General features: G+C 44.0%; 1 long non-coding RNA gene across 1 annotated transcript; it reads left to right on the top strand.

Annotated features, from left to right (window-relative positions):
- Positions 1-43,528: 43,528 nt before the first annotated feature.
- LOC123099874 (uncharacterized) lies at positions 43,529-46,293 on the top strand. Its single transcript, XR_006448276.1, has 3 exons — positions 43,529-43,899; positions 43,985-44,169; positions 46,073-46,293. It is a non-coding gene; the product is annotated as an uncharacterized lncRNA (long non-coding RNA).
- Positions 46,294-72,089: the final 25,796 nt, after the last annotated feature.

The raw sequence follows: 72,089 nt of genomic DNA on the forward strand, positions 1-72,089 counted from the left end.
TAATACCCCTCTGATTATGAACATGAATATGCTTTGTGAGTAGTTACGTTTGTTCCTGAGGACATGGGAGAAGTCTTGCTATTAGTAGTCATGTGAATTTGGTATTCGTTCGATATTTTGATGAGATGTATGTTGTCTAACCTCTAGTGGTGTTATGTGAACGTCGACTACATAACACTTCACCATTATTTGGGCCTAGAGGAAGGCATTGGGAAGTAATAAGTAGATGATGGTGCTAGAGTGACAGAAGCTTGAACCCTAGTTTATGCGTTGCTTCGTAAGGGGCTGATTTGGATCCATATGTTTCATGCTATGGTTAGTTTTACCTTAATACTTTTGTTGTAGTTGCGGATGCTTGCAATAGAGGTTAATCATAAGTGGGATGGTTGTTCAAGTAAGAACAGCACCCAAGCACCGGTCCACCCACATATCAAATTATCAAAGTACCGAACGTGAATCATATGAACGTGATGAAAACTAGCTTGACGATAATTCCCATGTGTCCTCGGGAGCGCTTTTCTCTATATAAGAGTTTGTCCAGGCTTATCCTTTGCTACAAAAAGGATTGGGCCACCTTGCTGCACTTTATTTACTTTTGTTACTTGTTGCTCGTTACAAATTATCCTATCACAAAACTATCTGTTACCACTTATTTCAGTACTTGCAGAGAATACCTTGCTGAAAACCGCTTATCATTTCCTTCTGCTCCTCGTTGGGTTCGACACTCTTACTTATCGAAAGGACTGTGATAGATCCCCTATACTTGTGGGTCATCAAGACTCTTTTCTGGTGCCATTGCCGGGGAGTGAAGCGCCTTTGGTAGGTGGAATTTGGTAAGGAAAAAATTATATAGTGTGCTGAAATTTACTGTCACTTGTTACTATGGAAAGTAATCCTCTGAGGGGCTTGTTTGGGGTATCTTCACCCTGACCAGTAGAGCAAAGAGTTGCTCCTCAACCTACTGAACCTACTGAAAATGAAACTGTTCCCTTTGAAGTTCCTTCGGGTATGTTAGAAAAACTGCTAGCTAATCCTTTTGCAGGAGATGGAACAAAGCATCCTGATGAGCACCTAATCTATGTGGATGAAGTTTGTGGATTATTTAAGCTTGCAGGTATACCCGATGATGTTGTTAAGAAGAAGGTCTTCCCTTTATCTTTGGAGGGAGATGCATCGACATGGTATAGGCTATGTGATGATACGGGGTCATGGAACTACAAATGATTGAAATTGGAATTTCATCATAAGTTTTATCCTATGCATCTTATTCATCGTGATCGCAATTATATATATAATTTTTGGCCTCGCGAAGGAGAAAGTATCGCTCAAGCTTGGGGGAGGCTTAAATCAATGTTATATTCATGCCCCAATCATGAGCTCCCAAGAGAAATAATTATTCAAAGTTTTTATGCTCGGCTTTCTGATAACAATCGCACCATGCTCGATACTTCTTGTGCTGGCTCTTTTATGATGAAGACTATTGAATTCAAATGGAATTTATTGGATAGAATTAAACGCAACTCTGAAGATTGGGATCTCGACGAAGGTAAGGAGTCAGGTATGCCACCTATTTTTGATTGTGTTAAGTCTTTTATGGATACCGATGTTTTCCGTAAATTTAGCACTAAATATGGACTTGACTCTGAGATAGTAGCTTCTTTCTATGAATCTTTTGCTACTTATGTTGATCTCCCCAAGGAGAAGTGGTTTAAATATCATCCTCCCATAGAAGTAAAAGTAGCTGAACCTACTAAAGTTGAAGAAAAGACTATCACTTATAATGATCCTATTGTTCCTACTTCTTATGTTGAGAAACCACCTTTCCCTGTTAGGATAAAGGATCATGCTAAAGCTTCAACTGTGGTTCGTAAAAGCAATATTAGAACTTATACACCTCCTGAGAAAATCAAAGTTGAACCCAATATTGCTATTGTTAAAGATCTCTTGGCTGATAATATTGATGGGCATGTTATTTATTTCTGCGGTGAAACTGCTAGAATTGCCAAGCCTTGTGCTAAAGATAAACATAGACCTGTGGTAGGCATGCCTGTTATTTCTGTTAAAATAGGAGATCATTGTTATCATGGCTTATGTGATATGGGTGCTAGTGCTAGTGCCATACCTATTGACTTATACAAAGAAATTAAGCATGATATTGCACTTGCTGAGTTAGAAGATATTGATGTCACAATTAAACTTGCCAATAGAGATACTATTTCACCAATGGGAATTGTTAGAGATGTTGAAGTCTTGTGTGGGAAAACAAAATATCCTGCTGATTTTCTTGTTCTTGGTTCCCCACAAGATAGCTTTTGTCCCATTATATTTGGTAGACCCTTCTTGAACACAATTAATGCTAGGATAGACTGCGAAAAGAGTGTTGTTACTATTGGCTTGGGTGATATGTCTCATGAGTTTAATTTCTCTAAATTTAGTAGACAACACCGTGAAGAAGAATTGCCTAGTAAGGATGAAATTATTGGTCTTGCTTCTATTGCCGTACCTCCTAGTGATCCTTTAGAACAATATTTGCTAGAACATGAAAATGATATGTTTATGAATGAAAGAAGGGAAATAGATGAAGTATTCTTTAAATAGGAACCTATTCTGAAACACAATTTACCTGTTGAAATCCTAGGGGATCCTCCTCCACCCAAGGGTGATCCCGTGTTTGAGCTTAAACCGTTGCCTGATACTCTTAAATATGATTATCTTGATGAAAAGAAGATATATCCTATTATTATTAGTGCTAACCTTTCAGAGCATGAAGAAGAGAGATTATTGAAAACTCAGAAGAAGCACCGTGCTGCTATTGGATATACTCTTGATGATCTTAAGGGCATTAGTCCCACTCTATGTCAACATAAAATAAATTTGGCAGAAGGTGCCAAACCAGTTCATGATCATCAATGCCGGCTGAATCCTAAGATGAAAGAAGTGGTAAGAAAGGAAATACTAAAGCTCCTTGAGGCAGGTATAATTTATCCCGTTGCTGATAGTCAGTGGGTAAGTCATGTCCATTGTGTCCCTAAGAAGGGAGGTATTACTGTCATTCCTAATGATAAAGATGAATTGATTCCGCAAAGAATTATTACAGGTTATAGGATGGTAATTGATTTCCGCAAATTAAATAAGGCTACTAAAACGGATCATTACCCCTTACCTTTTATCGATCAAATGCTAGAAAGATTACCCAAACATACACATTTTTGCTTTCTAGATGGTTATTCTGGTTTCTCTCAAATACCTGTGTCAGCCAATGATCAATCAAAGACTACTTTTACTTGCCCTTTTGGTACTTTTGCTTATAGACGTATGCCTTTTGGTTTATGTAATGCACCTGCTACCTTTCAAAGATGCATGATGGCTATATTCTCTGACTTTTGTGAAAAGATTTGTGAGGTTTTCATGGACGATTTCTCCGTCTACAGATCCTCTTTTGATGATTGCTTGAGCAACCTTAATCGAGTTTTGCAGAGATGTGAAGAAACTAATCTTGTCTTGAATTGGGAAAAGTGCCACTTCATGGTTAATGAAGGTATTGTCTTGGGGCATAAAGTTTTTGAAAGAGCTATTGAGGTCAATAAAGCCAAGGTTGATGCCATTGAAAAGATGCCATGTCCCAAGGACATCAAAGGTATAAGAAGTTTCCTTGGTCACGCCGGATTTTATAGGAGGTTCATTAAGGACTTCTCAAAAATTTCTCGGCCTATGACTAATTTATTACAAAAGGATATACCATTTTTCTTTGATGATGATTGCGTAGAAGCATTGAAATACTTAAGAAAGCATTGATCTCTGCACCTATTGTTCAGCCACCTGATTGGAATTTACCCTTTGAAATTATGTGTGATGCTACTAATTATGCTGTAGGTGTTGTTCTAGGGCAAAGAGTGGATAAGAAATTAAATGTTATTCAATATGCTAGTAAGACTCTAGACAATGCTCAGAGAAATTATGCTACTACTGAAAAAGAATTCTTAGCAGTTGTATTTGCTTGTGATAAGTTTAGACCTTATATTGTTGATTCCAAAGTAACTATTCACACGGATCATGCTGCTATTAAATATCTTATGGAAAAGAAAGATGCTAAACCTAGACTTATTAGATGGGTTCTCTTGCTACAAGAATTTGATTTGCATATTGTTGATAGAAAGGGAGCTGCGAACCCCGTGGCAGAAAACTTGTCTAGGTTAGGAAATGTTCTTGATGACCCACTACCTATTGATGATAGCTTTCTTGATGAACAATTGAATGTCATAAATACTTCTCGTACTACTCCATGGTATGCTAATTATATTGTTGCTAAATTTATACCACCTAGTTTCACATACCAACAAAAGAAAAAGTTCTTCTATGATTTAAGACATTACTTTTGGGACGACCCACATCTTTATAAAGAAGGAGTAGATGGTGTTATTAGACATTGTGTACCTGAGCATGAACAGGAACAGATCCTACGCAAGTGTCACTCCGAAGCTTATGGAGGACACCACGCTGGAGATAGAACTGCACATAAGGTATTGCAATCCGGTTTCTATTGGCCTACTCTCTTCAAGGATGCCCGCAAGTTTGTCTTATCTTGTGATGAATGTCAAAGAATTGGTAATATTAGTAGACGTCAAGAAATGCCTATGAATTATTCACTTGTTATTGAACCATTTGATGTTTGGGGCTTTGATTATATGGGACCTTTTCCTGCCTTTAATGGATATACACGTATTTTAGTTGATGTTGATTATGTTACTAAGTGGGTAGAAGCTATTCCAACTAGTAGTGCTGATCATAACACTTCTATGAAAATGCTTAAAGAAGTTATTTTTCCGAGGTTTGGAGTCCCTAGATATTTACTGACTGATGGTGGTTCACATTTTATTCATGGTGCCTTCCGTAAAATGCTTGCTAATTATGATGTTAATCATAGAATTGCATCTCCTTATCACCCACAGTCTAGTGGTCAAGTAGAATGGAGTAATAGAGAGCTCAAATTAATTTTGCAAAAGACTGTCAATAGGTCTAGAAAGAATTGGTCCAAGAAACTTGATGATGCATTATGGTCCTATAGAACTGCATATAAAAATCCTATGGGTATGTCTCCGTATAAAATGGTTTATGGAAAAGCATGTCACTTACCTCTCGACCTAGAACATAAGGCATATTGGGCTATTAAAGAGCTCGACTATGATTTCAAACTTGCCGGTGAGAAGAGGTTATTTGATATTAGCTCACTTGATGAATGGAGAACTCAAGCTTATGAAAATGCCAAGTTCTTTAAAGAAAAAGTTAAAAGATGGCATGACAAAAGGATACAAAAGCGTGAGTTTAATGTAGGTGATTATGTATTGTTATACAACTCTCGTTTAAGATTTTTTGCAGGAAAACTTCTCTCTAAATGGGAAGGCCCTTACGTTATCGAGGAGGTCTATCGTTCTGGTGCCATAAAAATCAACACCTTCGAAGGTACGAATCCGAAGGTGGTGAACGGTCAAAGAATTAAACATTATATCTCAGGTAATCCCATAAATGTTGAAACCAATGTTATTGAAACCGTAACACCGGAGGAATACATAAGGGACACTTTCCGGAACATTTTAGACTCCGAAAAGGAATAGGTATGTGTTACGGTAAGTAAACCGACTCCAAAACAGTTTTTAAGGCAATATTTCTCTGTTTTGGAATATTTATAAAAATAGAAAAATAAGAAGCAGTCTGGGAAGGACACAAGGGTGGAGGGCGCGCCCTACCCCCCTGGGCGCGCCCCCTACCTCGTGGGCACCTCGTGTGCTCTCCGGACTCCGTTTCTTGCGCGATACGTATTTTGGTCGGTAAAAATTCATTATATGTTCTCCCAAAGGTTTTGACTCCCGTATCATGCAAATATTCTCTGTTCTTGTTTCGAGCTGTTGCTGCTGCAGATTAGAGCAAGATGTCTTCTCAAGAGTCAGTCGGGGAGAGCCGGGTGTCCCATTCGGCATCGGAACCAGGGACAAAGAGCGATGCTGACCACTTTGGGCCAGCAACGGAGGAAGAGATGGAGGCTGATTTGATGAGGATAGATGCCATGGAGGATCAAGAAGTCACTTCTCGCTTCCGAGCTGGGTTCACGATGGGAGAACTGCAGAGCTCAGCCATTCCAAACTCGGTTATCCCTTCCAATGTTAGATTTCTTTCTTATGAAAATATGAAGAGTGTCACTTGTTCTCCCACAGCTATGCAACACCCTTGGGTGCAAGGAGCTTTAGCCGTTACAGGAAAGCTTCGTAAGGAAGTAATGGACCTCAAGCAGCAAGTCAATAAGCTTGAGGAGGAGAATCGTATCCTGAGGGGCATCATCGCCAAGAATATCGCACCATCACCTCCGAAGAAGGAGATATAATCACATGGGTATGGGCACTCCCCTTGCCAACTGCCAAGCTTGGGGGAGGTGCCCCGATATCGTATCACCATCACACTCCTATCTTTACCGTTTTTCTTAGTTCGATCCTATTAGTAGTATCTTTATCTAGTAGAATAAATGTTTATGGCATGATCTAGTTTTGAGTTTTGCTTTATGATCCCTCTATGTAATCGAGTCCGTGAGCTATATATAATAAAGATTAGTGTTGAGTCAAGGGCTTGATTATTTTGCCATGATCTTGAGTGAATAAAAGAAAAGAGAAAAAAGATAAAAAGGAAACAAAGAGATCATATTGATCTTATTGAGAGTAATGACTTCACATAGAAAGAGTATGATGATTAAAAATTGTTGGGAGTTGGCAAACATAGCTTTGGTCATCGTTGCAATTAATAGGAAGTAATAAAGAAAGAGAGGTTTCACATATAGATATACTATCTTGGACATCTTTTATGATTGGGAGCACTCATAAAATATGACATGCTAAAGAGTTGATGTTGGACAAGGAAGACAACGTAATGGGTTACGTTTTCTTATATCTGAGATAAAGTATATTGTCATGGATCATCCAACATGTTGAGCTTGTCTTTCCCCCTCATGCTAGCCAAATTCTTAGCACCAAGTAGAGATACTACTTGTGCTTCCAAAAACCCTTAAACTAGTTTTGCCATGAGAGTCCACCATATCTACCTATGGATTGAGTGAGATCCTTCAAGTAAGTTGTCATCGGTGCAAGCAATAAAAATTGCTCTCTAAATATGTATGATTGATTGGTGTGGAGGAAATAAGCTTTATACGATCTTGTGATGTGGAAGAAATAAAAGCGACGGACTGCATAATAAAGGTTCATATCACAAGTGGCAATATAAAGTGACGTTGTTTCGCATTAAGATTTTGTGCATCCAACCCTGAAAGCGCATGGCAACCTCTGCTTCCCTCTGCGAAGGGCCTATCTTTTATTATTATCTTCTACCTTATGCAAGAGTCATGGTGATCTTCACCTTTCCTTTTTACATTTTATCCTTTGGCAAGCACAGGGTGTTGGAAAGATCCTGATAGATATATCTAATTGGATGTAGGGGAGCATGAGTTATTATTGTTGACATTACCCTTGAGGTAAAAGGTTGGGAGGCGAAACTATAAGCCCCTATCTTTCTCTGTGTCCGATTAAAACTCCGTAACCACAAGTATTGCGTGAGTGTTAGCAATTATGAAAGACTAAATGATAGTTGAGTATGTGGACTTGCTAGAAAGCCCTGACATAGACTCTTTCTGATGTTATGATAAATTGCAATTGCTTCAATGACTGAGATTATAGTTTGTTAGTTCTCAATAAAGTTTCTAATTCATACTTTTGCATTGTGAATAGGTTATTACTTGAGCATAAGAAATCATATGACAATATTCATATATGTTGCTGTTATGAGAATAATCATGATGCCCTCATGTCCGTATTTTATTTTATCGACACCTCTACCTCTAAACATGTGGACATATTTATCGTTATCGGCTTCCGCTTGAGGACAAGCGAGGTCTAAGCTTGGGGGAGTCCATACGTCCATTTCGCATCATGCTTTTATATCGATATTTATTGCATTATGGGCTGTTACTACACGTTATGTCACAATACTTATGCCTATTCTCTCTTATTTTACAAGGTTTACATAAGGAGGGAGAATGCCGGCAGCTGGAATTCTGGGCTGAAAAAGGAACAAATATTAGAGACCTATTCTGCACAACTCCAAAAGTCCTGAAACTCCACGAAAGTCATTTTTGGAAATAATAAAAAATATTGAGCGGAAGAAGTACGCTAGAGGGGGACCCACCTGGCCACGAGGGTGGGGGGCGCGCCGTACCCCTCAGGGCGCGCATCCCTGCGTCGTGGGCCCCCTGTTGGCTCTCCGGTGGCCATCTTCTGCTATATGAAGTCTTTCGTCAAGGAGAAAATCATAAGCAACCTTTCGGGACGAGACTCCGCCGCCACGAGGCGGAACCTTGGCGGAACCAATCTAGGGCTCCGGCAGAGCTGTTTTGCCGGGGACACTTCCCTCCGGGAGGGTGAAATCATCGCCATCGTCATCACCAACGCTCCTCTCATCGGGAGAGGGCAATCTCCATCAACATCTTCACTAGCACCATCTCCTCTCAAAACCCTAGTTCATCTCTTGTATCCAATTCTTGTCTCCAAGTCCGGGATTGGTACTAGTAGGTTGCTAGTAGTGTTGATTACTCCTTGTAGTTGATGCTAGATGGTTTACTTGGTGGAAGCTCATATGTTCAGATCCTTTATGCATATTAATACCCCTCTGATTATGAACATGAATATGCTTTGTGGGTAGTTACGTTTGTTCTTGAGGACATGGGAGAAGTCTTGCTATTAGTAATCATGTGAATTTGGTATTCGTTCGATATTTTGATGAGATGTATGTTGTCTAACCTCTAGTGGTGTTATGTGAACGTCGACTACATAATACTTCACCATTATTTGGGCCTAGAAGAAGGCATTGGGAAGTAATAAGTGGATGATGGGTTGCTAGAGTGACAGAAGCTTAAACCCTAGTTTATGCGTTGCTTCGTAAGGGGCTGATTTGGATCCATATGTTTCATGCTATGGTTAGGTTTACCTTAATACTTTTGTTGTAGTTGCGGATGCTTGCAATAGAGGTTAATCATAAGTGGGATGCTTGTTCAAGTAAGAACAGCACCCAAGCATCGGTCCACCCACATATCAAATTATCAAAGTACCGAACGCGAAACATATGAACGTGATGAACTAGCTTGACGATAATTCCCATGTGTCCTCGGGAGCGCTTTTCTCTATATAAGAGTTTGTCCAGGCTTGTCCTTTGCTACAAAAAGGATTGGGCCACCTTGCTGCACTTTATTTACTTTTGTTACTTGTTGCTCATTACAAATTATCCTATCACAAAACTATCTGTTACCACTTATTTCAGTACTTGCAGAGAATACCTTGCTGAAAACCGCTTATCATTTCCTTCTGCTCCTCGTTGGGTTCGACACTCTTACTTATCGAAAGGACTACGATAGATCCCCTATACTTGTGGGTCATCAGTTACCGCTTTGCTCGGCCCCTCTTATAGCGTTTCTAGTTGCAGGTTGTTCCATGTTGATACATGGATATCATGGGATATCAGAATATCTCTTATTTAATTAATGCATCTATATACTTGGTAAAGGGTGGAAGGCTTGGCCTTTTGCTTGGTGTTTTGTTCCACTCTTGCCGCCCTAGTTTCCGTCATACCAGTGTTATGTTCCACGATGAGCGCTCCTAACATGTGTGGGGTTCTATGGGGACCCCCTTGATCATTCGGTTTAGAGTAAAACTCTTACAGCAAGGCCCAACTTTCATTTCAAATTTGCCTAATAACAACTAAAACTTGCATACGGACTTTTCTGGACGTCGTGGATAATTAATCAACAACCCGGGCCAGTGCTCCTCATGAGTGTTGGTCTAAACTAGAGCACTGTGCGGGCCACACCTTGGCAACATGGGGTCTTTGGTACCTGTACACATAGCTTATCCGGTGTGCCCTGAGAACGAGATACGCGCGGCTCCTATCGGGATCGCCAGCATACCGGGAGGTCTTGCTGGTTAGTTTTACCATTGACGATTGTCTTGTCCATCGAGATTCCTTATAAGCATCGTGTTATCATGATGTGAGGGTTTTCCATTGGATGCATGTGGTAATTTATGATGGACTACCTGGAGCACCCCTGTAGGTTTAAATCTTTCGGAAAGTCGTGCCCGCGGTTATGTGGCGACTTGGAAATTTATAATATCCGGTTGTAGAGAACTTGACACTAAACCCAATTAAAATACACCAACCATGTGCGTAATTGTGATCGTCTCTTTTCAAGGGAATTTGGGAAGAGAACATGGTGGGGTTATGTTTGACTCGTAAGTAGGAGTTCAGGATGACTTCTTGATCATATTAGTTTGTGCTCGATGATGCGTAGTTTACTCTTCTTATTCTTGTACTCGTAAGTTAGCCACATACAAATGCTTAGTGATTGTTGCAACCTCACCACTTAATCATTCCGTACCAATTACGCTATGCTAGTTTTGATACCCTTGGTAACGATATTGCTGAGTCCCTGTGGCTCATAGATTACTACAACAACAGGTGCAGGTACAGGTGAAGCGATGCATTGACGTGAGAGAGATGCTTGTTATATTTGGAGTTCTTCTTCTTACCCTTCATCGATCATAGGATGGGTTCCCGGTTAGCAGCCTGGGACTAGCAGAGTGAATGTTGTTCTTCTTTTTTGTTTGATTTCATCCGTAGTCGGATCCCACTCTTCTGTATTTTGATTGCTATGTATTGATGTATTGATGCTGAAGCTTGTGGCGAGTGTAAACCTTTATCTGGTATTCTCATCTGTTCAGTACCTGGTATGTTGTAATGGTATCCACCTTGCAAAGTGTCTCTGATATGCGCTTCTATCCTTGGCGGTACTTCCAAGTTCATCAAGGATAGGACCGCATAATGGGCATTGCATGCATGCTGAGATGCCTCAATGCCATAATATTTTTCAAACAAAGTTTGTTGTCAAACGACATTCTGTTCATGCGATCGTTGATGGTGGAAGTTGCAATATTTGGCGAGTATAGAGATGTTAGCGAAGCTTTGCCTCACCACTACGAGACACCACCATCCATACTACATCCAATGGTTGAACGACTGTGGTAAGTTGAAGGTAATGTATCGTGTGAGAGTCCATTTTACACTTGGTTCATACCATGATTATGTTGACTGTTGTGTCTGTTGGGTAACGTAGTAGAAAAAAAATTGTCCTATGATCACCTAGGAACAATATGAAGATGCATACACTACAAAAAAAGACACATCCATGACATTATGGCCCAAACGAAAAAAATTCATGTCATGCTTATGACACTTCTATGACGATAATTGTGACAAAAACACGTATCATCATAGATGTGGTGGGCTCCTACTTCTATGGCAAAAAATCATGATAGAAAATGGGCTTTTCATCCTGGGCGGGCCGGAGACGCACCTGCAAGACATTCTTTGGGCCGTCCATGACGGAAAAAATCGTGGTAGAACCGAGGGCGAGGAAAATGATGGGGAGTTCCCAGTTACGGTCGGTGGTCGGGGCCGAGCGATGCACTGTGGTTTGCGTGTTTCTCTCGTGTAGACGTCTGTGTGCGAGGCGTTGGCTAACTGAACCCGAGCGATCGCACTAGCGACGTTACTGAGCCCAAGCGATCGATCCCTTGGCTGTTAACTGAACCCGGGCGATTCATTCGCTGCTGACTAAACCCGAGTGATTCCTATGCTATTGCTGCTTACTGAAGCCGATCGAGCCCCCTTGCAAGACTCAGCTAGCCAATGTTGGATCGCCTCCCGATGAATAGTGACCGTTGCTACCGTGCACGCGATACGTAGAATGAGTCGAGACGTGGTGAGTCGAGCCGGTTGGTTGGCTGTGGATGAACAGTTCCCGGTGGGGGTTGGATGAACAGGACCCCGTGGTAGTAGGCCATTGCCACTGGATGAACAAGACCACGAGGAGGCCGCCACACCCAGCCGATTGGGGGTGGTTGAACAGGACCCCGTGGACGCTCCATGAACAGTAACGGTGGAGACTGGAGGACGACGGTGGGTGAACAGTACCTTGTGGAGGCTGGAGCGAGAGGCAGTTGATGGTGGATGAACAGTAGACCGTGGAGTCCCGTTTTGCGGTATGCTAGACCCCTCCTGATGAACAAGACCCCATTTCGATGGTAGGCTCTCCAACAGAAGTCAGTTTCCTCTGTTTTGTGGTACGCCAGACCCCTCCCGATGAACAGGATCCCATTTTGACCGTAGGAGGTCAAACAGAAGGCCATTTCCTCCATTGTGCGGTACGCTAAGCCTCGTTTCGGCTGTCCCGTCCAAGCCGATTGGCTCCCGATGAACACGACACATTCCATTGCCTCCCAGTGAACACGACGCGGTTTCTCTGTTCCGACCCAGCCGTTTGGCTGTCGATGAATAGGACGTCCTTGCTTCCGTCCGCTGCCTCTCCATGTACACAAGCCCTAGCCGATGCGCGAGTAGCCGTTCGAGACCCCGCCCGTATGTACGTATGTGGCAGTATTTTTTGGCATTTGGTTGTACATACGTGTACACGTTTAGACTGGACTGCCTGAACTGCTACATCGGGAGCTCTACTACTACACGTCCCGTTGCTTGCTCGGCCACGGTTCATCATTGCAGAGAGACCGATCGACCAGTATGTACGTACACGTTCGCGACCAAACAGACAACGCTACGTACGCTTTGATCGGGTGGGTCCCAGCTATGAGGGAGGATAAGGAAACACTTCCTTGCGTGTGAAGATATAGCTGGTGGGTCCCAGCTATCAGGGGGAGAATCATTTTTTCGCGCCTAATATGGAGGCACTTCCTTGCGTCCGAAGATATAGCTGGTGGGTCCCAGTTGTCAGGGGAAACATTTTTCCGCAAAATACAGAGGCCCTTCCGGTGGATACCTGTTGTCTGGTGGAGGAACCATTATTTTGCGCCTAATAAGGAGGCACTTCCTTGCTGCGGCCGTGGACCCAGTTGTTAGCCTCTCCACATACAGTCCTCTCCGATGGACGTCGCTCCTTGACCATGTTGAGCACGCCACGCCGACAGCACATAGGCGATGGACGATGGTGAGACCTAGGGAGGGAATGGCCCGGAGCCGAGGAAGACTCGGCAGTTGTTTCCCTCGCGGAGGGGAGTATGCGGGTTTAATGGTTTGGTTGTAGTGTAAGGCTGCCGTCGCCGGAGAATAACAGGAGGTGTGAGTGAGTAGAGGGATGGCAGCACAGCTGGCCATGCGAGGTAGGAGCAGGCGTTCCAGCCGGCGCTGGTTTCGGCGACTAGAGCAAGAAGATCGGAGATTGAAGAAGCAACTCTGTCGTTGGATGTTAATCCAACGGTCACTGCTGCTAGGATTGTTTGTTGACTAGGTTAACAAAGCCCTGCGTACGTGTCAAATCATTAGTCACACAAGTCAGCCTCTGAATCAGGTGGGTCCGAGCTAGTTGGGGGAGGAATCATTTTTCTTGCGCGTTATCAGGAGGCACTTCCTTCCATGGGAAGATGTAGATCGTGCGTCCCAGCTATCATGGGGGGGGGGACCTTTTTCCGCGTAATAAGAATGAACATCCTTGCATGCGAAGATTGTACCTGGTGGGTTCAACCTGTCAGGGGGAGCGAGCATTTATTCCCGCATAATGAGGAGGTGCTAGCTTGCGCGCGAAGATGTAGCTGGTGGTTCCCAGCTGTCAGACTCTCGACATACTCCATGTTGGCTCTTGTTGTTGACCAGGCATCGTTGAGCGAACCACAGCGGTGGATGACGGCGAGGCCTAACATGGGAACGATCTGGAGGCATGGAACAAGGGGCACTGGAGTCCCTGGCGGAGGGCAGTACAAGGGACTGGTTCGACTGCGGGGTGAGGCTACCGTCGCCGGAGAATAACATAAGGTGTCGGTGAGTACAGGTATGACCTGGCCACCGTTGGGAGTAGGGTGGGGCCGTGAGGCCTATGCGGCAGCACAGTCGGCCACGGGAGGCAGATGCAGGCGCTCCAACCGGCGATGGTTTTGGCGGCTGGAGCAACAGCAACTAGATCAGAGATTGAAGAAGCAGGATAGCCGCTAGATGTAAATCCAACGACTACAGATGTTTGAATAATTTGTTGACTTTGTGTTTTAGACCATTAAATTGTTTTGTTCACTAAATGGACAACACCTTGCGCAGGCTTCGTCTAGTGGGCCAACAAAGTCAGCTTCGAAAACTGTGGCAGAATGCAGTCCATTTATTTAGGTTTTACAACCCATTTCATTTTGTTTGCCAATACATCTATTTCCTGGGCTTCGACTCAAAAATAATCTATTTCCTGGGCTGGGTAAAAATAATAATAATAGCCGATTTACTACTTATGATAATTTACAACGCATTTGATTATTTATTCGAATACACCTATTTACTGGGCTGGGTGGAAAAAAATATTGCGTACATGCAGCCCATTTATCATTTCTGATAATTTATAAGCCATTTGATTTTACCCATTTTCTGGGATGGGTGAAAAATGATGGTCTGGACTGAGCATTTCGTATAAAAAGTATTATTGAGATAGGAATATTATTAAAAAAAGTTAAGTTGGGCTTGGTAATCTTATTATATAAAAAATGAACTGAGTTGTGTATTTTATTAAAGGAAACATAGGCTAGGCTACACTTATTTTAGGATCTTGTGTACAACTATCGGCTCAGTTGCATTGCTGATGTTCAAAGAAAAAGGCAGGTGTAGTACAACACAACTTTACACAACTACTCAATCCACATTCACCGACGCCTGAAAAGGCCCAAACAAGGCTTGTGTACAATTTTTTGAAGTCACTTAGCTCAATTAATAACTTAAGAAAAAGTTAGAGTATAGTGGAACCTAATTAAAAGTTGTCACGAGCGAAGAAATAATTCAATGGGTCCCACTAGTGTGTATGTGTGTGATAGAGAGGGAGAGAGAGAGACACTCATCGGTCGATGCTTGTAAATACATCTTTCAGCCATATGCATTGCTGATGCTCAGTAAAAACTTATATAGCTGACACAATCATATAGAACATCATAGTACATTGAACTTGCATACAAAAATTTCATGCAAGAGGCACAATCAGGGTGGAATCAGTGGATCGCTACGGGTAGGGCTATGTTGAAACCAACAAACTCATACATAACCGTTCATCGTCTTTATCAATGATGGGAAATATCTTGAATGTTGTGCAAAGAAAACAGATAGACAACACAGTAAGTTCTGCTAGCACATTAAGTTGACGTACAACCCTTTCTAAAAAAAGTTCAGGTAAAAAAAAAGAACATGTCACAATCCAATGTACTGGCACATCAGGGCTTCACACCGATAGCTTGGATTTAACTAGTATCTGAGAAGATTCAGTTGTTACCTCAAATTAGAGCACATCGAGGCAACCACCCTTGCCTCTTCTCCCAAAGAAGTAGTGGCCTCCGCCACGCGATGGAGTAGGCCTTGTGTCATCCATCATTCCAAGCAACACACGGAAAGTCTGACGTTGACTGCTGTAATGGACGTAGTCGACGGACCCTGGCACTAGCGGCGGCGGCGGGACTTCGATTGATGGATTGACCACTTCTTCAACATGCACGAACACTCGATGCAGGTACATCCCTAACGTGGTCTGCGGCGGCCTTGGTGGTGATGAATAGTACAACCCCGGTTCCTACACCGGTATCTCAACACCAATCACCTTCAGTATGGTGGACGGCTTCTTCATCCATGCCATAACCGTCTGAGCCCAGCTGTCTGGAGGAACAAACATACTTACGAGCTCACCTCTTAGGTCGTTGATAAGTTCATTCGTGGACTTGCTGTTCCAAGCACGTCGAGGCATGCCGTGGAAGGTAAGCTTTGTTAAAAACTCAAGCTCAGAGGGCACCGAGCCCCATCCTGGGTGCCACCGATCAAAGCTCACCAGTGCACCATAACTGAACAAATGTCAGGAAGATTCAAACACATGACTGCAGTCGAAAGTTGTCCGAAACCTGACGAAGAAATCAGCCGGTGGCAGACAGACTTCGATGAGCAAGTCACTTATTTCGATGTTGTGCGCAATGCCAAGAGCTTTGACAAGGTCGTCCGACGAGACGGGAGGCCGGTCGCCATTGATGGTTACCATCAGTACTTTGCCGGCAAACTGGTCGTCAAGCGCCGCCATGCCACTATTGAGCGACAGCACGCGGCGCCCGAAGGCAGGACGGACCTCAAGATCTCCGGCTTGGAGATCCGCATTAACCGGCGACATGATAGTGTGCTTGACTACATGGAGTACAGGAGGGGGAGTAGGAATCGAGATTCCAGAGGTGGGGGAGGGGCAGGAGATTGGGGATGAAAAGGTAGCATGAATTTCGAACACACGCCAATACACTCTCGGCGCGCAAGTGCACGAAAACACCGGTGGCGCCCACTTGTCAGCCTAAGAGTCCTTTTTTTCTTTTTTGAGCACCCAGCCTGAGAGCCATAATTGACATGTTTTGCATTGCGTTACTACTCGACCCATATTCAACGACCTCACTGGCCCAAACAAGTGTACATCATCGAAAAGGCACTAAGCTCAAATTATAACTTGAAAAAAAGAGATATACTCTAAACACTGGAGAATGGTGATGCCCTCATTTAGCCCACCAACAGTTCGAGACAATAAACAATTCGAAATAATGATATATACAACATTCAAACACTGACTAGTGACTACTAGTGACATAAACAACAAGACATGATAGTTCATACACTACTGTAGGATGCTGCTAATGCGACACTACGATCAGAGACCCTTTGACGAAACTGTGTGTGATGCATTAATCGCAAACGGGGATGTAAAAAACCATCAAAAAGATGTAAAACATTTGCGATGGTGGAGACATCAAACACGGTTCAAATTTTAGTTGCGCGTCGGATGCGGGGCATACGGTTGATCCATACGAACTGTTTGTGATGAGACAGAACAACAGAAATGGGCAGCCATATAAATGTTTGTGCGATATACGGCATAAAGTTCACTCTGATGAACTATTTGCTATTTGGGAATGCAACAGAAATGGTCAGCCAGATCAAGGTGTGTGTGATATACGACATACGGTTCACTCGGACGAACTGTTTTCTATTAGGGAACACAACAGAAACGGTTCATCTTACCAGGATGTGTGTGATATGCGGCATACTGTTCACATAGATGAACTTTTTGCGATGAGCCAAAAGAGCACAAACGATCTGTGTAAACAAGATGTGTGTGATACACGGCAAACAACCCACTCGGAAGAACTGTTTGCGATGAGAATATATAACACAGATCGTTACTAGAGTTAATTCGTCTGTGATTCTCTGTGTAGAAAAAACTTTGAAAATTGCAAACTAGTTGCTTGCGGTGGCTAGGAGTATCGCACACGATGCGTCTGCGAGTCCTCGTGTGTGATGATTAGTAAGTTACACATATGTTTCCTTATGTTAACACGTGTGTGATAAATAACACGTGGCACCACATACGATATTCGGGTTGTGTGCTCCACTTAGTCTTCCTGTGCTCCGCATGGGTGAATTGTAAAATCCCCGCCTCTTCCGTCATCGGTTTCCCGCCACCAACTAATTGCTTGCTGCATATAACCCAGGCGGCAACGCACCATCGCGACAATGTGCACAGATCTAGTCCGCACCCATCTACCATTAGTTATTCCAAGCATTCCAGGCAACGACCAAAGCTTCGACGTCGACCCCTACCTATGTTACATCTTCGGCGAGGAGAATGAGCTGGAGCAGGTCGGGGAGTAAGAGCTTCATCGGCCGGTGCAGGCACCATGGCCCATCGACAGTGATATTAGCATGACAGTCCTTGGGCGTACAATCGTCATATTGTAGAGGAAGTGTGATGAGTAGTTTTCCATCCACCATGCAAAAGATCCAGAGGTGCTCGGCGACATGATCGACGACCCACCCGAAGAGCCGCCGTCACCAGTGCTCATCGAGAGCCTGATGCCCCGACAGGAATGGGCAAAGGACCTCTGTGATTGAGTTAAGACACAGCCAGCCTGCGACTTCATCATTGCCGGCGGCGGCCGTGTCAACCTCGATCCCGACAATGTGGTGGCCAGGCTCGAGCGCATCCTTGGCGGAGTTGACATCCCCGACGAAGTAGAACATCGCTAGCGTGGTATCTTGAGGATGCACGTGATGGATGAAATTTTCTACCAGGCCAGAGACATGGAAATGGAGCGGTTCCGCGGAGATGTCATGCGCGTGATTGCATGCTGTCAAGCTCTTCTGGAAGAGGCCCAGCAGCCCCAAGAGCCTCCCAACGCCAGCAGCTCCATAGGCGGAGGCGGGTCGGGACACTTGGAATGAACGGCCACAAGGGTGCTATGATGATCATGGAGTCTGAGAAGACCGTCGTCGGAAGGCCGCCAGCTCAGCCATTTAGCCTATATTTTATTATAGTTGTATGCATATGTAGGTCGTGAGTGTTTTGTGCATTGCCGCATGTGGCATTTGAAATTATCCTGAATATGTAAGACAACTATTAACCGTTGCCATTGTAAATTTGCCTCAACGGCGAGCAGAGCGCGCGTAGGGACGCCAGAGCGAAGTGCGCCGCGGCCACATCAATGGCAAGAAAAACGCGCGGACGGACGCGAGCAGAGCGCGCTGCAGCTCCCTCAACAGCGAGCAACCATGTGGTCAACCTTCTGGCACCCCGTGGGAGGCGCAATGGCGCATCCATCGGACACGACGTTGATGTCTTGACCGCGTGTGATAGTGGGCAGACACGTACACGTACATCCGAGAACGCGGGCCCATGTACACCATCCGGGGACCGTTTTGGGCTTCCGATGCGTGGCATACGGTTGATCCATAAGAACTGTTTGCAATGAGCCAGAACAACAGAAACGGGCTTCGAGCCCAGACCCGTCAATACGTTTTGACCTTGTTTCTCGTCACATTGCAGATTACAACGCGATAAGTAATTGCAAATCTGTTCACACCGATCAAACAAAAATGTGTTCACACATAGCACCAGGCTATAAACCTACCCACTCGAAAATTACTTCACAGTTCCTCTCCTCATCACCCACAAAACTGGTCTTTCCTGCCAAGTCGTTTCGCCATGACCGGTAGGAGCAGTTTCGGGTGGACATATAACCAGGGAGAAAAGACCAAGGCCGCGGAAGCACTTGAGAGGTCTCGCCGCTACGTGGCAGACACAAAAGAGATGTCCGCGCCGCGGAGCTCTCGAACGAGCTCTTGCTGGCACACGAGTGCTCTCACAAGTGCACTCGCCGCATCGGCAATCGCGACGAGCTGGTGATGCTGAAGTCCTTGGCCAGCGACGACGACATTCTTGCTGGCCTCATTAATCAGCAGGAGCTGGTCGACGGCTTGATGAAGCTGCTCGAGATCAGCGATGCCTCGGTTGACAAGGTGACCAGCCTCGTCGAGCAACTCATGGGTGACAATAAGAAGCTCCTCAAGGCGCTCGCCGGGAAGGAGGAGGAGGCCACCGGCTGGAAGATGCTGCATGAGCAGAGTAGTGCCTCGGGGATGACGCTGAAAGTAGTCATCGAGGAAATAATGGGTGACTTGAGGAAGCTCCGGATTGAGCGCGAGCAGGAGGTGGAGGAATCCGTGGTTACTGTCAAGCAAAGTCATGAGGAATTGAAGGAGCTGGAGGATGTCGTCGCCCGGTGATCCATCGAGGAGCAGCGACAGTAGCGACCCAGATCATTGTCTGTGATTTCCTTCTTCTCTTGCCCCAGTGTCTTCTGGGCTTTGCCGCATGTGGCATTTTAAATTATCTGGAATATGTAAGACAATTATTATCCGTGCCATGCTACTTCTTGAGCTTGCATTGGTTTTTCCCTTGAAGAGGAAAGGGTGATGCAGCAAAGTAGAGATAAGTATTTCCCTTAGTTAAGAACCAAGGTATCAATCCAGTAGGAGAAGAACGTGCAAATCACCAATACCTGCACGAACAATCAAACACTTGCACCCAACACGATAAAGGGGTTGTCAATCCCTTCATGGTCACTTGCAAAGGTGAGATCTGATAGAGATAGCTAAATAAAACTAAACAAAAGATAAAATACTTTTGGGTTTTTTGGTTTATAGATCTGAAAGTAAAAGATTGCAAAATAGTAGATCGGAAACTAATATGATGGAAAGTAAACCTGGGGGCCATAGGTTTCACTAGAGGCTTCTCTCATGAAGGCAAATAATACGGTGGGTGAACAAATTACTATCGAGCAATTGATACAAAAGCGCAAAGTTATGACGATATCCAAGTCAATGATTATGTAATATAGGCATCACGTCCGTGTCAAGTAGACTGACTCTTGCCTGCATCTACTACTATTACTCCACACATCGACCGCTATTCAGCATGCATCTAGAGTATTAAGTTCATAAATAACGGAGTAACGCCTTAAGTAAGATGACATGATGTAGAGGAATAAACTCATGCAATATGCTGTAAACCCCATCATTTTAACCTCGATGGCAACAATTCAATACGTGTCTCACTACCCCTACTTTGTCAGTGGGTGAAATCACGCAAGATTGAACCCAAAGCTAAGCACCTCTCCCATTGCAAGAAAAACCAATCTAGTTGGCCAAACCAAACTGATAGTTCAAAGAGAAATTCAAAGATATCAAATCATGCATATAAGAATTCAGAGAAGATTCAAAAAATATTCATAGATAAGCTGATCATAAATCCACAACTCATCGGATCTTGACAAACACACCGCAAAAGAAGATTACATCAGGTAGATCTCCAAGAACATCGAGGAGAACATGGCATTTAGAATCAAAGAGAGAGAAGAAGCCATCTAGCTACTAGCTATGGAGCCATACGTCTGTGGTAAACTACTCACGCTTCATCGGAAGGGCAATAGAGTTGATGTAGATGCCCTCCGTGATCGAATCCCCCTCCGGCAGGATGCCGGAAAAGGCCCAAGATGGGATCTCACGGGAACAGAAGGTTGTGGTGGTGGAAAAGTGTTTTCGTCGATGCTTCTGGTGGTTCGGGAATATATGTGAATATATAGGAGGAAGAACTAGGTCAGGGGGGTCATGAGGGGCCCACAAGGTAGGGTGCGCCCTCCACCCTTGATGCCGCCTTGTGGCTCTTCTGACTTGAACTCCAAGTATCCTGGGTGTCTTCTGGTCCAAGAAAAATCATCACGAAACTTTTATTCGGTTTGGTATTCCTTTTCTGCGAAGCTCAAAAACAAGGAAAAAACAGAAACTGGCACTGGGTTCTAAGTTAATAAGTTTGTCCCAAAAATAATATAAAATAGCATATTGATGCATATAAAACATCCAAAACAGATAATATAATAGCATGGAACAATCAAAAATTATAAATATGTTGGAGACGTATCAAGCATCCCCAAGCTTAATTCCTGCTCGTCCTCGAGTAGGTAAATGATAAAAACAAAAAAATTGATGTGGAATGCTACCTAACATATTTGTCCATGTAATTTTGTTTATTGTGGCATGAATGTTCAGATCCGTGAGATTCAGAACAAAAGTTTAATATTGACATAAAAACAATAATACTTCAAACATACTAACAAGGCAATTATGTCTTCTCAAAATAACATGGCCAAAGAAAGTTATCCCTACCAAATCATATAGTCTGGCTATGCTCCATCTTCATCACCCAAATATTCAAATCATGCATAACCCCGATGACAAGCCAAGCAATTGTTTCATACTTTTGTTGTTCTCAAACCTTTTCAATTTTCATGCAATACATGAGCATGAGCCATGGACATAGCACTATAGGTGGAATACAATACGGTGGTTGTGGAGAAGACAAAAAAGGAGATAGTCTCAAATCAACTAGGCGTATCAACGGGCTATGGAGATTCCCATCAATACATATCAATGTGAGTGAGTAGGGATTGCCATGCAACGGATGCACTAGAGCTATGAGTTTATGAAAGCTCAAAAGAAAACTAAGTGGGTGTCCATCCAACTTGCTTTCTCACGAAGACCTAGGGCAATTTGAGGAAGCCCATCGTTGGAATATACAAGCCAAGTTCTATAATGAAAAATTCCCACTAGTATATGAAAGTGAAAACATAGGAGACTCTCTATCATGAAGATCATGGTGCTACTTGGAAGCACACATGTGGAAAAAGGATAGTAACATCGCCCCTTCTCTCTTTTCTCACATTTTTTGTGTGGCTTCTTTGGCCTCCCTTTTTTTTGTTGGCTTCTTTGGCCTCTTTTATTTTTTTCTCCTTACATGGGGCAATGCTCTAATAATGAAGATCATCACACTTTTATTTACTTACAACTCGAGAATTACAGCTCGATACGTACAACAAAATATGACTCTATATGAATGCCTCCGGCGGTGTACCGGGATGTGCAATGACTCAAGAGTGACATGTATTAAAAATTATGAAAGGTGGCTATGCCACAAATACGATGCCAACTACATGATCATGCAAAGCAATATGACAATGATGGTATGTGTCATAATAAACGGAACGGTGGAAGTTGCATGGCAACATATGTCAGAATGGCTATCGAAATGCCATAATAGGTAGGTATGGTGGCTGTTTTGAGGAAGGTAATAGGTGGGTGTATTTCACCGGCGAAAGTTGCACGGTACTAGAGAGGCTAGCAATGGTGGAAGGGTGAGAGTGCGTATAATCCATGGACTCAACATTAGTCATAAAGAACTCACATACTTATTGCAAAAATCTATTAGTAATCAAATCAAAGTACTACGTGCACGCTCCTAGGGGGATATATTGGTAGGAAAAGACCATCGCTCATCCCCGACCGCCACTCATAAGGAAGACAATCAATAAATAAATCATGCTCCCACTTCGTTACATAAGGTTCACCACACGTGCATGCTACGGGAATCACAAACTTTAACACAAGTATTTCTCCAATTCATAATTACTCACTAGCATGACTCTAATATCACCATATTTATATCTCAAAACAATCATAAGGAATCAAACTTCTCATAGTATTCAATCCACTTTATACGAAAGTTTTTATTTTATCCCTCTTGGATGCCTATCATATTAGGACTAGATTCATAACCAAAGCAAATTACCACGCTATTTAGAGAGACTCTCAAAATAATATAAGTGAATCATGAGAGTTCAATAATTTCTACAAAATAAAGCCACCACCGTGCTCTAAAAAGATATAAGTGAAGTACTAGAGCAAAATTGCCTAGCTCAAAAGATATAAGTGAAGCATATAGAGTATTCTCATAAATCACGCTTCATGCGTGTCCCTCTAAAATGGTGTGTACAGCAAGGATGATTGTGGCAAACTAAAAAGTAAAGACTCATATCATACAAGACGCTCCCAGCAAAACACATATCGTGTGGTGAATAAAAATATAGCCCCAAGTAAATTTACCGATAGACGAAGACGAAAGAGGGGATGCCATCCGGGGAATCCCCAAGCTTAGGCTCTTGGTTGTCCTTGAATATTACCTTGGGGTGCCATGGGCATCCCCAAGCTTAGGCTCTTGCCACTTGTTATTCCATAGTCCATCAAATCTTTACCCAAAACTTGAAAACTTCACAATAGAAAACTCAACAGAAAATCTCATGAGATCCGTTAGTATAAAAAAATCACCACTTTTGGTACTATTGTGAACTCATTTTTAATATTGGTGTAATATCTACTGTATTCCAACTTTTCCATGGTTCATAACCCGCCGATACAACCCATAGATTCATCAAAATAAGCAAATAACACATAGAAAACAGAATCTGTCAAAAACAGAACAGTCTGTAGCAATCTATAACTCTCGGAAGCTTCTGTAACTCCAAAAAATCTGAAAAATTAGGACAACCTGGGAAATTGTTGTACCAATCTTGTGCAAAAAGGTTCAGATCAAAAGCCCACTTCTGTACAAAATTATAATTATTTTCATGGGCGCAAAAGTTTCTGTTTTTCGGTAAGAATAAAACAACTATCACCGTAAGCCACCCCAAAGTTCTTACTTGGCACAAACTCTAATTAAAACACAAAAACACATCTAACCAGAGGCTAGATGAACTATTTATTGCAAAACAGAACCAAAAAAGCAAGAATAAAAATAAAATTGGGTTGCCTCCCAAGAAGTGCTATTGTTTAACACCCTTAGCTAAGCATAAAAACACATAGATATAAGTATTACCATCTTTGGTATGCAATTCTTTTCTCATCAAATCCTCCAAAACTCGTCTTAATAAACCTATCCTTTCCTTTATTTCCCTTCTAGTAGATGAACTTAAATCATGAAAAGGACTTTGATTAGTGATTTTGACATTCATAAACCCGTAATCAAGATCATCACCATATATATCATCATACAGAACACATATCTCGTTTCTAACAAGTTCCTTCATCACCTTATTCAACCAATTCCTATTAAATCCTACATAAATTCCCCTTGTAATCCAATAAAATTCTTCATAGGTTTCAAGGTACAAAGCTTGAGAGATTCCTGAATAGGGAACTCTCCTCCTAAGATTCTCGCTATAAGATTGATAATCCCTAGATTCCAAACTACGCATAGTTTCTTTATCATGGAGGATATCTTCAATTGGAGGGTGTTCAACATCTATTATAGAAAGCAAAAATATTCCTAGCCTCTTTTGTTATAAAATCAAATTCTCGCATAAGGATGATAGTGGAAATCTTTTTAGCTACAGGATGATTAATATTGGGAAGTTCTAAAACACCTTTTGCAAAGCAGGATGGATGTGCACAAATTTTCTTTCTAGTTTCTCAACGAGCATAACAATGGCATCCGCATAACAATTTGTGTCGAGAATAATAGATCTTTTAATAACAGGCATAGATCCCATAAAATCAAAGAATTCCTGAATAACACTTTTCCCTATAATATTACCATCCCCCACACGAAAAGTTTTTGCTTTGTAATTAGGAGGAGTTTCAGTTTCGTGATCCAAAGAACAAGATTCAGGTTTTTTCTCAAGATTTCCAACGATAACTTCAATAGATTCAGACATGGTGGCAGCAAATCGATCTAGCAAACAAGCAAACCAAAAGCAAACGAAAGAAACGAACGGAAGAAGGGTGAATAAAAAGGCAAATCTTTTCGAAAAATCATTTTAGAAGTGGGGGAGAGGAAAACGAGAGGCGAATTGTGAATACTGTAATCCAAGAGATGAGAGTTTATGATGGGTACTTGGTAGGCTTGATGGAGATCTTGACTTGGCATAGATCTCCCCGACAACGGCGCCAGAAATTCTTCCTGCTACTTCTTGAGCTTGAGTTGGTTTTTCCCTTGAAGAGGAAAGGGTGATGCAACAAAGTAGAGATAAGTATTTCCCTTAGTTAAGAACCAAGGTATCAATCCAGTAGGATAAGAACGTGCAAATCACCAATACTTGCACAAACAATCAAACACTTGCACCCAACGCGATAAAGGGGTTGTCAATCCCTTCACGGTCACTTGCAAAGGTGAGATCTGATAGAGATAGATAAATAAAAGTAAACAAAAGATAAAATATTTTTGGGGTTTTTTGGTTTATAGATCTGAAAGTAAAAGATTGCAAAATAGTAGATCGGAAAACAATATGATGGAAAATAGACCCGGGGGCTATAGGTTTCACTAGAGGCTTCTCTCATGAAGGCAAATAATACGGTGGGTGAACAAATTAGTATCGAGCAATTGATAGAAAAACGCAAGGATGGAGTAACGCCTTAAGTAAGATGACATGATGTAGATGAATAAACTCATGCAATATGTTGTAAACCCCATCATTTTATCCTCGATGGCAACAATTCAATACGTGTCTCGCTACCCCTACTTTGTCATTGGGTGAAATCAAGATTGAACCCAAAGCTAAGCACCTCTCCCATTGCAAGAAAAACCAATCTAGTTGGCCGAACCAAACCGATAGTTCGAAGACAAAGATATCAAATCATGCGTATAAGAATTTAGATAAGATTCAAAAAATATTCATAGATAAGCTAATCATAAATCCACAATTCATCGGATCTCGACAAACACACCGCAAAAGAAGATTACATCGGATGGATCTCCAAGAACATCGAGGAAACACATGGTATTTAGAATCAAAGAGAGAGAAGAAGCTATCTAGATACTAGCTATGGACCCGTAGGTCTGTGGTAAACTACTCACGCTTCATCTGAAGGGCAATAGAGTTGATGTAGATGTCCTCCATGATCGAATCCCCCTCCGGCAAGATGCCGGAAAAGGCCCCGAGATGGGATCTCACGGGAACAGAAGGTTGTAGTGGTGGAAAAGTGTTTTCGGGGATGCTTCTAGTGGTTTGGGAATATGTGAATTTATAGAAATAATAATTAGGTCAGGCGGGTCACGAGGGGCCCACAAGGTTGGGGGGCACGCCCCCCTTGGGCGCGCCCTCCACCCTTCCCGCCACCTCGTGGCTCTTTGGACTTGAACTCCAAGTCTCCTGGGTGTATTCTGGTCCAAGAAAAATCATCGCGAAAGTTTTGTTCCGTTTGAACTCCATTTGGTATTGCTTTACGATGAAGCTCAAAAACAAGGAAAAAACATAAACTAGCACTGGGCTCTAGGTTAATAAATTAGTCCCAAAAATAATATAAAATAGCATATTGATGCATATAAAACATCCAAAACAGATAATATAATAGCATGGAACAATTAAAAATTATAGATACGTTGGAGACGTATCACACCATTGTAAATTTGTCGTTGTATTATCCATTGCCATTTTATTTGTCATTGTATTATCCATTGCCATTTTATTTGTTGTCGTATTATCCGTTGCACTATGTGGCATTTTAAATTATCTGGAATACGAGTGGAAAACACGAACATAGCAAATGCTAACGTTGAGCGGGGCCAAGGGATCACAAGCAAACACCCTCCGTTCAGGTGCTTTAATTAACTGCTGTTAAACAGCAGCTCGGCCACCATTAATGGAGAAGTTGTCAGCAAGGCGGGTGGCTGGTGGAAGGAGGTCAAGGAGGTCGCTTCCCAGTGAGCATGGGCGGCCTTGCTGCTCGCACGTGTGCCATCGATCCTGTGAGGTGGATAGGATGCACGCGCCCCGTCGAGCCTGCGCGACGGACTACTCGCACGCGTCTCGTCGAGCCTCCACGGCAGACTTCTCGCGCTTGTCCCGTCTAATCAAACAGCTGCGCGCACGTCACCGATTATGGTTAAATTTTGGCACAAAATACAAAGATGACCAATGAACGAGGATGGAGGTAGTACTATCCCATAAGAAAAGAGGGACGTGTGGCCGCACTTAAATTGTTACGGGAACACATGGTTCATATAATACAATCGTTTGCGATATTAATGTGTCAGCTACTTGTTTCAAAAGGACTTCGTTGGCTATTAATGTGTGTGCCTTGTCTCAAACTCGAACTGGAAGATTTTTTACCACGGCGTATATGTACCATGTCATGAAACCATGCCAAGTTTCATGTTTTTTCGGTGAGTTTTCGATTTACTGGGATTTAAAAACCGAGATTCTCAATGTTTCAGGAGGACAAGACGTTTGTAATTCATTCCCATTCCTTCAATGAGACCTAAACATGCACCCAATGACACATGTACGATTTTCCACCCATTTTGCTTCGCTGGAGCATGTGCTTGTAGTTTAAATTTGAATTATGGACTACATTAAATGCCTAGAAAACTCAATTAATACATAAAATGGCCAAACGAACCCTGAATAGTTTGAAATTTTAGCACGATACTCCTGCTATTCTATGTTGCTTGTAGAAAACCAAATTCAAGGCGAGAAGAGCCTGCGATTATCGTTTTGCCCACAAGAGGGGCATGTTTCCCTACCGAAACCACGAGGGTTGCGAGAACCTTTGGTTTGTAAGAGGCTTGTAATATAGCTTGGCCCAAATTGGATAGTTTTTTTACAACGACATATATGTGCCATGTAGTGACACCATGCCAAGTTTTATGATTTTCTAGTGAGTTTTGGATTTACGGAGATTTAAAAACCGAGATTCGCAATGTTTGAGGCCCAGCCTGGACACCGAGACGGTTGAATTCATTAGCATTCCTTCCATGGGACCTAAACATGCACCCAAAGGACACATTTACGTTTTTCTAGCCATTTTGGTGCACTCAAGAATGTGTTTGTAGTTTAGGTTTGAATTATGGACTTTAAATGCCTAGAAAACTCAATTAATGAATAAAAAAGGTCAAACAAACCCTGAATAATTTTAAATTTCATCGCGAATCTCCTGTTGTTACATGTTGCATGTAGAAGAAAATACAATGCTAGAAGAGGGAGCGATTATTCTTTCGCCCACAAGGGGACACGTTTCCCTATCGAAACCACGAGGGTTCTTGTGACACGCTCCGGTTTGTAAAAGGTTCGTAATAAAGCTTAGCCCAAATTGAACAATGTTTTTACCACGACTATATGTGCAATGACATGACACCATGACAACTTTCATGACTTTCTGGTCAGTTTTGGATTTACGAGGATTTAAAACCAAGATTCCAAATGTTTAAGGACAAGCCAGAACGACGATACGGTTGTAATTCATTCACATTCCTTGCATGGGACCTAAACATGCACCTAAGGACACATGTATGATTTTTCTAGCCATTTTGGTGAACTGGAGCATGTATTTCTAGTTCAGATTTGAATTATGGACATTAAATGCTTAGGAAACTCAATTAATGTATAAAAAGGCCAAACGAACCCTAAATAATTTTAAATTTCAGCACGAATATCCTGTCGTTCCATGTTGTCTGTAGAAGAAAATACAAGGCTAAAAGAGGTAGTGATTATCGTTTCGCCCACAAGGGGGACACGTTTCCCTATCAGAACCACGAGGCTTCTTGAGAGAAGCTCCGGTTTGTTAGAGGCTTGTAATAAAACTTGCCCCAAAATGGAAAAAAAAATCCTCAACATATATGTGCCATGTTGTGACACCATAACAAGTTTCACGATTTTCGGGCGAGTTTGGATTTACGGGGATTTATAAACCGAGATTTTCACGAAATGTTTTCAAATAGCTGTCCAAATTTTGGGATGTTAATAATAAGTTATGATTGAGTGAGTTGTTGTGGTATTCACGTAAATTAGAAACTTTTTGGGACTTGTTGAAAAATCAAATTGGATTTCTTTGTTTTGGACTCGTAAGAAATATTCTGAACCACCTTCAAATTTATGGAGTGAGAATAAAATGACTTTCTCAGAAAAAATTGGTGGATGAATATTTTGTAAAGGAGTTATTTGAAATTTGGAGGTCCATTCGAAATTGGGTCTTATTTGGAGTTTCATTTTAAATTCAGAATTTTTACGGAGTTTACAAAAAAATGTACTCGGTTCATTTGAATGTGTTTTGAGTAGTAATTATCAAAAACTATTAGCAAACGGAAATAAGTAAAGTCTAAAACAATCCTGGACCTACTGGGCTCACCCATTCTTTTATCTCGCTATTTTACGCACGCGAGCACGAGCAAACTGGCCAGTGTGGCGCATCTAGCTGGAGTCAACCCATCTTTTTCCTAACTCTTTTTCCTTTCCGTTGGGCCTATTTTCTCCCACTAAAGCCCATCCCAAAGTGAAAGCCCAGTCATGGTCATCTTCCTCCTCTGTTCTGTACGTGAACATGAACATAACCTACAGAACCTCCACATTCATTGTTAGAAGGGAGAGAGGGATTGATGGAATAGTTGTTGTATTGCTTCAGCCTCGTGGGCATATATATATGAGTACATGATCTACTAGGAGTACAAGGCAAGCCAGAATATTTCCTAGTCTAACCTATGTTTCTAATCTAATCAATGTACTCAACATCCCCCCGCAGTCACAACGGTAGCGACGCAGACGGTGAGACTGGAGAAGAATCCGAAGGCACACCGACGGACACCCCCCACATTCCTAACGGTCGATGCATCGCGAAGTCGTGGCTAGAGTGGAAACCGACGAGGTTGCTCAAACAAGGCAGTATCCCTTTGTGCCATTTGTCGAGGTAACCGAGAAGATATGGTGGTGGAACCCTGGTCGAGGTAGCTGTGCGAAGAATGCAGTGGTCGATGTTGAGTCGGGGTGGCCGGTGTCGAGAAAGTCACTGTGGAGCCGCGGGCGCAAGGGGGCGCCGAGTTAGCATGGACGCAGTGGTGTCGAAGTAGTTGTGTGCCGAAAAGGAGATATTGTTGACGACGCGTCCTGGCGGGTTTGCCAAGCCCGGGGAACATCGTAGACGAAGGCACACACCGGTGTTGCCAGCACCGGGCATGCGTAGACGGACGAAGACGAAGTTGACGAAGCGCCGCACCAGGCTTGCCGGGCCCGGGGACACGTCATGGATGAAGGCACGCGGCGGTGTTGCCAGCACCGGGCATGCGTAGACTGGGACCTGCACAAGCTGTACGCCATGTCGAAGAAGTTGGAGAAGCCACCAGAGAAGGACTCGGCGACAGTTGTGGCGCCAATCGGCGCGGGCTGATATCGCCCGCGGTTGTCGGAGTAGACGAAGTGGTCACGGTAGATGACGGCGACACTGGTGACGGGCTGGTGCTGGACAAGACGAAGGAGGTTGACGGGCGGTGGAGGCTACGGGGGTAGCGGCGGCTGCGGCCAAAGAAGAGCGGCGGCGGCGGCCTAACGGTGGTAGCGGCGGTTAGGTTAGGAGCGCGGCGGCGGTGCTTGAAGTAGGCGAAGAGCCCTAACAGCATGACGAAGACGGGCGTGGACGGTGGCGTTCCCGCGCGAAGGGAGACGGCGCGACGCATACCACGGGACATTGACGCGCGGTGACGGCGGAGTGGACCGCGGGCCGTGACGCTACGGCCCGAAGGGGCGACGCAGTGGTGGCGGGCAGGTCGGGGCGACGACAGGAAGACCTCGGGGCAGCGGCGATGACCGCGGGCCGCGGCGCTACGGCCTGAAGAGGCGGCGCAGCGGCGAAACGCGGGTCGGTGCAACCGCAGGGACAGCCTCGGGCGGCGGCGGAGACTGCGTGCCACACTCGCTACAGCCCGATGAGGCGACGCAGCGGCAGCGCGAGGGTCGGTGCAGCCACGGAGACGGCCTGGAACAGACGTCCTTGAGGCGACGGTAGACCGCGGGCCGCACACTATGGCCAAAAAAGGAAATGCAGCGGCAGCACGCCGGTCGATGCAGCCGTGGGGAAAACCACAGGGCGATGATACTACGGCCCAACGAGGCGATGCAGCGGTAGCCGGATGCTCAATCGATGTAGACGCGCTGTATCGACGACGATACACGTACATTTGGTTGATCAGACCGAATGCACTAGAAAGATGGAGCGGATCGCGTGCTTTCGAGTCATCAAAGTCGATTTCTTGCGGGATCAACGAAGCTGCTCGGCGTGACCACGTACGGCTAGACGGGATTCGGCGTGGCGGTACGATGCATACATGCACACCCGAGCACACCCGCACATGCACAAGTAGCAAGACTTGCACATGGGATACACCACGGTGTGGATGGACGTGGCCATGTGCCAGGCTCGAGCGGGCGACCACACATGTGGTAGCCACGCGCGACGGCGTGAGGAGCTGCCGCATCAGCACACATGACGCCGTTGCGCGCGTCCAAGCCAGGGTGCCATGCAGCAACTGATATTGATTTGTTGTCGAAGTAGAGCGCGACCGGGTCGACAGCGGCGGCAGGCGACGCAAACCGATCATAGATCGGAAAACTAAAAAGTAGACGCTGATCAAAGCAAACAGCAAGAGAGAGAAAACCTTAGATCAAAGGATCGGGAAAAAGACTCTTTAGGGTAGCCGATCAACACGACCGGCGGACGAACCCTAGGTACGGGTGGCGCGGCCCCCGGTGGCGGTCATGGAGGCCGACCGCCCCGGGGGCAGCGCGCGGATGCGGAAGCGGCGGCGACTAGGGTTTAGGATCGAGGTAAGGCTGATACCATGTTAGAAGGGAGAGAGTGACTGATGGAATAGTTGTTGTATTGATCGAGTGTTCATATATATAGGAGTACATGATCTACTTGGAGTACAAGGCAAGTCAGAATATTTCCTACTCTAACCTATGTTTCTAATCTAATTAATATACTCAACATTCATGACTTCCACCTCGTCCTCTCCTCCTCCCACTCAATTCATTTCCCATTACAACTTGCCACAAATAAAAAATTATTAAGGAATGTCAGGAGAACTCATTAAGGGAATTAAAACTCAATTTCGTTGCTTTAATTGGACACACGGAGCCGTGGAACGTACACGCACAAATGCCATTAATGGCCACGATGAGCTCTCTTGATCTCTGTTAGAGTAGTTATTATGGTATATGACTTTTAGTCCAAGTCAGTTTTGTACCCCTACCTCAAGTCGGTTTGTACCCTCTTATATACTCTTGTATGCCGCACCAAATCATCAATAAGCAACAGTTTTATTCAGCTTTCATGGTATCAGATACCGGTCCCAGGGTTTAGGGTATGGCTCCGCCAACGCCACCGCCGCCGCCCGGCTACTTCGAGCGGCGGGCCGCACTCATCGCCAAGGCTGCCAACGCCGCGGCCGCTTCTCTCTCGGCCCTCACCATAGCTCCACAAAACTACCCTGCACCCATCCTCGCCGCACAAATATCTCTTGCTGACACAATCTCCGACGTCAGCCCCTACATCCCCATAGTTCTTGATCTCGCCGCCCACAACTACTACCATTGGAGACATCTCTTTGATCTCCACCTCGGCTGCTGCAACCTGCGCTCGCATGTCGCCGCCAACTGTCTTCCCCGCCCCGATGATCCGCAATGGTTGAAAGACGATCTCGCGATCGTCCAGTGGTTCTACACCCACATCACCACCGAGATCTTCAACATGCTCGATCACGACGGCGCCACCGCTGCCAACATCTGGCACTCCCTCCGTCAGCTCTTCCAAAGCAACACCGACGCTCGGAAAAACGCTCTCCACACCGAGCTTCGCAATATGGTGCAAGGAGACGCCCCGGTGAACCTATTCTGCCAGCGCGTTAAGACCATTGGCGATGAGCTCTGCGAACTCGGCAATATAGTTAGCGACTCACAGCTAATCAATATCGTCGTCGTCGGCCTCAGCGAAGACTTTGACAAGCAAGCCTCGTTCATACCGATGATACGGCCCCCTCCTACCTTCGCTGAAGTACGTTCCTTGCTACAACTCGCGGCGGAAACACAAGCTCGCAAGGACTCTCGCCCCAAGGTCTTTCATGCCGCGGCTCGTCCTCCTCTGTCGTCTACACCGGCGCCACCTTCCAGGCCGACTCCTGCCGCCGGGCCGTCCGCATCGTCATATGTTGAACCGCCCCCAGGCTGGCGTCCTAGCCCGAACTACCGCGGCAAAAACCCTATCTATAGGCCGCCGCCGACTCGTTCGGTTCCGCCTACGACATCACCAGCACCGAGTCCTGCACCACCCACCAGTGCTCCATCTGTGGTTGCATGGCGGCCTCCTCATGATCCTTGGACGGGGCTTGTTCAAGCATGGCCCATGCCCTGGTCCGCTCCGTCCACCCTCGGTGCTCCGCCGGCATACTCAGGTGCCTGGCAACCCGGCCTTCGGCCGCCTACTGGTGCTCCCGGGGTTCTCAACCCCCGACAGCCGGCCAATGCCTATCACGCCGCCCCGACGTATGCTCCTTATGGTCATTACAGCACCGACGGCGGCGCCTACTACACACCTCAGCCGGCCCTGCTCCCGACGCCACCCCCACCACAGCCGGCCAATGCCTACTACACTCCCCAGCCGGCCCTACTGCCTTCACCATCGTATCCACCGGCACTGCTTCCGACGCCACCCTCACCTGCGACGCCGAGCTGGGATCAAGCTGCCTTTCTCCAGGCCATGAATAACTTTGCTGCACAAGGAAACTCAGGTACGGATTGGATCTTTGATTCAGGGGCCTCTAGTCATATGTCTGCATCTAGTAATTGGTTATCTTCTTGCACTAAATCTCCTTTCCCTTCCATTATCCTTGGAGATGGATCATCTATTCCTATATATTGTGTTGGTCAGGCTCAACTTCCCTCTTCCACCAAACCTCTTTTACTTCGCGATGTTCTAGTTGCACCCGCCCTCATTAAAAATCTTATCTCTGTTCGCCAATTTACTTGCGACAATCTAGTTTCGGCTGAATTTGACCCTTTTGGTCTATCTGTGAAGGATTACCTGACCAAGGCCGAGATCGCTCGCTTCAATAGCTCCGGTGATCTTTATTCTCTTAATGGAGTTCGTGCCGCCACCCCTCCAACATCCATACCGGCCTCCGTCGATCTCTGGCATCGTCGCTTGGGCCATCCCAACCCCGCCGTCTTAGCTTCTATGCTTAGTGAATTTACCATACCATGTAATAGGGACTCTCATAATTCTGTGTTTTGCGAGTCTTGTCAATTAGGCAAACATGTGCGTCTTCCCTTTAGTTCCTCTAGTTTTTGTAGCACTTATCCCTTTGAATTAATACATTGTGATTTATGGACCTCTCCCATTGCAAGTGTTTCGGGTTTTAAATACTACCTTGTTATCCTAGATGATTTCACCCACTTTGTCTGGACTTTTCCTCTACGCAACAAATCCGAGGTCCATTCTCTTTTCCTTAATTTTCAACGCTATGTGTCTGTTCACTTCTTCCTCCCAATTCGCTTTATCCAATGTGACAATGGTCGCGAGTTTGATAACATTAAAAATCGTACTTTCTTCTTACAACATGGCATCCTGCTTAGGTTCTCATGTCCCTACACCTCCCCTCAAAATGGTAAAGCAGAACGCTCTCTTCGCACTCTCCTCATTCAATCATCTATGCCTCCCAAGTTTTGGGCTGAAGCCCTACACATGGCCACCTTCCTTCTAAATATTCGACCTTCTAAAACTAAACCCAACACTACTCCCTATTATTCCCTCTTTCTTTCCCACCCCGACTACTCCACGGTTCGTGTTTTCGGCTGTCTCTGTTTTCCCAATGCCTACGCCACTTCTGCAAATAAATTGTCACCACGCTCTATCCCATGTGCTTTTCTCGGCTTCTTTGACGAGCACAAAGGCTATCGCTGTCTCGACCTTCACACCGGACACGTTCATGTCTCTTGTCATGTCACGTTTGCTGAGCACATTTTTCCTTTCTCACAACGCACTACTTCACCATCCAACACCCCTAGCTCCGCAAACACCCCCTCTCCCCGTCCTTTCCAACTATATACTCCCCTACCTGCCGAACACAACTTATCACCACCACCATTAACACCCACCATAGCCAATCCCAACCATACACTCACCCCACCCGAGACGTCCCCAACACCCCCGACCCCTGCTCCCTCCCCAACACCCCCGGCCCCTCCTCCCACTACACCACCCAGCCCTGCTCCCACTCCACCACCCAGCCCTACTCCTTCGTCCGACTCTTCCGCTGCGCCGGACTCACCAGTACCCACCTTACCCCCTTGTGCTATTCCTACAGCAGCCCCGATTAATGATCATCGCATGTGTACTAGGGCCAAATCAGGATTTCATCAACCCCAAGACCGCCTAAACCTTCATACCTCCGTATCTCTCACTTCTCTTCCAAAGAATTACAAAACTGCTCTACTTGATCCCAATTGGGCCGTTGCCATGCAAGAAGAATATAATGCTTTACTTCAAAACAACACCTGGCAACTTGTTCCTCGTCCTCCCAATACAAATATTGTTTCTGGCAAATGGATTTTTCGCCAAAAGTTCCACTCCGATGGGAGCCTCTCACGATATAAAGCCAAGTGGGTTTGTCGTGGCTTTTCTCAGCAACAAGGAATTGATTACGAAGAAACCTTCTCTCCTGTTGTTAAACCTAGCACCATTCGCACCGTTCTTAGTGTTGATGTCTCCTCTTCATGGCCCATTCACCAACTTGATGTGAAAAATGCTTTCCTCCATGGTTCCCTTCAAGAAACTGTCTACTGCCAGCAACCTCTGGGTTTTGAAAATCCATCCTTTCCAACTCATGTATGTCTTCTTCAGAAATCTCTCTACGGCCTTAAACAGGCCCCACGAGCTTGGTTTCAACGCTTCTCCTCCTTCATTCAAACAATAGGCTTCACTCCATCTCTCTCCGACACCTCTCTTTTTGTGTATCATCAAACTTCTGACACTGCCTATTTACTTCTCTATGTAGATGATATCATTCTTACCGCCTCCTCTCAAAAGTTGTTAGATCATATTGTCTCTCTTCTTAGATCTGAATTTTCTATGACTGACCTAGGACTCCTTCATCATTTCTTAGGCATTGCTGTTGTTCGAGATTCCTCCAGCCTTTTTCTTTCCCAACGCCAGTATATTCTTGATCTTCTTAATCGTGCTGGTATGCTTGACTGTCAATCATCTCGCACTCCTGTCGATACTAGTTTTAAACTTTCGGCTACCGGTGAACCCTTTTCCGATCCTACTCTCTATCGTAGCCTAACAGGTGCTCTCCAATATCTCACCATTACTCGTCCTGAAATCTCTTTTGCTGTTCAACAAGCATGTCTCTATATGCATGATCCCCGGGTTCCTCACTATAATCATGTTAAACGCATTCTTAGGTATTTAAAAGGAACTCTCAATCATGGTCTCCACCTCAATAATTCTTCTCCAAACTCACTTACCGCATACTCTGATGCAGACTGGGCTGGTTGTCCTGACACTCGAAGGTCCACTTCCGGTTTTTGTGTTTTTCTTGGTAACAATTTGATTTCTTGGTCTTCGAAAAGACAAGTTACAGTCTCACGTTCGTCGGCCGAGGCTGAGTATCGCGCTGTGGCACATGCCGTTGCAAATACAATCTGGATTCGGCAGTTACTCTCTGAGCTACATAGGCCTATTGAGCAGGCCACTATTGTCTACTGTGACAACATATCAGCAGTCTACATGACCAGCAATCCAGTTCAACACAGACGCACAAAGCATATTGAGATTGATATTCATTTTGTTCGTGAAAAGGTTGCTCTTGGTCAGGTTCGGGTGCTTCATGTTCCCTCTACGGCTCAGTTTGCTGACATTTTCACCAAGGCACTGCCTACTAAGCCGTTTCAAGATATCTGTTTCAGTCTCAACGTCGTCGAGCCTGCCGTTGATACTACGGGGGGATGTTAGAGTAGTCATTATGGTATACGACTTCTAGTCCAAGTCAGTTTTGTACCCCTACCCCAAGTCGGTTTGTACCCTCTTATATACTCTTGTATGCCGCACCAAATCATCAATAAGCAACAGTTTTATTCAGCTTTCAATCTCCATCTCCCGGCATCCCCTTCCTCTATAAAAGGAACCGTGAGGAGCGCCTCGCAGCCTCCCACCTCCTCTCCAGAAACCCCTCTACATCTTCCTCCCCATGGTCGTCAATTTGTTGCCGGAGTCCAAACTCCGCCACCGCGCCCGACGAAGTTTCAGTCACGTATGGTGAAACCCCGACCCTTCCTATCATTCATTCTCTCTATTTGTATTTTGCGCACCTCCCTGAATCCTTGAACCTCTCGAATCCACAGCCGGAGCTCACGAACGGCGACAAGCAAAATCAACCAGAAACTCTGGCGAACTCCAGCGGGTTCACATGGCTTCCCGAGGACGAATTGTTCGTGAATGATGACATCACCTTCATCTCCGCGTGGTCTACTTCACCGTCCGCCTCTCCTACTCGCCGGAGCACGCCCGACCGGACCTCCTCCCCCCGGTGAGCATTCTTTCTTCCATCTCTCGATCTATTGATCGATCCATGTGTGCTGTAAAAAAAGAACAGGTATCCACCAACCACGACTTGACACATGGCAGCTTCCTAGTAAATCTCGTATTGCTGGTTCACAAAAATAAAGGCCTAACTTAGAAAAATCGTACTCCCTCTGTCCCATAATATAAGAGCGTTTTTGACACTAGTGTAGTGTCAAAAACGCTTTTATATTATGGGACGGAGGAAGTATCTTTTAAGGGAAACTATTCAGTTCAGCCGGCTGATATTAACGATCGCGTCCGTCACCCTGTGTGTGTGCCACATGTCCATGGGCTCACAACAGCGGTGGCACTCTTATCCTTCTCCCACCGAGCATTGACAACTACTACACGTATTTGTTTCTCGAGCAATCCATTCCCTCGTGCATCTCCGCAGCGGCAGCCAACAGACGCATGCGTTATCTGAGGTGCCGACGAGCAAGAGCTCCACCGCCCGCGTCCTTCCTATTTTCCTTCTCCCTCTCTCTCTCTCTCTCTCTCTCTCTCTCTCTCGTCTTGCACGGATTCAATCGGCTGCCGCATCTGGATCGAGCAGCATCGACCGACGGACTGCACAACTTCAGCCGTCCCCCGCCTCTACAAGGCACGCCGCCGCTGGAGCCTTGTATGCGGCGGTCCATGGAGTAACATTTCCGGCAACATCTTTGTTGGATAATTTTTTTGCAGCATGACTTTTGTTTCAGAAAAAAAGCACACATTTTTTCTGCAACATGATCTCTACTGCTCAAAAGTTATATACACGTTTCTGTAACATGACCTTTGTTGCAAAAAAAAAACTGTAACACAATCTCTATTGCAAATGTTTCTGTAACATGACCTTTGTTGCAAAAAAATCTACAGCACAATCTCTGTTGCAAATGTTTCTGCAAGAAGGCTTTTGTTGCAAAAATAGAGGACAACGCGTATTCGTTAGATTGTGCGATATCTGACGGCCCGCAAGGCGGCGGATCTTTTTCAAAAATCCGCCGGCGGACGCGTAGCGCCGCCCATCTTTTAAACCGCTTGTCCAAAATTGACAAATAAGATATCGCTGGATTGCTTAGAACATCTAGTTTATTAAAAAAAAATTGAAATCCCATTTTTGGGAGATTTAAAATTTAGTTCTGATTTAAATGTTAATTTCAGTAATTTTGATATAACTTTAATTCTATAATTGATATGAAAATCTTTATTATACCAAAATTGGTCCTCGGAACCCTACCTTTCTATTGGAACTCATGTCACAACTTTTCAGCAAGGTTTAGTCACTATTTTAACATCAACACATCAATTTGACCTTCTTTGATCAGTGTTTAATTACTTCATTGAACTAATATTTAATCCTAGGATAAATCTCTTAGGTAAATCCCTATAAACTTCTCTGGTCATATGCCTTCATTATACAAATTTGGACTTAGGAAATCTTACATAAATTATGTAACATAAGCCTTATGCAATCAACACCAATTACCATTTTTATTGGACCCAAGTCAAATATTCCAATCAAACCCATTATTAACTTTGTCGTAGGACCTTGCCTCACGACCCTTCAACCATGATCCTAATTTGTATAAATTTGATCCAACCCCAGAATATGATTTATGTCATATTTTCAATCAAGCCAACTTGATCCTATCTCAACCCTACCACGCCATAATAACTAGTTTAGTAATAGTAAAAACTAAATAATTTGTAATGTGAATTTGTATCTTTTATTTGCATCTTCATTTGGATTTTGTTGTGTGTTGAAGTATTTTTTTGTTTTATCGTTATATATATCATAACAAGAAGGAGAGACAACTCATAGTAGAATATTTCCTCTTCGAGAACTCAGGCAAGTTGCAAATTGATCATGCTTTGACCTATATTTTCTATTATGCATATCCCTTTCAATTTTAATACTATGCATGTTTTACAAAAGTTTTACAAAGTATTATTACTAGCTAGAGCCATAGGTTCAAGACTTGCAACCATGCTCGGCCACGCTTGCACAAAATGGGTGGGATGAAAACCAAAATTGTTTTAAACCTTTAAACTTGCCTCTTTTGGGGTAAAGTTTTGTGAAAACTTTTGAAAAAAAACTATATATTATTTTACTTCTACTCCCTGGGCGGAATGGTATGACGGGAGCGTTTACAAGTGATTGCACCCATCGGGGTCTTGCAGTGAATGTGCCCGACTAGGGTCTTGCACACAGGTTTTTGGTGGCGACCGCTGTGCAGAGGAATGAGATCTTCCAAGTACAGTTCGATGTAGCTTCCAGTACAACCACATGCTACTCTGGGCTTTGGCTTAGCTTAGTACTAACGGGAAACCCTTACCTCAGGACCGCCATCGGAGAGGGGCCTTCATTGCCTAAGTTGCGGGGAGCTTGGTCAGGTACAGGGTGCTATTACGGAAAGGCTTCGTCACAATCTCCTCCTAGTCGTACACCCAAGTGTGTATGATAAACGGGGTTGGTTGTGTCATGTGGGGAATGTGTACGACCTCTTCAGAGTGTTTAACCTAATCGATTAGCCGTGCCCCCGGTTACGGGCAATTTTGAGCAACTGAAGACTTGGACTGAAGAAGAATCTCCCTTCTCTTGTCTAAGAGTCTATTTTAAGGGTTAAAAGTTGAGGAATGAGCATAGTGAATGTGTTTCACCTCAACCTTATGTATGTTTAAACTAATTTGGAGAATGAGCACTGGTGCGTATATCCAAGTGTCTCACTCCTACCTTTTATATAGAAAAAAATATTATTTTTATTTCAAAATAAGTTTACAAAATTTACCATAGGAAAATTTTGGCTTTATGCAAAGGAAGCCTCCACCAATACTTACCTTGCATATATATTCTGTTAAACTTTCCTTTACAAATTGCGAGTACATTCCACGTACTCACCTGCACTTGTCATGTGCAGATCTCGACAGATTAAGAGACGATAGGGTTATGGTCTACACTCAATGAGCCCAGTGGCGTTGATGGATCCCTAACTTAGCGACTACGTATTATTCCACTGTATTATGTGCCAGCATTGAGATGCATAAATACTATGTATTTACTGAATTTTGGATCTATCGTTGTAGTAAAATGATGTATGTTTTGCTGATATTCATTCTTATTACTGTGTGTGCTAGCTACGATCTAGGGATAGCACAGTAAACACAGAGATTTGGATTTTACCAAATATGGGTCATGACAAAATGGTATCAGAGCATACTTTGACTGTAGGACGTGACCCTAGAAAATGGCTTAGAAATAGGAAGACCTTGATAGGAAAAACTATCTTTTTAGTAGTACCGGTAGGCATTCTCGTACCCTCTGGTTTTATTTATTAAGTTCTCGTCTTCTTTCAAAAACTTAGATGGCAACCTCCTACCCTCCAATGACCTCGACACTGATATGAGCCTAAAGGTTACTTCATGGAAAAGACGTCTCATGTACTGCTTACATCCAAGAAGTTAAAGAAGGACTGAAGACACTCAAGACCAAGATGGTTGTGAAGATTACCACTATAGAGGAATATCCCACATAATTCAATAGTGTCCAAGCCCACCATGAGAATTGTGAAATAAACAAAAGAGTGCAAGTAGAGTACCCGACCATGCCAACTCATGTAAATAAGGGTACCATAGGAATTGTTTGTTTGAAGTCTATGAGTGAATTTGGAGTTTTGTTGGAGTTCTTCGCCATCGATTTGATTTTATTATCATTTTAGTTGTGTGATTTAAAATCTTGCGTTATTAGGATACGAACTTCGTAGGTTTGTATTATTTACTCAACCTCAAGAGGTGCAAGTTATGGATGATTAACACAAGACCTTCATACGGGTGAGATGTCATGCATTGAAGACTTTCAAGAACCGCGAAATGAAGACTTTATGATGAAACGTAGTAAACGAGCCTATTATAATCGTTAGAAAACGATGAGATATGAGTTGTTCAATGACTCTTGTATGTATATGCTTTATCCTTACTATCTAATACTCTACCTCCTCTCTGACCAAACCTTAAACCCCATAGATGGACGAAATTATTTTGATGGGACTAGTGACCCATTCAGAAATAGAAGAGTGGATTCAGAATATGGAAGGTATAATGGATGAGAGAAAAGGAAATCCGAAGGAGAAGGTTAATTATGGTTCTCAATATTTTATTCAAGAGGCTGACACTTGATGGAAGATGCGTATAGCCATCGATGAATCCCAAATGGCAATCACTTGGAACACTTCAAGGAATCACTACTTCAATCTCATCTTACCATACAAATCTGAAGAAAGCAAGTGAAGATGCGAGCGAATTCTGTTATTTTACGGATGCAAGTGTAATGCAACCTGTGTAGGGTAATCGCCACCCAAAGATGTTTTATTAGCTTTACATGTGAAGACCTCTTAAACATGAGTGAGAAAGACTGAGTGTTAGAGCACGTGATTCACCCATCGACATATGCGGTAATGATTTGAGTACGAGATGGATTGATCACCATACCGAAGACTCTTATTATATTCTTTTGTATGTTTGACCGGTAAATCAGAGAGATTTGAGAACCTAGTCGAGTGTCGATACGACAAGCTTGAAACCATAGAATGGTAAGATGTATTGCCCTTATAGATAGGCAACCGTGCCTAATGTAGATGAATGGTGAGGAAAAATGTGAAGAGCTTCAAGGAGTTCCATCGGAATCTATCGACCCCCATGAGAGTCTCGATAGGTAGTTCTGGAACTTATGGATTTTGAGCAAGGTTTGTTCTTTTGAACATTCGCTTCGTCTTCTCCATAAGAGCTCAATGAAGAACCATCACGGAATAAAGAAATTATGGAATCCCCGCAAGTATGTTTTTAAGGGTGGTAGCCCCGATACCCTGAAAGGATATTTGTTACCATGCCCCAACATGGTTGAGACTCAGTGATGGTGTGTAAGTATATGCCGAAGTAACACAGACATAAGGAAACATACCAACAAAAGACATCCCTTAGACGAGATTTGAAGGATAATTGGGTCATACGACAAATCAGTGCAGACTCAAGAATGGTGCCTAGAGTCTCAGACATAGGAATGCTAACTGGAAGGCTAGACTTATATACAGCAGAAGACATTCCCTCAAGACAGAAAGCGACAGGGAAAAACCACAAACCTGCAGTTGTTGTGGGGAAGTAACCCAAGAGGCCCAAACCCCAACCTACTTCTTGCTAGCCTCTGCAAATCTCGAGGACGAGATTTCTTTTAAGGGTGGTAGTTTGTAACATCCCAAAATTTTCCAAATTTTGGAATGTTAATAATACGTTATGATTGAGTGAGTTGTTGTGGTAGTCACGTAAATTAGAAACTTTTTGGGACTTGTTAAAAAAATCAAATTGGATTTCTTTGTTTTGGACTCGTAAGAAATATTCTGAACCACCTTCAGATTTATGGAGTGAGAATAAAATGACTTTCTCAAAAAAATGCTGGACGAATATTTTGTAAAGGACTTATTTGAAATTTGGAGTTCCATTTGAAATTGGGTCTTATTTGGAGTTTCATTTTAAATACGGAATTTTTATGGAGTTTACAAAAAAATGTTCTAGATTCGTTTGAATGTGTTTTGAGTACTAAGAAAACTATTAGCAAACGGAAATAAGTAAAGTCTAAAACAATCCTAGACCTACCGGGCTCACCCATTCTTTTATCTCGCTATTTTACGCACGCGCGCACGAGCAAACTGCCCAGTGTGGCGCATCTAGCTGGAGTCAGCCCATCTTTTTCCTAACTCTTTTTCCTTTCCCTTGGGCCTATTTTCTCCCACTAAAGCCCATCCCGAAGTGAAAGCCCACTCGTGGTCGTCTTCCTCCTCTGTTCTGTACGTGAACATGAACATAACCTACAGAATCTCCACATTCATGACTTCCACCTCTTCCTCTTCTCCTCCCACTCAATTCTTTCCCCATTACGAATTGCCACAAATACAAAAATTATTGATGAATGCCAGGAGAACTCATTCAGGGAATTAAAACTGAATTTCGTTGCTTTAATTGGACGCACGGAGCCGTGGAACATACATACACAAACTGCCATTAATGGCCACGATGAGCTCTCTTGATCTCCATCTCCCGGCCTCCCCTTCCTCTATAAAAGGATCCCTGAGGAGCGCCTCGCAGCCTCCCACCTCCTCTCCAGAAACCCCTCTCCATCTCCCTCCCCATGGTCGTCAATTTGTCGCCGGAGTCCGAAATCCGCCGCCGCGTCCGACGAAGTTTCAGTCACGTATGGTGAAGCCCCGACCCTTCCTATCATTCATCTCTCTATTTGTATTTTGCACACCTCTCTGATCCCTTGAACCTCTCGAATCCACAGCCAGAGCTCACGAACGGCGACGAGCACATCCAACCGGAAACTCCGGCGAACTCCAGCGGGTTCACACGGCTTCCCGAGGACGAATTGGTCGTCAACGAAGACATCACCTTCATCTCCGCATGGTCTCCTTCACCGTCCGCCTCTCCTACTTGCCGGAGCACGCCCGACCGGACCTCCTCCCCCCGGTGAGCATTCTTTCTTCCGTCTCTCGATCTGTTGATCGATCCATGTGTGCTGTTAAAAAAACGAACAGGTATCGCTGGATTGCTTAGAACATCTAGTTTATGATTAAAATTTCAAATCTCATTTTTGGGAAATTTAAAATTTAGTTCTGATGTAAATGTTAATTTGAGTAATTTTGATATAACTTTAATTCTATAATTCATATGAAAAATCTTTCTTAGAACCCTACCTTTCTGTTGGAACTCAAGGCACAACTTTTCAGCAAGCTTTAGTCACTATTTTAACATCAACACGTTAATTTGACCTTCTTTGATCCTCGTTTAATTACTTTGTTGAACTAATATTTAATCCTAGGATAAATCTTTTAGGTTGATCCCTAGAAAACTTCTCTGGTCATATTCCTTCATTATACAAATTTGGACTTAGGAAATCTTACATAAATTTTGTAACATAAGCCTTATGTCATCAACTCCAATTACCATTTTCATTGGACCCAAGCCAAATATTCCAATCAAACCCATTATTGACTTTGTCGTAGGACCTTGCCTCACGACCCTTCAACCATGATCCTAATTTGTATCAATTTGATCCAACCCTGGAATATGATTTATGTCATATTTTCAATCAAGCCAACTTGATCCTATCTCAACCCTACCATGCCATAATAACTAGTTTAGTAATAGTAAAAACTAAATAACTTGTAATTTGAATTTGTATCTTTTATTTGGATCTTCATTTGGATTTTGTTGTGTGTTTAAGTATTTTTTTTATCGTTAGATATATCGTAACGAGAAGGAGAGACAACTCAGAGTAGAATATTTCCTCTTCGAGTACTCGGGCAAGTTGCAAATTGATCATGCTTTGACCTATATTTTCTTTATGCATATCCCTTTCAATTTTAATACTATGCATGTTTTAAAAAAGTTTTACAAAGTATTATTACTAGCTAGAGCCATACGTTCAAGACTTGCAACCATGCTTGGCCACGCTTGCACAAAATGGGTGGGATGAAAACCAAAATTGTTTTAAACCTTTAAACCTGCCTCTTTTGGGGCAAAGTTTTGTGAAAACTTTTGAAAAACAAAACTATATATTATTTTACTTTTACACCCTGGGTGGAATGGTATGATGGGAGTGTCTACAAGTGATTGCACCCATCAGGGTCTTGCAGTGAATGCGCCCGACTAGGGTCTTGCACACAGGTTTTCGGTGGGGACCGCCGTCCAGGGAATGAGATCTTCCAAGTACAGTTCGATGTAGCTTCCAGTACAATCACATGCTACTATGGATCTAGCTTAGCTTAGTACTAACGGGAAACCCTTACCTCAGGACCGCCATCGGAGAGGGGCTTTTATTGCTTAAGTTGCGGGCGGCTTGGTCAGGTACAGGGGGCTGTTACAGAAAGGCTTCATCACAATCTTCTCCTAGTCGTACACCCAAGTGTGTAACGATAAACGGGGTTGGTTGTGTCATGTGGGGAACGTGTACAACCTCTACAGAGGGTTAATCGAATCGATTAGCCGTGCCCCCGGTTACGGGCAATTTTGATCAATTTAAGACTTGGACCGAAGAAGAATCTCCCCTCTCTTTTCTAAAAGCCTATTTTAAGGGTTAAAAGTTGAGGAATGAGCACAATGAATTTGTTTCACTTCAACCTTATGTATGTTTTAAACTAATTTGGAGAATGAGCGCTAGTGCGTATATCCAAGTGTCTCACTCCTACCTTTTATACAAAAAAAATATTATTTTTATTTCAAAGAAGTTTAAAAAATTTAGCATAGGAAAATTTTGGCTTTATGCAAAGGAAACCTCCACCAATACTTTCCTTGCATATATATTCTGTTAAACTTTCCTTTGCAACTTGCGAGTACATTCCACGTACTCACCTGCACTTGCCATGTGCAGATCTCGGCAGATTAAGAGACGATAGGGTTATGGTCTACACTCAACGAGCCCAGTGGCGTTGATGGAGCCCTAACTTAGTGACTACGTATTATTCCACTGTATTATGTGCCAGCATTGAACTGCATAAATGTTATGTATTTACTGAATTATGGATCTATCGTTGTAGTAAAATGATGTATGTTTTACTGATATTCATTCTTGTTACTGTGTGTGCTAGATATGATCCAGAGATAGCATAGTAAGCACAGAGACTTGGATTTTACCAAATCTGGCTCGTGACAATAGCACACGGTCCACTCGCGAATGTCGTGTGCCTACCAAATCGTGGCCGATGATGCCCCCGTAGCTGCGCGCATGATCTGAGTCGTGCGTTCTGATTGGCCAGAACCCATACCCCACGGACCATATGTCTGCACCGTCGGATGCTCCCAGATCGAACGACAATCCTCATCCCTTTCGACAACACATGCAGTTCCGATTGTGATTTTATTTATATGTGTAAGCACCGTGCGCATGCTAGCTCATGCTTCCTTCTCTACTAAGTTTTCCATATTAATGTTGTTATATATCCAAACACGCTACCGTTTCCCGCCACTCCTCCCATCGGTTTCCCGCCTCTTCTCCCATCGGTTTCCCTCTACCAATGTCAGTGCTCATAGAAGGCTAGGCGGCAACACACCGGCCATGTAAATATTGCTCACAGTTTCTAAAAGCACAAACGTGTGTCATAGTAGGGAGTAGGTCCCATAGGGTGACCAACATGAAACGCCTTAAAGGGGAGGAGGCAATTCCTATCAGCAAGGGGCGGCTTCCCATCCGCTAGCCTAGTCGAATTGAACGCAGAAGTTAAGCGTGCTTGGGCTGGAGTAGTCTAAGGATGGGTGACCCAGTGGGAAGTTGCATATCTCAAGCTTCATTTAAACGCTATGATACAGTCATTATAGACATTTATCATCTAAATGTCTCTATAGTGACCTGTCATGATGATTATATAAACCTTGGGATCCTTGTTTTGCTAATTTGTAGAATATGTTTTTATTGGTTATTTTTTGTTCTCAAAAATCAAAGAATGATCGACATTTGTAGGCCCACACAAGTTATCCCTTTGACCCAATGCACGAGAAGGGTTTACTCTTTGCTCCGTGTGCTATGCAAGCTTTTAAATCTAGGCCGATACGACCGATATATAGGCCAATATATCACTTTTGGGGCTCTACCGACATAAACATAACATATCATTTTGTAAATATCATTTTCAAACATATCATCAGATATGGACCGAAATATCGATCAATATGGCCGATATCTAGCCCGATATGTCCACCGATATAGAATGATGCATCGATGACAACAATTATTTATTTGAATGCAGTGAAATAAGATTATGCATTTACAACTTCATTATATGTTATCAAAGTCATGCACAATGTTTCGTACAAATGCATATATATCTTATTGTTTTTAATCATAGAGAAAGGATTTTGTGAATCTTTCCTTAATAGTTTCTTAATCAACAAGTTAATAAATTAGGAATCTAAAAGTGTCAGGTTAAATCATTGACATTGTTTTACTAAAAATAAATATTTTGAACAAGAATAATAAAAAAACTAGAAATGTTTTCTCCGATATATCTACATATCGTCTGATATATCACCCGATATCCTACATCCAATACGTCGAAGCCAAACCGATACAAACCCGATATTCGATATTTTGAAGCTTGGTGCTATGTTAGAGCAAATCAATTTTCAGCACATGCGTTGGACGACACCTGGCCCTTACCCCCCACCCGCCTCGAAGTTGCGTTCCCGACATCATACGTCTTTAACCTGGCCGCGGGGGTACGATGTTCAGTTTGTAATATTACTGATGTAGTCGGTGCCCCATCGAACTTGTGCTTTCAGGATTTTAACAAATCACACACCATACCCATACATTTTTTCGGGCCGCATGGTGGGTATAGGGGGCCGTGTGTTCTGATCGAGCATGTCTCCCTTGTGCGGTTTAAAGACGTTGGACATATCTGTGGGCTCCTCGATGTGTGTGTGTATATATATACCCCTATATAGTGTGCGAATAACTTTGAAAGATGGTTGTTGGATGAAGCAAATCCGATGGTGCAGAGATGGCAAATCCGAGCACTACTAGTCGTTGGATATCATCTATACATTCCACCAGATTCTGCCACATGTACAATCTAGAAGACTCCATGGTTGAACTTAAGCATAATGCACAAACCTCAAAACACAAGCACTTCTCCTTTGTTCTAGAATCTTCCATATCATAATTTCCAAAACTTTTTTTCTAGATGAATTTCCATTATTTGTTTTTGCTTTATGCTTTACAATGCACAATTCCATGAATCTTAAAATATATTAACTTTTTTATAAAACCAAATTGATTTTGAATGAGATGAACCATAAGAATTAAATGAACATCTACATCATGCATATATGACTCAAAGCTTACATGCTATAGTGTGGTATTTATTCATATTTTGGTTGCCAAATCTCATGCGTGCAATGCACGTGTACCTTACTAGTATATATATCATCCTTGACCGATAACGAGGGGGCCCATACAATCTATCCCTTTTACCCAACATACAAGAAGGGTTTGACCATGATGGTTTCCTATATCTATGTGTGCCATGTTAGACCAAATAAAGTTTGAGTGCATGCGTTGGAGGACACCCCCCGTCGCCTCGAAGTTGGGGAACCGACATCGTACGTATTGAACCTAGCTTGGGGTCAGGTACGGTGTTCGGTTTGTAATGTAGTTGGTGCCCCATCAAAGTTGTGCATTGGGGATTTGAACACATCACACACTACCCATACATATTTTGGTCCGCATGAAGTGTATAGGGGGTCTTCTGATCGACCACGTCTCCCTTGTGCGGTTTTTTGTGACGACACGCATATATCTGGGCTCCCCGAGGGTATATGTATCATCCCTTTGACCGATGAGGAGGGGTATGTGTTGGCCATGAATGGATTCCTCCTTGTTTGTGTTAGGGCTGGTCACCGTTGATGTCTACTACACAACCTTCTTGTAGACATTGTTGGGCGTCCAAGTGCAGAGGTTTGTAGGACAGTAGCAAATTTCCCTCAAGTGGATGACCTAAGGTTTATCAATCCGTGGGAGGCGTAGGATGAAGATGGTCTCTCTCAAGCAACCCTGCAACCAAATAACAAAGAGTCTCTTGTGTCCCCAACACACCCAATACAATGGTAAACTGTATAGGTGCACTAGTTCGGTGAAGAGATGGTGATACAAGTGCAATATGGATGGTAGATATAGGTTTTTGAAATCTGAAAATATAAAAACAGCAAGGTAGCAAGTGATAAAAGTGAGCGTAAACGGTATTGCAATGCTAGGAAACAAGGCCCAAGGTTAATACTTTCACTAGTGCAAGTTCTCTCAACAATAATAACATAATTGGATCATATAACTATCCCTCAACATGCAACAAAGAGTCACTCCAAAGTCACTAATAGCATAGAACAAATGAAGAGATATTGTAGGGTACGAAACCACCTCAAAGTTATTCTTTCTGATCGATCTATTCAAGAGTTCGTAGTAAAATAACACGTAGCTATTCTTTCCGTTCGATCTATCATAGAGTTCGTACTAGAATAACACCTTAAGACACAAATCAACCAAAACCCTAATGTCACCTAGATACTCCAATGTCACCTCAAGTATCCATGGGTATGATTATACGATATGCATCACACAATCTCAGATTCATCTATTCAACCAACACAAAGAACTTCAAAGAGTACCCCAAAGTTTCTACCGGAGAGTCAAGACGAAAACGTGTGCCAACCCCTATGCATAGATTCCCAAGGTCACGGAACCCGCAAGTTGATCACCAAAACATACATCAAGTGAATCAATAGAATACCCCATTGTCACCACGGGTATCCCACGCAAGACATACATCAAGTGTTCTCAAATCCTTAAAGACTCAATCCGATAAGATAACTTCGAAGGGAAAACTCAATCCATTACAAGAGAGTAGAGGGGGAGAAACATCATAAGATCCAACTATAATAGCAAAGCTCGCGATACATCAAGATCGTGCCGAATCAAGAACACGAGAGAGAGAGAGAGATCAAACACATAGCTATTGGTACATACCCTCAGCCCCGAGGGTGAACTACTCCCTCCTCGCCATGGAGATCGCCGGGATGATGAAGATGGCCACCGGTGAGGGATCCCCCCTCTGGTAGGGTGCCAGAACAGGGTCTCGATTTGTTTTTGGTGGCTACAGAGGCTTGCGGCGGCGGAACTCCCGATCTAGGTTATTTTCTAGAGGTTTCTGTATTTATAGGAATTTTTGGAGTAGGTCTCACGTCAGGGGGGGGGTCTCCGAGTCGTCCACAAGATAGGGGCCCACGCCTAGGGGGTAGGGCGCGCCCTCCACCCTCGTGGACAGCTCGGGACTTTTCTGGCCCAACTCTTTTACTCCGTGGGCTTCTTTTGGTCCATAAAAAATGGTCAAAAATTGGCATGTCAATGGGACTCCGTCTGGTATTCCTTTTTTGTAAAACTCAAAAACAAGGAAAAAACAGAAACTGGCACTGTGCTCTAGGTTAATAGGTTAGTCCCAAAAATCATATAAAATAGCATATAAATGCATATAAAACATCCTAGATGGATAATATAACAGCATGGAACAATCAAAAATTATAGATACGTTGGAGACGTATCAAGCATCCCAAAGCTTAATTTCTGCTCGTCCTCGAGTAGGTAAATGATAAAAACAGAATTATTGATGTGGAATGCTACCTAGCATATTTATCAATGTAATTTTATTTATTGTGGCAAGAATATTCAGATCCATAAGATTCAAGACAAAAGTTTAATATTGACATAAAAATAATAATACTTCAAGCATACTAAGAAAGCAATCATGTCTTCTCAAAATAAAATGGCCAAAGCAAGCTATCCCTACAAAATCATATAGTCTGGCTATGCTCTATCTTCATCACACAAAATATTTAAATCATGCACAACCCCGATGACAAGCCAAGCAATTGTTTCATACTTTTGATGTTCTCAAACTTTTTCAATCTTCACGCAATACATGAGCGTGAGCCATGGACATAGCATTATAGGTGAAATAGAATGGTGGTTGTGGAGAAGACAAAAAGGGAGAAGATAGACTCACATCAACTAGGCGTATCAACGGGCTATGAAGTTGCCCATCAATAGATATCAATGTGAGTGAGTAGGGATTGCCATGCAACGGATGAGCTAGAGCTATAAGTGTATGAATGCTCAAAAAGAAACTAAGTGGGTGTGCATCCAACTCGCTTGCTCACGAAGACCTAGGGCATTTTGAGGAAGCCCATCATTGGAATATACAAGCCAAGTTCTATAATAAAATATTCCCACTAGTATATGAAAGTGACAACATAGGAGACTCTCTATCATGAAGATCATGGTGCTACTTTGAAGCACAAGTGTGGTAAAAGGATAGTAGCATTGTCCCTTCTCTCTTTCTCTGTCATTTTTCTTTTCTTTTTTTGGGCCTTCTCTTTTTTTTTTCTTTTTTTGGCCTCTTTTTTATTTTTATTTTTATTAATCATCCGGATTCTCATCCCGACTTGTGGGGGAATCATAGTCTCCATCATCCTTTCCTCAGTGGGACAATGCTCTAATAATGATGATGATCACACTTTTATTTACTTACAACTCAATACTTAGAACAAAATATGACTCTATGTGAATGCCTTCGGCGGTGTACCGGGATATGCAACGAATCAAGAGTGACATGTATGAAAGAATTATAAAGGTGGATTTGCCACAAATACGATGTCAACTACATGATCATGCAAAGCAATATGACAACGATGAAGCGTGTCATAACAACGGAACGGTGGTAAGTTGCATGGCAATATATCTCGGAATGGCTATGGAAATGCCATAATAGGTAGGTATGGTGGCTGTTTTGAGGAAGGTATATGGTGGGCGTATGATACCGGCGAAAGGTGCGTGGTATTAGATAGGCTAGCAATGATGGAAGGGTGAGAGTGCGTATAATCCATGGACTCAACATTAGTCATAAAGAACTCACATACTTATTGCAAAAATCTATTAGTTATCGAAACGAAGTACTACGCGCATGCTCCTAGGGGGATAGATTGGTAGGAAAAGACCATCGCTCGTCCCCGACCGCCACTCATAAGGAAGACAATCAAAAAATAAATCATGCTCCGACTTCATCACATAGCGGCTCACCATACATGCATGCTACGGGAATCACAAACTTTAACACAAGTATCTCTCAAATTCACAACTACTCAACTAGCATGACTCTAATATCACCATCTTCATATCTCAAAACAATCATATGGAATCAAACTTCTCATAGTATTCAATGCACTTTATATGAAAGTTTTTATTATACCCATCATATTAGGACTAAATTCATAACCCAAGCAAATTACCATGCTGTTCTAAAGACTCCCAAAATAATATAAGTGAAGCATGAGAGTTCATATATTTCTTCAAAACAAAACCACCGCCATGCTCTAAAAGATATAAGTGAATCACTAGAGCAAACGACAAACTACTCCGAAAGATATAAGTGAAGATCAATGAGTAGTCGAATAATTATGCAACTACGTGAAGACTCTCTAACATTTAAGAATTTCAGACCTTGGTATTTTATTCAAACAATAAGCAAAACAAAATAAAATAAAATGACTCTCCAAGCAAAACACATATCATGTGGTGAATAAAAATATAGCTCCAAGTAAAGTTACCGATGAACGAAGACGAAAGAGGGGATGCCATCCGGGGCATCCCCAAGCTTAGGCTCTTGGTTGTCCTTGAATATTACCTTGGGGTACCTTGGGCATCCCCAAGCTTAGGCTCTTGCCACTTCTTATTCCATATTCCATCGAATCTTTACCCAAAACTTGAAAACTTCACAACACAAAACTTAACAGAAAACTCGTAAGCTCCGTTAGTATAAGAAAATAAATCACCACTTCGGTACTGTTGTGAACTCATTCTAAATTCGTATTGGTGTAATATCTACTGTATTCCAACTTCTCTATGGTTCATACCCTCCGATACTACTCATTGATTCATCAGAATAAGCAAACAACACATAGAAAACAGAATCTGTCAAAAACAGAACAGTATGTAGTAATTTGTATCAAATAAATACTTCTGGAACTCCAAAAATTCAGAAATAAACTGGTGTATGTGAGAAATTTGTCTATTAATCATCTGAAAAAAGAATCAACCTAAAAGCACTCTCCAGCAAAAAATGGCATCTAATCTCGTGAGCGCAAAAGTTTCTGTTTTTACAGCAAGATTGCAAAGACTTCACCCAAGTCTTCTCAAAGGTTCTACTTGGCACAAACACTAATTAAAACATAAAACCACATCTAAACAGAGGCTAGATGAATTATTTATTACTAAACAGGAGAAAAATGCAAAGAACAAAAATAAAATCGGGTTGCCTCCCAACAAGCGCTATCATTTAATGCCCCTAGCTAGGCATGATGATTTCAATGATGCTCACATAAAAGATAAGGATTGGAACATAAAGAGAGCATCATGAAGAATACGACTAGCACATTTAAGTATAAACACTTCCTATGCATAGGTATTTTGTGAGCAAACAACTTATGGGAACAATAATCAACTAGCACAGGAAGGCAAAACAAGCATAACTTCAAAACTTATAACACATAGAGAGGAAACTTGATATTATTGCAATTCCTACAAGCATATATTCCTCCCTCTAATAATTTTCAGTAGCATCATGAATGAATTCAACAATATAACCATCACACAAAGCATTCTTTTCATGATCTACAAGCATAGAATTTTTATTAATCTCCACATAAGCAAATTGCTTCTCATGAATAATAGTGGGAGCAAACTCAACAAAATAACTATCATGTGAGGCATAATCCAATTGAAAACTAAAATAATGATGACATGTTCCATGGTTATCATTATACTTTATAGAATACATATCATCACAATAATCATCATAAATAGGAACTTTATTCTCATAATCAATTGAAACCTCTTCCGAAATAGTAGATTCATCACTAAATAAAGTCATGACCTCTCCAAATCCACATTCATCAATATAATCATCATAAATAGGAGGCATGCTTTCATCATAATAAATTTTCTCATCAAAACTTGGGGGAAAAACATATCATGTTCATCAAACATAGCATCCCCAAGCTTGTGGCTTTGCATATCATTAGCATCATGGGTATTCAAAGAATTCATACTAACAACATTGCAATCATGCTCATCATTCACATATTTTATGCCAAGCATTCTATGTAATTCTTCTTCTAGTACTTGAGCACAATTTTCCTTCCCATCATTTTCATGAAAGACATTAAAAAGATGAAGCATATGAGGCACCCTTAATTCCATTTTTTTGTAGTTTTCTTTTATAAACTAAACTAGTGATAAAACAAGAAACAAAAAGATTCGATTGCAAGATCTAAAGATATACCTTCAAGCACTAACCTCCCCGGCAACGGCGCCAGAAATTGCTTGATGTCTACTACACAACCTTCTTCTTGTAGACGTTGTTGGGCCTCCAAGTGCAGAGGTTTGTAGGACAGTAGCAAATTTCCCTCAAGTGGATGACCTAAGGTTTATCAATCCGTGGGAGGCATAGGATGAAGATGGTCTCTCTCAAGCAACCCTGCAACCAAATAACAAAGAGTCTCTTGTGTCCCCAACACACCCAATACAATGGTAAACTGTATAGGTGCACTAGTTCGGTGAAGAGATGGTGACACAAGTGCAATATGGATGGTAGATATAGGTTTTTGAAATCTGAAAATATAAAAACAGCAAGGTAGCAAGTGATAAAGTGAGCGTAAACGGTATTGCAATGCTAGGAAACAAGGCCTAAGGTTCATACTTTCACTAGTGCAAGTTCTCTCAACAATAATAACATAATTGGATCATATAACTATCCCTCAACATGCAACAAAGAGTCACTCCAAAGTCACTAATAGCGGAGAACAAACGAAGAGATTATTGTAGGGTACGAAACCACGTCAAAGTTATTCTTTCTGATCGATCTATTCAAGAGTCCGTAGTAAAATAACATGAAGCTATTCTTTTCGTTCGATCTATCATAGAGTTCGTACTAGAATAACACCTTAAGACACAAATCAACCAAAACCATAATGTCACCTGGATACGCCAATGTCACCTCAAGTATCAGTGGTATGATTATACGATATGCATCACACAATCTCAGATTCATCTATTCAACCAACACAAAGAACTTCAAAGAGTACCCCAAAGTTTCTACCGGAGAGTCAAGACGAAAACGTGTGCCAACCCCTATGCATAGATTCCCAAGGTCACGGAACCCGCAAGTTGATCACCAAAACATACATCAAGTGAATCAATAGAATAGCCCATTGTCACCATGGGTATCCCACGCAAGACATACATCAAGTGTTCTCAAATCCTTAAAGACTCAATCCGATAAGATAACTTCGAAGGGAAAACTCAATCCATTACAAGAGAGTAGAGGGGGAGAAACATCATAAGATCCAACTGTAATAGCAAAGCTCGCGATACATCAAGATCCTGCCGAATCAAGAACACGAGAGAGAGAGAGAGAGAGAGATCAAACACATAGCTACTGGTACATACCCTCAGCCCCGAGGGTGAACTACTCCCTCCTCGCCATGGAGATCGCCGGGATGATGAAGATGGCCACCGGTGAGGGATCCCCCCGCCGGTAGGGTGCCGGAACAGGGTCCTGATTGGTTTTTGGTGGCTACAGAGGCTTGCAGCGGCGGAATTCCCGATCTAGGTTATTTTCTGGAGGTTTATGTATTTATAGGAATTTTTGGCGTAGGTCTCACGTCAGGGGGGTCTCCAAGTTGTCCACGAGATAGGGGCCCATGCCCAGGGGGTAGGGCGCGCCCTCCACCCTCGTGGACAGCTCGGGACTCTTCTGGCCTAACTCTTTCACTCCGTGGGCTTCTTTTGGTCCATAAAAAATGGTCAAAAATTGGCACGTCAATTGGACTCCGTCTGGTATTCCTTTTCTGTAAAACTCAAAACAAGGAAAAAACAGAAACTGGCACTGGGCCCTAGGTTAATAGGTTAGTCCCAAAAATCATATAAAATAGCATATAAATGCATATAAAACATCCTAGATGGATAATATAATAGCATGGAACAATAAAAAAAATTATAGATACGTTGGAGACGCATCAACCGTCACATGTCGTTCAACAAAAGCCTGAGCTCATGCGTTGTCAGGATTCCCTGCCACAGCTCGGATTGCTGGGTTCGACCGACACCGTACCCTGCGTATCTCGTCCTTAACTACCTGGATTTCATGGTTGTTGTCTGTATCGAGAGGAAGACGCCACATCTAAATTGTACATTATTCGATATTGAAAACACACATCACCTCTTCCAACATACATCATTTTGGGCCGCATGCAGGCGTTGCTAGTTTTGTGGTCCCTCTAGTGCGGTTTTTTATGATGGTTCAATCTACTGGACCAAGCGGTTTATATACATATTCTATCCATTTTTATCGACAACAACAGTTGTCGTTTGACCAAGCGATAGATTCACTGGTCCGTCTTATGGTAGGTCATGGCGACATGCATGTATGACCAAAGTATCATTACGTGCATCCGCCCCGCTGACATGAAGTGGGAGGTGGGTCAAGCACCCTAGCTAGGTAGCTACGAAATTATGTCATTATAGACATATCCAAGGGTGCTTTCGGGTTTGCGAGGCAGGTGCCACCAATGTTGTGCATTGTGTATTTAAAGTTTTAAACATCACACCCTTTATTCCTACTTACATTTGGCCACTTCCAGGTGGTTCTTGACCTCTGGCCCCTCTCATTGATCTTCGATGACGCGCCCAACCATGGGCCCACGCGGTAAAAGTTGTGCATTGGAATTTTGAACATCACAGACCACCCTTTTCACTCATATATATTTGGGCCACATGCTGGTGTGGCTGTCTTCTAACCCTCTCCGACGTTTTTTGCTGCAAAGACTTGGATGACGCTCAACAGACACGGGTGTACTGGCTTAACAGTGTGCGATGCAAGTGCACTGTGAAATCACCACAACTGTGCAAGCAAGATCAAGGGTGTAGGTAGTGATTAACCGTGTGCGATGCTAGTGGGCTATGAAATCACGCTACTGCGCAATCGCGAGCAGGGGTGGAGGTAGCGGTTTAACCCTGTGCGATGCAACTACGCTATGAATCACCATGACTACGCAATTGTCAATAAGGTAGAGGTACTGGCTTAACCATGTGCAGTGCAAGTGCGCTGTGAATCACCACGACCGCGCAAGCACGAGCAAAGGTGGAGGTACTGGCTTAACCGTGTGCGATGCTAGTGCGCTGTAAAATCACCACCTGCGCAAGCTTAAGGCGGGTAGTTTATTTAGATTGAATTCCACGTCAAATCTAAAAAAAATACCCGCCTTGAGCATTGCAAAAATCGGCGGTTCCTTCGCGCTTTTCCTTATTACCATACACGCATATTCTTATTGGACCGTGTGTGATCTTGGGTACTCCCGGACCGCACCAATTCCTTTACCCAAATTTTAGTAGTTCTCGTACTTCAACCGTCGCCCCACTCCTCCAGCACCGACCTTATAGTAAAATAGCAGTAGCCGAGGCATTTGAACCGTTTCCCTCCCTCGTCCACCACCATCTCCACCCACCAGTACTAAAATTTTCAGTAGCCGTGGAGTATCCTCAAACACCACCCCGCCCACCCGCCCCCTCCCCCCCTCCACAGCCCCCCACTCGCCCCCCCCTTAAACCCTAGCTCGCCGCCGTCGCCGCCAACCCCTGCCGGTCTGCCTGTTCCTCCTAGCTTACATAACAAAGTTCACGTTACCAATGATTCCCATACCATTGCCCCACTCCCCTGAGTTTTTAGATGAGGCCTGCGGTGTCCTTCCCCGCCAGATCCACCTCCCCTGCTCTAGAATGTCGCAGCCTAAGCTCGACCACGTATCCAGTGGAGCCCGACGAGCGTTCGGCCAAGAAGAGGTTTATCATGGCCTCTCCGGCGGACGTTGGTGAGGTGGCCGTCGTTCGCCCCGACCTGTCGACCCCGGAGCAACACCTTGCTGCAGAAGCCGGCGAAGATGTTGACTACGTTGCCATGCTAAAGGATTCACGTCAGCGGGCTATCGTATTACTGTATCTCGGGAAAGCTAGCTACGACATCAAGCTCGTCGACAACGATGACTTCACGCGGGCCATGTTACAGGTTAAGTGGTCCATCCCCAACCCCTCTGGTTCAACCACCGTTGATCCCTTCGACGGCCCTGCCACTGATCTCCTGCACCACACAGTCAAGGATTTGCGATCCTTGTACGCCATCGAGCCCATTTTGTCATTTTTGAAGGACACGTTCTATGGCGGCGGCTTGGATCCTCAATTGCCAAGTCCGATCTCATCGACCATGACCACGAGGAGGGTACCCACAAAGGTTCTTCCAAGGTGAAACAACACATCTGTGACATCAGAGAGTGCACCATGGGTGTGTGCTCTTCCAACTGGAAGGATCCCGTCCATGACATGTGAGGCAGCACCCTATCAGCAAATCTTACCATTTCTAGCTTGCCAACCCGTACCCTTTGTTGTAGTAGCTTTTGCCATGCGGTGTTTTAACTGTGTCATGTTTAATTATTTCAGTTATGCAAAAATGTAATGTTCAATAGGGCTATGTGATGTTTAAGTATGAATTGTCCACTTTAGTTTCACGAATGGCTATATTTGGTTGTTTATAGTGAGTAGATGCCTTGTTTATCTGTATTTGGTTGTTAGGTTGGTTGTAGTGAGCATTTGTCTAGTTATCGAGCAGATGCCTTGTTTATCTGTATTTGCTTGTTAGGTTGGTTGCAGTGAGCATTTGTCCAGTTATCACGTAGATGCCTTGTTTATCTATATTTGGTTGTTAGGTTGGTTGTAGTGAGCATTTGCCCAATTATCGAGTAGATGCCTTGTTTATCTGTATTTGCTTGTTAGGTTGGTTCAGTGAGCATTTGTCCAGTTATCAAGCAAATACCCTATTTATCTATAGTTGGTTGTTAGGTTGGTTGCAGTGAGCATTTGTCCAGTTTTCAAGCAGATGCTTTATCTGTATTTGCTTGTTAGGTTGATTGCAGTGAGCATTTGTCCAGTTTTCAAGCATGTGCCCTATTTATCTGTATTTGCTTGTTAGGTTGGTTGCAGTGAGACTCTGTCCAGTTTTCAATGGCTATATTTGGTTGTCATACTCATCATCTATGCCTTGTTTATTTCACTCATCCACAATGTGATGTTCATTAAGTGCAAGTCGGAATTGTTCCGCTCGATTGCATCAATACCAGTTTGAACGGCTATATTTGGTTCCAGTTATGCCTGCTGTAGTTAACACATGCCCTTTATTTCAGTTTTACGCATTTATCTAGTGTGATGTTTAAGCATGACCTACGTCCTATTCATTTTCAACAATACCAATTTGAATTGCAACATTTAATGGTTGTTAAGCCTGTTGTAGGTAACATTCCCTTCCATTTTATATCTGCTTTAACAACATGCTAAAATCAATACATTCAAGCTATCATTTGGAGATGATGTTGTTTACCTTTGCTATATTTGTTTGATGTTAAGGTTGTTGTACTTATCATGCCTTTCCACTAATTATGCAGGACAACAATGGGAGGGGCCACCATTTTCGGCCGAGGTTAGTTTCATCCCTCGGCTTGTACTCCCCCCATCGTTCCATAATGTAGTGCATATAGATCTAGCCCTGTACACTTGTTAGCTTCTAATATTGACTTGTTGCTTGTAGGTACATATGCCCTTGGCAAGGATCCATGCATCGACCCTTTTTGCGTATGGGGCAATGAGATATTCGTGAACAAGCATCAAGTGAGGAAACTGATAAGGATTATTAGCAAAAAGATACAAATGGTGGCAAGCAAGTTATTTGTTTACGCTCTATCAAATACAACAGTAAGCTGTAGGATGGTAACTACAAACTCTACAGCCTTCTCTTTTTACTGGCCATAATGAGTTGTTATACAACAATTGTGATAGCCTGGTTTTCGCCCTCTTCTCTTTGCCTGATTTTCAGTTGGTTTGGTTTTGAAATTTGGAGTTTTGAATCTTTTCAGATGGACTTAAACACTTGGGTACCCCTTGACTTTCACCCAAGTGCCTCATTTCCCTCTCTAACTATCATTTTCTCTCTGGTTCACCTCAAAATAATATTTTGAATATTTTTCTTAAAGAAAAATATTCATTTTCCCTCTTTAAAACCCTAGCTAGCTCAATGTGCTCCAAAGCAACCCCAATTTTTCTTGCCCACAAAAATCTGAGAAAATTCCCAAATATTCTTCGAACCCTAGGGCACCTTCCTGAGCAAAAATATTTCATCACTTTTTGGAATATTTTTGCTACAGAAAATATTTTCTGTTCTGGACAGAAATGGTGGTTTCTACAGCAACTACCAGTTTACTTGCTCTATTGTGGCAGATTTTTCTTGTGCATCCTCACCTTAGTAGATGATTGCTAACCTCCAAAGCCCAGCTCCCAACTCTCAGTAGTTTGACCACAGTAAGCTCTCAAAGTTACTGACCAGAAACTTACCAGGTAGTTCAAATCCATTCTACTGCGTCTGAGTTCAAACCAAAGCGTGGTAACCTCTCAATCTACCACGAACTACACGCCAGACATGAAGTTTGGGCTTAGGTCGGCTTGAGGTCAGAGTTCATGCGGTGACCGCGTTCGTCCAGGCGTGCTGGCATGCGGCTGACGCGCTCTGCGTCACGCCCGCGCATCTGTTTCTCGTGTGATCGCTTCCCCGCCTGCCAAACTTCCCCCCGATCCTCGTCCCGACCCTCATAACTCTCGCCTGGCGCTCACCGACGCCGGAGCTCGACGCAGCGAGCACGGGCGTGGTCCGGCCAACACAACAGTGCGCTGCGCACTGTGTTCGTCGCCACCCTCTCGCCCATGTGCTCGTCTCCGCTCGCCCACAGTTCCGCGTGAGTTGCGTCGCCTTCCCCCTCGCTCACTGACGTTGTTCGTCGCCGGGCGTCGTGTCCAGGTGTCCTCCGGCAGAGCCCGATCCCCTCTCGTCGCTCGGCTATAAATAGAGCCCTCCCCAGCCTCCTCGAGCATCATCCACTCCTCACACACACTCCACGATCTCGGAGAAAGCTGTAGCACGGCCGGGCAGGCCGCGGGCCGCCATCCCCGAGCTCGAGCTCGCCGGCGATCCCCTCGGGTCGTCTCCGCAGCTCCAACCCCTCCCAGGCTCGGGCCACCCTTCCAGGGCCTCCGTCGTGCCTCGGTGGTGCCGTTCCGCCCGGTTGGAGCCCCTGGTGTCGCCTCTAGTCGCCGTCGTCTTCAACTCCGGCGACCTCTGCTTCCTGTCGCCGCTCGAGAGGTTGTTTCCGACGCCGTCCGACCACCCCTAGCTAACCTACGGGTACGGGCAGGTGCGCCTCCGTCTCCTCTTTCGATCCCTCCCTCTAGTTCGGGCCAAGAAGCCCTCCTTGCCGGCGTGTGCTCCGACGAAGCCGCACCGTCCTCTGTTTTCCTCTCCCCCTCCCTCTCACCTGACTAGCGGGGGCTGCTAGTCAGCCACTCTGTACGCGCACGAAGCGGTACGAGTGGTGGCGCCCGCGAGGTTTACGCCTTCGACGTCACCCCCCCTCAGTTCTGTTTTATTTAAACTCAAATTTAATTCTATCCAGAGAGCTTCAAACAGTCAAAACTTTTTAACCATAAGTCCAAATGAATTGATTCTTTTTGCATTGTGTTCTTTATGAAGAAATCTAGAAGCTCACCAAAAATGAGATTTTTCTCTGCTGCCTAGATTTTCTAGTGAATTTCAGAAGGGTTCTTGATGTTTTCTTTTGGTGTTTATATTTATTTTCAGAAAGTGAAGCTTGTCTTGAGGATCACCAGGAGGATTGTGAACCTCATCTGCACTAAGGCAAGCCATAGCAACATTTTCATGGTGCCATTACAATATTTGTGATTTTTCAACTTGAATTAATGATTTAATCCATGCATTTAAATCACTAGTATATTATTTATATTCTGATTGGTTGCTTGTTTAAGTTGGTATGCTTAGTTTACAGAAAGTTTGAAGCTAACTAAGTTGGTTAAGTAACTAGAAGTAATATTTGTTATGAAGAAGTAATATGGTTATGGATATAAGTAATTATTTTGAGTTATTTTCTTAGAGGAAAAATGATAAATTTGCTAAGTAAAGATTCTGTTTAAAGTGATGATTAATCATAACCAGGGAAGTGTTATGAGTTGTTGATGTCTATGCTTAGTGTGGATATAGTTGACCCAGTTATTTCCGATGATATATGATGCATATATTTGTGTTGCACTTTCATGGCATGTTATGACACCAGTTACTTTCACGTTAAGTTGAACCTGCTAATAACTCAACTTGAATATATCGTTGACCGGGTCATGGTGCCACTGAATCGAGTTTTTCCCAGTGCAACCACATTTGCCTTTATGGGAAGGCCTTTATTCGGTCCGTTGTCATGCCTCTGGTCGGTGCCTCCAACGAGGGAAGGTTATGGGCGTGCGGTACCCTGGCCCGGTAAGCAGACATAACCTTGTGTGCCCGTTGTTGATGTTATGGTACCTTGTCCCCGTTTGGGACCGTTTATGTTTTGCCACGACGGTGGCCGTTGGTGTCTTTGGTAGACACGGGGCCACCCAGGACTAGCCCAGTGGGGAGTGAGTCGAGTGGCCGAGAGAGTGTCATGGCAATGGAGGGGTTTCGTCGGAATGCCGTTGGTCCACCCGAATGGGAGTGCGAGGCCATGGGTTCCGTGGTGTGGGTACAGTGCGCTACCTCTGCAGAGTGTATTAAATCTATCGATAGCCGAGTCCACGGTTATGGACACGCTCGAAAGTAGGTCACACCATGGGTCAACGTTTAAATTAATCTTGCACACTAAGTTATGAACGTCGCACTGTTGAGAAGATGATGGTGGGTAAACCATCTTGATGTTGGAGACCAAGAGTTGGTCATGGTTGTGATCGCCGGAAAGATCACCGTTTGAGACCAAGTGTTGGTCATGGTTGTGATCGCCGGAAAGATCACCGTTTGGTTACAAGGTAACCCGATCCAAGACCACGAGGTTGGTCCGTTTGTGATCCGAGAGCGATCACCGTTGGTAAGCAAGTCCGAGGGAATTTTATCACGAGATCATGATCACAGCATGTATGATATGTTGTTGCATTGCTAATTGGTTAAGTATCATGATATTGTTTGTCATTATGTTTATGTTTGTTGTGAGCTTGCAAGTACATTCAATGTACTGACCTGGCGTGTCATGCCAGCTTTCAGGAAAGTCTCATTGGAAAGGAGTGCTGTCCGAGTCTAGATCGTGTCCACATCGGTGCCCCTGTGCTATGGAGTTCCGCTACGATGTTGTTCCGCTGCCACGTAGTTGTTATAATCGAGGCCCCTTTATGTTCACTAAATAATGTACATATTGTTCAGCCGCACCGTGTGTGCCGCTTGGCTTCGCCACCTGTTGTAATGTAAACTATGATCCGCTAGCATCAATAAAGCGGTTGTTTTCTGTACCAAGATGTTGTGTGTTGCTAGAAGACATGGTCTCGGGGCTGGCAATGCATTTTAAACCGGTTGCTCTGAGCCGGGGTGCCACAACGCTTGGTATCAGAGCCGCGCTGACTATAGGCCAGGCTAGACTACGACGTGTTAACCGGACGTTAGTTACGAGTTTAAGTTGAGTGCCGGTAGCATTTGTAGCTGGTTGTTGCATTGCATGCACTCATTTTATTTTTATGCTAACATACTACTGGTTGTGAGTGTAGATGGCTCCAGTGTCGTATCCGTGCCAGTTGCAGCTGATGCCGTACACGTCGCCGCATCTCCTTCGTAACGTGTGGCGTCGGCTGTACTCCCTCGGTGACGACCCAGTCTATTGTGTGTACCGGGAGCGTCTAGTAGACTCAGTGTATGAGTATCACGCAGTGGTTACTCTGCGCACCAGTTCCGATTCCAGCACTTACACTCGTACCTCCCGGAGCGGTTTTGCCTCTACCGCTTCTCAGGCTGTCCAGTTTGCTGCATTCGAGGTCCTTGTTGAGCTTCGTTATAATGAGGTCCGGATGCAGAACCACCCAGGTTTCTACTACTATCCCTCTCTGCACGACAATGGCCGTGTCCGTTTCCCTCTCATTGATCCGGAGTCTGATAGTGTTGCTAGCCACCTTTCCCGTTATATCACTGCTAGCTATCTTATGATCCACGAGCTGGCTCGAGAGCTGACTCGTGCTCGTACTGCTTTAGCCTCTACTAGATCTGTCACTGCTCCATCCTCTATGGGATTTACTCCTTATATTCCATCCAGTTCTAGTTCCCCTATTTCACCGGTTACTCCTCCGAGTAGCTTGGGCACCTCGACCGTGAATCCTCTCAGTGCTCCTGCCGAGTGGGTTTCACTTCTCACTACCCCTGTAGCCCCGATGCTTCACCCTGCACCTGCCCCAGAGGGAGAGCCCTCGAGGCAGCGTCGTCGTGTTACCTTTAACCCGGAGGTTTCAGTTAACCTCGTCAGTTCAGGATCCGAGTCCGCTTCAGGAGAGGACCCCGCAGCACCAGCAGAGCAGTAGAGCTTCTGAGTATCCGCAGTTGTCAGGATGATGTACGGAGGTAGTCGTATGAGTCATGATGTTTCGTTTCCTGTATGAGAGTAGTTGAACCTGACATGATGTTTATCTTTCATGTATGAGTCAATGTATAATTATGTTGGAACTCTATTTTATTCGTCGTATTTTCTTCGTTATTTCGTTTTCTCTCGGGATTTGTTGCTGGCTTTTCCCCAATTTATTTTTGGATGTTTCTCATCTCGGTTGCGTTGTCTTGGGAAAAATCCACAATAGGATGACGCGGGGAGGCAGCAGTACCGACGCTCATGAGGATGCTCCCGTTCGTCGTTCCGCACGACAGGCAGGACGCTCCCCCGAGCCGTACGTTCCACCACCGCCTCCACCGCCAAATCCGCCCTCCACCGAGCAAATTCTGCGTATGTTTGAGGAAAGAAGGAATAATGATCTGATTGAAATATTAAGGAGTGTGCAAGCTGTGGTTGGACAAAATGGAAATCAGAACGGTCATCACTCCAAGCTGTCAGATTTTCAGAGAACCAAGCCTCCCAGTTTCAGTCAGGTTATTGATCCCTTGGATGCAGACGATTGGTTGCGAACCATTGAGAGGAAGCTCGAGATTGCTCGTACTGAAGAAGATGATAAAGTTCCATTTGCAACCCATTATCTTGAAGGCGCTGCTGCCATATGGTGGGAAAACGCAAAAGCCATGTGGCCTGCTGATGAAGAAATCACCTGGGCAAAATTCAAGGATCAGTTCCGGAAATATCATATTCCTACTGGAATTATGAAGGTTAAGCAGCGTGAATTTCTCGCGCTCCTTCAAGGAAATCAGTCTGTGGGTGAATATTTGCAAAAGTTCAATCATTTGGCCCGTTACTCCCTTTATGACGTGGCCACCGAAGAAAGAAAGATTGACAGATTTCTTGGGGGATTAAACCCGCAACTCTGATGTACCCTCAGTATGTTTGATTTCCCAGATTTCCAAACTCTGGTAAACAAGGTTTTCATTGCTGAAAGGGAGCACAAGCTTGTATCAGGCAATAGGCCTGCCAATAACGATCACAAGCGCAAGTTCGAGCCAAGGAAGGAAGGGCAGCCAGTGCAAAAGGCTCGTACCTGGCAGCATACTCAGGTGGAATACAAGCCCAATTGGCAACAGAATGTTAACAAGACCACCACACAAGTCAAGAATGTCGTGACCAACCCGGTGCGAGAAGAGTGCCAGCACAACAATTCTTGCTTCAGTTGTGGGCAAACCGGACATTATGCCAGACAGTGTCCCGAGAACAGCAAGGCAAATGCCCTTTTCAGGCCACAAGTCAACTTTATGGAGTCATGCCCTACCCAGCAAAACATCACTGGGCACGTTCATCACCTCTCCGCAGATGAAGCCCAAGAGAACCCCGAAGTCGTCATTGGTATGTTTTCTGTTAATAACATACCTGCCGTAATTTTATTTGACTCTGGGGCTTCCCACTCTTTTATTTCGCGGAGTTTTGTTGCCCAAAACAAATTTCCTTGTTCGCTTTTGGGCAAGAATATGCTGGTACAATCCCCGGTATCCTTAATCAGGAGCAATCTGGTCTGCCATAATCTGGAAATCAATATCAACGGAGCCTGTTTTCCAACTTCCTTGATAATCATTGAGTCTGTAAAGTTGGATGTTATCTTGGGTATGAATTGGTTGACCCAATATCAAGTATGCATAAACTGCGCGACCCGAGAAGTCACTTTGACCAGTCAAGAGGGGCAGACTACCAAATTCTATGCTCGCAGAAGCATACCCAAGAAAGAAATGGTTTTCACCGCTATGGCTGGTGAGTTGGAATTAATTCCTGTGGTCAGTGAGTTTCCTGATGTATTTCCAGAAGAACTGCCAGGCATGCCACCCGATCGAGAGCTTGAGTTTGCAATAGATCTTGTGCCCGGAACCGCACCGTTATACAAGAAGTATTACCGGATGCCCTCATCAGAATTAGTGGAGCTAAAGAAACAGCTTGATGAAATGCTCCAGAAAGGATATATCCGTCCCAGCTCTTCACCATGGGGATCACCTGCTATCTTCGTGGATAAGAAGGATGGCAGCCTCCGCATGTGTGTGGATTACCGTCAGCTGAATGATGTCACCATCAAAAATAAATATCCACTGCCCAGGATTGATGACTTGTTTGATCAGCTCAGTGGGGCCAAGGTATTCTCCAAGATTGATTTAAGGACAGGATATCATCAACTCAAGATTAAAAAGGAAGATATTCCTAAGACCGCATTCACTACTCGGTACGGTCTTTATGAATATACAGTTATGTCCTTTGGTCTCACCAATGCCCCTGCCTTCTTCATGCATATGATGAACAAAGTATTCATGGACTTCCTCGATAAATTCGTGGTAGTCTTTATCGATGACATACTTATATACTCAAAAAGTGAAGAAGAGCACAAAGAACACCTCCGAGCAGTGCTACAACGACTCCGCGACCATCAGCTATACGCCAAATTCAGTAAATGCGAGTTTTGGCTCAAGCAAGTTGGATTTCTCGGACATGTGCTATCCGCCGAAGGTATAGCCATGGACCCGAGCAAAGTAAAGGATGTGCTCGATTGGTTGCCACCCACAACCGTATCACAAATCCGGAGTTTTCTTGGATTAGCCGGATACTACCGTCGTTTCATTGAAGGATTTTCCAAGATTGCTAAACCCATGACGGAGCTGCTCAAGAAGGATAAGAAGTTTGAATGGACTGAGGACTATGAGAAAAGTTTCAATGAGCTAAAGATACGGCTGACGACCGCACCTGTGTTGACTCTTCCAGATATCTACCGCAGCTTTGATGTGTACTGCGACGCCTCCAGACAAGGTCTTGGATGCGTACTTATGCAAGACGGCAAGGTGGTAGCATATGCATCGCGACAGCTACGACCCCACGAGGGAAATTATCCTACTCATGATCTGGAATTGGCCGTGGTGGTTCATGCTCTAAAAATTTGGAGACACTACCTCATCGGGAAGAGGTGCCAAATTTTTACCGACCACAAGTCTCAAGTATATATTTACTCAGCCAGATTTAAATCTCCATCAACGAAGATGGCTTGAGTTAGTCAAGGATTATGATCTTGGAATAAATTACCACCCGTGTAAGGCCAACGTGGTTGCTGATGCACTCAGTCGAAAGCCTGTCAGCCTGAATGTCATAATGAAATCCTTGCCTCCTGAACTTTAAGAGGAGATTGCTCAGCTCAACCTGGTCATAGTTGATGCTGGTCTTGCTAATATTTTGGAAATTGCACCTACACTTGAGGAAGAGATCCGCAAGGCCCAGCCAGCTGGCACCGTCCTGCAGAAACATGCCAAGCGTATGATAGCAGGACAGACTTCAGATTTTTCTAAGGATCATCTTGGTACCCTCCGATTCCATGGAAGGATTTGTGTACCCTGTCAGGCGGATTTAAAGAAGAAAATCCTATCGGAAGCACATGAATCTTCGTATTCTATTCACCCTGGAGGTACTAAAATGTATGAAGACCTTCGACAAATATTCTGGTGGGGTGGAATGAAGAAAGACATTGCCTATTTTGTGGCCTGTTGCGACATATGCAACAAGGTGAAGGCAGAGCATCAGAAGCCAGCCGGACTTCTCCAACCGCTGCCAGTTTCACAATGGAAATGGGATGATGTCTGCATGGATTTTGTCGCAGGGCTACCTAAGACTCAGGCAATGATGCAATCTGGGTCATAGTGGACACCTTAACCAAGGAAGCTCGCTTTATCCCGAACCACATATCGAGCATATCAACTTGCACAACTGTATGTATCCAGGATAGTCAGTCTGCATGGAGTACCCCGAACAATCACTTCTGACCGGGGGTCACTTTTTACCTCCGCTTTCTGGTCACGTCTCCATCAAGCCTTGGGGACAACGCTAAAATATAGTACCGCTTATCATCCTCAAACTGATGGACAGACTGAGCGGGTAAACCAAATACTCGAAGATATGCTACGAGCCTGTGCTTTGGCCCAAGGATCTAAATGGGAAGACTGCCTGCCGTATGCCGAGTTCTCATACAACAACAGCTTCTAGACCAGTCTAAACATGTCCCCGTATGAGGCTTTGTATGGCCGTAAGTGCCGCACTCCTTTGAATTGGTCTCAAACTGGAGATAGCCGTATTTTCGGAATGGACCTCATGATGGAAGCTGAGAAGCAAGTCAAGGAAATCCAAGATAGATTGCAATTGGCCAAATCACGACAAAAGAGTTATTATGATGCAAAGCACCGACAGATCAGTTTTGAACCCAGAGAACACGTATACCTCCGAGTCACTCCTATGAAAGGAGTCAAGAGATTCCAGACTCGTGGAAAGTTGGCACCCAGATTTATTGGTCCATTTCCGGTTATGTCCAGAGTGGGTACTGTTGCATATCAATTGGAACTACCCCCGAATTGTCGGAAGTGCACAATGTGTTTCATGTTTCACAGTTGAGGCGATGTATATCGCCGCCTGAGAAAAAGACTGCTATGAATGAAATAGAGTTGGCAAAGGATTTAACATATGAAGAGAGACCGGTCAAAATTTTGGATCAGATGGAACGGGTCACTCGTAGTAAAGCAAGGAAGTTTTACAAAGTTTAGTGGGAGCATCACACAGAGGCAGAATCGACTTGGGAACGAGAAGAATTTCTAAAGGCACATTATCCAGAATGGTTTTCCCAAGCAACCAAATCTCTAGGACGAGATTCATCCTAAGTGGGGGAGGTTTGTGACAGCCTGGTTTCTGCCCTCTTCTCTTTGCCTGATTTTCAGTTGGTTTGGTTTTGAAATTTGGAGTTTTGAATCTTTTCAGATGGACTTAAACACTTGGGTACCCCTTGACTTTCACCCAAGTGCCTCATTTCCCTCTCTAACTATCATTTTCTCTCTGGTTCACCTCAAAATAATATTTTGAATATTTTTCTAAAGGAAAATATTCATTTCCCTCTTTAAAACCCTAGCTAGCTCAATGTGCTCCAAAGCAACCCCAATTTTTCTTGCCCACAATAATCTGAGAAAATTCCCAAATATTCTTTGAACCCTAGGGCACCTTGCTGAGCAAAAATATTTCATCACTTTTTGGAATATTTTTGCTACAGAAAATATTTTCTGTTCTGGACAGAAATGGTGGTTTCTACAGCAACTACCATTTTACTTGCTCTATTGTGGCTGATTTTTCTTGTGCATCCTCACCTTAGTAGATGATTGCTAACCTCCAAAGCCCAGCTCCCAACTCTCAGTAGTTTGACCACAGTAAGCTCTCAAAGTTACTGACCAGAAACTTACCAGGTAGTTGAAATCCATGTTACTGCGTCTGAGTTCAAACCAAAGCGTGGTAACCTCTCAATCTACCACGAACTACATGCCAGATGTGAAGTTTGGGCTTAGGTCGGCCTGAGATCAGAGTTCACGCGGTGACCACGTTCGTCCAGGCGTGCTGGCATGCGGCCGACGCGCTCTGCGTCACGCCCGCGCCTCTGTTGCTCGTGTGATCGCTTCCCCGCCTGCCAAACCTTGCCAAACCTCGCCCCGATCCTCTCCCCAATCCTCATAACTCTCGCCTGGTGCTTGCCGACGCCGGAGCTCGACGCAGCGAGCACGGGCGTGGTCCGGCCAACACAACAGTGCGCTGCGCACTGTGTTCATTGCCACCCTCTCGCCCATGTGCTCGTCTCCGCTCGCCCATAGTTCCCGCGTGAGTTGCGTCGCCTCCCCCCTCACTCACCGACGCCGTTCGTCGCCGGGCGCCGTGTCCAGGTGTCCTCCGGCAGAGCCCGATCCCCTCTCGTCGCTCGGCTATAAATAGAGCCCTCCCCAGCCTCCTCGAGCATCATCCACTCCTCACACACACTCCACGATCTCGGAGAAACCGGTAGCCCTGCCGGGCAGGCCGCGGGCCGCCGTCCCCGAGCTCGAGCTTGCCGGTCATCCCCTCAGGTCGTCTCCGCAGCTCCAGCCCCTCCCAGGCTCGGGCCACCCTTCCAGGGCCTCCCGCATGCCCCGGTGGTGCCGTTCCGCCCGGTTGGAGCCCTGGTGTCGCCTCTAGTTGCCATCGTCTTCAACTTCGGCGACCTTTGCTTCCTGTCGCTGCTGGAGAGGTCGTTTCCGACACCGTCCGACCACCCCTAGCTAACCTACGGGTACGGGCAGGTGCGCCTCCGTCTCCTCTTTCGATCCCTCCCTCTAGTTCTGGCCAAGAAGCCCTCCTCGCCGGCGTGTGCTCCGGCGAAGCCGTGCCGTCCTGTGTTTTCCTCTCCCCCTCCCTCTCACCTGACTAGCGGGGCCCGCTAGTCAGCCACTTTGTATGCATGCGAAGCGGTACGAGTGGTGGCGCCGGCGAGGTTTACGCCTTCGACGTCACCCCCCTCAGTTCTGTTTTATTTAAATTCAAATTTCATTCTATCTAGAGAGCTTCAAACAGCCAAATTTTTTTAACCATAAGTCCAAATGAATTGATTCTTTTTGCATTGTGTTCTTTATGAAGAAATCTAGCAGCTCACCAAAAATGAGATTTTTCTCTGCTGCCTAGATTTTCTGGTGAATTTCGGAAGGGTTCTTGATGTTTTCTTTTGGTGTTTATATTTATTTTCAGAAAGTGAAGCTTGTCTTGAGGATCACTAGGAGGATTGTGAACCTCATCTGCACTAAGGCAAGCCACAACAACATTTTCATGGTGCCATTACAATATTTGTGATTTTTCAACTTGAATTAATGATTTAATCCATGCATTTAAATCACTAGTATATTATTTATATTCTGATTGGTTGCTTGTTTAAGTTGGTATGCTTAGTTTACAACAAGTTTGAAGCTAACTAAGTTGGTTAAGTAACTAGAAGTAATATTTGTTATGAAGAAGTAATATGGTTATGGATATAAGTAATTATTTTGAGTTATTTTCTTGAAGGAAAAAATGATAAATTTGCTAAGTAAAGATTCTGTTTAAAGTGATGATTAATCATAACCAGGGAAGTGTTATGAGTTGTTGATGTCTATGCTTAGTGTGGATATAGTCGACCCAGTTATTTCCGATGATGTATGATGCCTATATTTGTGTTGCACTTCATGGCATGTTATGACACCGGTTACTTTCACGTTAAGTTGAACCTGCTAATAACTCAACTTGAATATATCGTTGACCGGGTCATGGTGCCACTGAATCGAGTTTTTCCCAGTGCAACCACATTTGCCTTTATGGGAATGCCTTTATTCGGTCTGTTGTCATGCCTCTGGTCGGTGCCTCCAACGACGGAAGGTTATGGGCGCGCGGTACCCTGGCCCGGTAAGCAGACATAACCTTGTGTG

The sequence above is a fragment of the Triticum aestivum genome, chromosome 4D (genome assembly GCF_018294505.1).
Source record: "Triticum aestivum cultivar Chinese Spring chromosome 4D, IWGSC CS RefSeq v2.1, whole genome shotgun sequence".
Taxonomy (NCBI): Eukaryota; Viridiplantae; Streptophyta; class Magnoliopsida; order Poales; family Poaceae; genus Triticum; species Triticum aestivum.